Below are 68,638 nucleotides of genomic sequence, written 5' to 3'. Positions count from 1 at the left end.
ATGCTGTGATGATATTGTGTTTGGGTGACATCGACAGACAAAGAAATCAATTAATTAGAACACAAACAACTGAACAAAGAAAACTCATTGGAAGTTAGAACGAAAACGCTTCAGAGTCGTTGAGGCAACAACTTTCGCCACGACGACATCGTCGTCTTCTTGGGTTATCGATTTCGCAAATTGGAGGGTGAAGGGTTGGATTGATTTAGGATTCTTCATACACAGAGAAGAGACGTTGTGTTGTCGAATAAGACTGCCATCGACGTGATTGGTTGATACCATATCATCTGGGCGGTTGGTGGTGGTGTAGATTACGAACCGATGAGATAAAGTTGATGACGGTAAGGAAGAGAAGAAAACGCCAGCGAGAATACATATGTGATATGTTAGTCAACAAAGGGGACTCACATAGCAAACATTCTGTCCATGTAGCAAACAAATGATACATAAGAAGCTTGTACCTTAAGCAAATTATATTATACATTTGATGAATAGTGTAAATTGTGAGTAGTTGACTTTTTGTTTTATATATATATATATATATATATAACTAGTTTTACAACCCGTGTCACACACGTGATTATCCAAATTACTCCCTTTGTCCCATTAAAACTATCCATATTTTATTTTTTATTTGTCCCATTACAAATGTTCATTTTCAAAATTTATTAGTCAATTTTCAAGTTTACCCCTATACATACACAGCTGGCATTAATAAACAATATTGATGAACTCAATTTTCAAGGGCATTATTGACATTTGGTAAGCAAAAAAAGTAATCATTCAATATATCTTGAAATTTGTGTTTTTCAAACCATGACGCTTTTAATAAGACAGAGGGAGTATAAAATTACAAGTAAAGCAAATAATCGCATAACGTATATGAAAAAATGTATTACATCTATGCTTGTATCTATAATATGTATATATAAATTAATATGCATGTACAGAAACGTACCCGGAAACGCTCTTTCTATTGAAAATTTCATTATAAGTGTCATATATGTGTAATTGAAAGAATTTTGGTTATTAACCAATTTCGAGAATAAGATTTCTCATACAATAGTAGTTATAATCACTCAGCCTAAATACAGAATAATTGTTACCTTTATTGATATATTTATCAATTTACCACTCATCAAAGGAAAGGAGAACATTAAATTGTAACGACGGGTGCTCTTCAAGAACTATGTTTTTCTGAGCTACACCATTAAAAAGATTTTGATAAGTTTCAGGGAGCTTCTTGACTTTGTCATAGACTCATAACATAAAAATAACATGTTAACCAATCCAATTTTGTGAATATTTTTCTTCATTTGAACATAGTTATACATGACATGCTTCCTATATAACGTTTTCATCACCATTGAAGGAAATGTTAACGACTACACAAATATTTCAAATTTGATAAAAGTTGGAAGCATTAATAGGTTTGGGAGTGGCATATCGAAAGTGTTCGCAATCTTTTCTTAAATTTTAATAGTCGGGGGAAAAATAGTCAATTTGCCAAATCTCGAACCTTTTGATTATTTCCAAAAATGCCCTTAAAATAATTTTGAAACCCGAGTCATGTTTAAAATTCTAACTTTCATTCGTTTGACATTTTCAAGTCAACACTTTGAATCCGTAACAAATTTGATAAATCTATTTGCATTTTCAAACTTTTAATAATACTCAGATTTCCTATTTTTGACCTGTAACAAATTTTGATCTAACTGTAGTTAACTTATACCAAACAGTCATTTACCAACTTTTGACCCATAAAAATCAAATTTAAGTTCCATAAAAAACCCGAAACAATCCTTTATAAAAAAATTAAGAAACTAAATATGATAAACTTTGTTATGTCAGACAGTGATCGGTATATTATAATAATAATAGATAAATTGATTGATTTAAAAAAAAGGATCGACTTTTAAGCATATATTTACAATTTAATGATTAAAAAAATTACTTTGTAAAATGAAAACATATTCGAGTTTTGTTTTTCTTTATAATTTTCTACAATATAGGTAGTACAATATGCTAATGATAACATTTGAAATTATATTCTTTTCAATCTTTGACAAACATGATTTGTTGTTGATTTTTGGATTTTACCAAGTATTTTGAAATATATAGTAAAATAATATGTTAATATTTATTTTTATAAAAATGCATAGATGTAATATAGAGTATAAAAGGAAAGTGAATAATTATTGATCTATTATATATATTAGGGTAAATTAAGATATTAGTTTTGGAGGGAAAAGAATTGTGAGAATTAACCAAAAAATGACAAGTGTCCACAATTATTTTACTTTATTAGAATAGGTAGATGAGATACTCGGCAAGCTCAAGCACTACATGGCTGACCTGTTCAACCAAGATCAAATGGAGATTAATCTTGTATGTGGACATTGCAATCAGTGTTTTTAAACCCAGGCCAGACCTGCCGGTTCGACCGGGACCCGCTAGGAAATCTGGTCCGGTTCACATACAATAACCGTTTTCTATTAACCCGGTTCACATACAATAACCGTTTTCTATTAACCCGGTCGGGTTTGGCGGTTCACGATCCAACTAGAACCGGAGAACCGCCGGTCTAACCGGTAAAAGCCTTTTTGATTAATTAAAAACATTGTCGCTGTTGGGAATCGAACCGTGGTACCCGGCCGAGATCCTTAACAACTAATTCCCCAACTAGCCACCCAACCAAACCATATTTATGTGTATTTGGACATAACTAATATCATATATCTTGAAAATAACAATGTAAATGGATATGAAACTTGGTTATTATTATAATTATATATATATATATATATATAGTTAAATGATCCAATACAATAATACCTTATCGTACATTAAGTACGCGAGTTAATTCACCATTGATTTCAAAAAACACGTTGTGGCAAAATCGTAAATTATTTCAATTCAACTTCTCCCTAATTAACCGTATGCAATCACACTGATGGCAGAATTTTAACGAACGCGATCGTGAATCAATTCGTCTTTCTAAATCATCGATAAAAATTGGACCTGTGCTCCAAAATTGCCTACCCAAATCAAAAACAAAATCTAATTGAAATTAAAGTGAACGTACTAGTTTGTTCGTGAATCTATTTTGTTTTTTACATTGGTTTGTGAAATCATTAATAAGTTTGTTTGATTCTGGTGTCAACCAGAGCATGGTATCAATTGAGTGTAATAACCAGAAGCTCTGTAATATAGAAATTAGTGTTTGTTAGTTAATTTTCATAATTTAAAGCATAATTGTTTTATTTTTTGAATCAAAAAATTGATTTTGATTCAAGCCAACAGCAAAGACCATGGGTTCATATGCAAAGAACTCAATTAAATTTGAATCAAAACTTTAGGGTATGTTTGGTTGAAGGTAATGGAATTGAGGGGGAATGGAATGGAAAAAGGAATGGAATGGACAAGAGAATGAAATAGATCATTCCATTCCTTTGTCTTGTTTGGTTGACCTATGAGAATTAAATAAATTATTACTTTATGTTGTTTGGTATCCTAAAAAATTGTATGATTGAAATAGAAATAATAAAAACACTCGTATCTCAAAATACTTTTTAACCCAAAAAAAAAAACCTACAACGGCAACGGTGGTAGCTCCGGCGACGAAAATGGCGGTGGCGATGGTGGTGGTGGCGGCGGCGGTGGTGGTGTTGGCGGAGTTGGTGGTGGTGCCAATGGTGGTGGTGGTTGTTAGGTGGTAGTGTTGAGAAAGTAGGGTGAAGGAGGAATGGAATAAAAAAAAGAAGAGGGGTGGGAATGAATGGTTTTGATGGAATGAAATTCCATGTGTAATGGATGATTCCATTACAATGAGCAACCAAACACCACTTTTTTCATTCCCACGTAATGAATCATTCCATTCCTACTATCATTTCTGCATACCAAATGCTACCTTAGTTTTTTAACTTGAACGTATTACTTGAACATATTAGTTTAAGAGAATTAATTGAGAGAAATTGAATGTACTAGTTTAAGAGTATTAATTGAGGGTAATTGAACGTTTACTTGAATGTATTAATTTAAGAGTATTAACTGAGCGTCTTAAATTAAACTAAATACGTTCTACATGTTTGTGAACACTCTGATTTTAGGAAAGGGATGCGATCATTGTCAGATAAACAAATCATACCATATAGAAACAATTCAATTCACTTGAATGTTTTAGTTGAATGTATTACTTGAATATATTAAAAATAACCAATAGCAATTCATTATTTGTGAACACTCTGTTTTTAGAAAAGGGATGAGATAATTGTCAAATAAACAAATCATACCATATAGAAACAATTCAATTCACTTGAATGTTTTAGTTGAATGTATTAGTTGAATGTATTACTTGAATATATTAAAAATAACCAATAGCAATTCATTATTTGTGAACACTCTGTTTTTAGAAAATGGATGAGATAATTGTCAAATAAACAAATCATACCATATAGAAACAATTCAATTCACTTGAATGTTTTAGTTGAATGTATTAGTTTTATACATTCAACTAAAACATTCAAGTGAATTGAATTGTTTCTATATGGTATGATTTGTTTATTTGACAATTAGTTGAATGTATTACTTGAATATATTAAAAATAACCAATAGCAATTCATTATTTGTGAACACTCTGTTTTTAGAAAATGGATGAGATAATTGTCAAATAAACAAATCATACAATATAGAAACAATTCAATTCACTTGAATGTTTTAGTTGAATATATTAGTTTTATACATTCAACTAAAACATTCAAGTGAATTGAATTGTTTCTATATGGTATGATTTGTTTATTTGACAATTAGTTGAATGTATTACTTGAATATATTAAAAATAACCAATAGCAATTCATTATTTGTGAACACTCTGTTTTTAGAAAATGGATGAGATAATTGTCAAATAAACAAATCATACCATATAGAAACAATTCAATTCACTTGAATGTTTTAGTTGAATGTATTAGTTTAATACATTCAACTAAAACATTCAAGTGAATTGAATTGTTTCTATATGGTATGATTTGTTTATTTGACAATTAGTTGAATGTATTACTTGAATATATTAAAAATAACCAATAGCAATTCATTATTTGTGAACACTCTGTTTTTAGAAAAAGGATGAGATAATTGTCAAATAAACAAATCATACCATATAGAAACAATTCAATTCACTTGAATGTATTAGTTGAATGTATTACTTGAATATATTAAAAATAACCAATAGCAAATCATTATTTGTGAACACTCTGTTTTTAGAAAAAGGATGAGATAATTGTCAAATAAACAAATCATACAATATAGAAACAATTCAATTCAAAAGCCTTGAAAATTGGAACTATTTTGCAAAAGATGAGTTCTTTTTATACAACTATGTGATGGAATTGAAATTGAACGGTGACCTGTAACTTTTTACCGGCGTTGACAATGACGATTTCATGAAACATATGGCAACTTTTCAATTGAAGTTGGCTAATAAAGAACTGAACGTTCAATTGATTTGTTACACCCAGAATATTTTTGCCGATCGTAATTTTAATTTGCTCAAATCGATCGTATCTAGCCAATTTTCAGGTTTGAATTACGATTAATTTGATATGCAATTTGTATCACGCTCGATGAGTTAGTTGAGTCGAAGAATTAGATCGTGATAAGAGATTTACGTTATTTGCATTTTATGCCACCACGTGAAATTGAAATCAATGCCTAGAAGTGTCGCTAGAAGTGTCGCGTACGTAATGTATATGATAAGATATTATTGTACAATAACCCACCCCTATATTTATATATATAAGGTGTCTATATATATATATATATATTTTTTTGATATCATCCGGGTCAAAAAACACTGATTGCAAATTGCAACGATGAGAGAGAAAACTGATGTGATATCAAACGAGACGATTTGTATAAACCCGATGACTTGACGGTACGATTTATAATTATCGCGTGTACATGCCATATAATAGTATTTAGTATATTGAATGCATAGCGAGAGATAAAATGATAGTCGAAAGGGCGTTACGTGAAACATCTTCCTCATTTCCAAATATAATCGAGATCAAATTATTTGTGGACAAGTATAAGAGCATTTAAAAGGACGTTGAAAATGTAGAATAAGTAAATCATTTTGTGCAAATAAATAGAAATATGTTATTTCATCCGGTAATTTGGGGGAAAAGTCTAAATTTCCTTTTTTACGATTGCATATTTGATACCTGGTGGTTACAATTTGAATTTTATCACATCAAATTACATCGAAGTTTGTTGCATTGTATGTGTTTGTACTATTGTTTCTTTGCCGACGCATCTTATATGATAAATATGTAGGCTATTATACCATGGATTACAATTTAATGCTCGGACGCTGAAATGGTAAACAATCGGAAAAAATTAGGCGAAGGGAGGTGTACAATTTGAAAGAACTGATATAAGAGTCTTTTAGATCATGATAGTAGAATGAGAAGCATTGATCTTACACGCATCCTTCCCAAGGTCAACATTGAAAGTCAACATGTTAGAAACAATTATTTTGTATAATGAAACATTTATATGGGCGTGTTAGAAATGATTTATTTTACAATAACCAAAACTTTAAAGCGTAGTGTATAAACTTGTTAGAAATGGTTTAGAAAAAACAACAAAACAAAAGTTTTTTTTAACATAATTAATTGTTTAGAATTTACCACGTAAATGTGGTTGGTGTTGGTTATAAAAACCTGATATTTGTATTGAACATACTTGTGACGGTTCAAAATTTAAAGTTTGCTGTTTATGTTGAACATAGCTATGACTAAATTTAAAGTTGCAAATGCTGATATATGAATGCATTAAGTTCCATTGTGGGAGAACCATAACACACACCACAAGAGGACGTTGCAGGGACGTGTGAAATCAAACGAGTGATTGTGTCTCGTGGATGGTTCTTATTTACTAGAGCAACTTCTCAAAAGTGTTCTACCAGGTCTCGCTAAAGACATGACATGTCGCGCTCTTGAGAGGCACTTGCAAAAGCATGATGATTGTAGGGCAGCGGTACTTGGAACTGGAACTGTGAAACTGCAGTTATAGGTAGTTTGCAGACCGTGTCCTTAAACTTTACTAACTGAAAAAACGTCCACGAAGTTCGTATGTTTGTCACAATTTATGTCCTTTCCGCTAGCTGAAGTTAATTTTTTTCTATTACATCTAGTTATTTGCAATGCACATGAGAGTGCTTTGGTCTTTATAACTTTTTAGGAATTTTTCTTGTAAATCATAATGATGCTCTCTATATGAGAGATCATAGTGAAACATTCAAAAAAGACTGAAAGCTCATAAAATGTACAAAAAGCATCAAAATCTTATAAAAATATACATTTGGATATTTTACAGGAGATGCATAATATTCTACTCCATATTCAACAGTTTTGTTCTTGATAGCGAGCGCACATTTTTTTTTTCCGAACAATATGCTTCTATGCTGAAAGTATGCCACTCAAAAAACCCCTGATAAACACATCAACATTAATCAATCAAAATTTGCTTTAAACTTTAAATAAGTTTTGACCTTTTGAAAAGTCAATATTCTTACCAGAATCCTGATGACTTTTTAACTTTATCTCTGCAATAATATGATAACATATGATGAATATTGAATACAATAAAGGGTTCTCAAATTCTATTTATTTGAAAATTTGAATCTAAATTGTACCTTGTTCTTCCTTCAAATGCATCATTAATTTCATCACCGGTCGGTCTACTAGGAAACGTTGACAAAATGACGTATTTCTCCTTCCCAGTTGAATCATTTACCCTTTTGAACAACTCATACCTATAAGGATAAGCCATCCTGTATGTGTAATGCAATATTACAGTCAATTTAGGCATTTTCGTCACACAAAATTAAACGAAAAAAGAAAGTGTCAGTGCACCTTAAAGCACCCATAATTGGATATTGTGTTCCCGCATAATAAAGAAGCCGAAACTGATAGCACATTTCAAAAGATGCAGCATACTCTAGTCGTTTTTCTCGACCCATTGTCTGTCAATGAAAGTCAACTTATAAATTTCCCATAATTACTTGACTAAAGTCTAATGTTCCACAAAAGTTTATAAAACTTACTTGCATAATACCACTTGAAGCCGGTAAATCCTAATCATATAATTTCAAGAAAAAAAGTTAGTACTTTTTTCAAATAATTTGCATCTAGATTAATGATACACAATAAAAGAAATAGTAATTGAAATTTTCAACCAACCTTGAGCCTCGGATTTATAAGAATGACCGGTCGACTGCCAGCAGCATCAGTCATCGCTCTTAGATCCTGAATCATTTTGTTTCAAGCATTTATATAAATGAAAATAATATATGATTATTGTAAATTGTAATCTTAGTTGACAAGTTAATTATTTACATCAATGATGCAATTTCCCATAGCATTTTGAGGAGCCACTAAAATGAAAACATCATCTACTTCATCAACCTCTTTGCCGCCTAAATGACACCAAAAAAAATATAACTCACATTAACATTTTACGATTTTAAATCCACAATTAACTAATTTTACAAAACTAGTACCTATAGAGCCAATGTTTATAAAGTTCCCTATTGCACCATCATTACCCCAATCCATAAATTCTAGGATCTTCCGGGTCCCTGCAAGCTGCAACGGCATTCCTGCTAGTGCTCCTTCTCCCATTGATCCTTGAACAGAAACCTGCATTATTATTATTATTATTAACATATATCTAATATCTAAAATTTAGCAACTAAAAGTGGCAGAATATGCATACCTTGACACGCTTTCCATCATCAGCAAATGAAAGAGCAAGAACTCGAACAAGTTCCATTAATGTGCCTATTCGATATACATCCTGTTTATAAATAGTTAAGTGTTAGTTATAAGAAAATCAGTAATTATAAAATGATAAGCGTTTTTCACCTGCTCGGGGTTCAGCTCGGGAATATTAATCTCCACTTTTACTCGAGTTTTTCCATCATTGATAGCTCTTTGGGTTGCTTGAAGCACGTCATCATAAAAATATTCCCTAATTTCTCTCGAATGAGGAATATTATTTAAGTTGGTTGGAATCCCTCTCCAGTTTTCCTGTAAAAAGATAAAACTAATAATAAAGATAAATAAAATTAATAGACATAAAAGGACACGATTGCATAAACGCATACCTTGGTTGCAGGTGACTTGTTGAACTGGCTGGCAAGTTTACTAGCATTTTCTGGTTATAAAAACACATGATTTTTAAGTGATGTATTATTATAAACCAAGATATATTTGTTTCAAAATCATTGTAAACTTGCCTGATTTTTTTGTCTCCTTTTCTTTCTTGATTTCCAATAGCAAAGAACTTATTTCACCAAAAATTACATCTTTAGAACGATTACCATCGATCTGTAAATTATAACAATTCACTTGTAAATTCTAAATTTACAAATTGGTGTGAGCAAAATATATAGATAGTAAAAACCTTCTTCAAAAGGTCCGAATATGTGGATAAGATTGCTTCCACATTCTGCTTATAAATTTGTAGACGAGATTTAACCTAAAAGAGAACAGAAACAATATCATTTAATTCAACTATAAATAACAGAAATGACAATTACAGCCCGTTTACATATAAACGGGTTGTGTTTTATGACTTTATCTCAAAACACCAAACTGATTCAAAAATTTAGATTTTCTTTGTAACAATAACTTTTTCTCAGAAACAAACACAAAATGTTTGCAGGTCAACTCAGCCTGTCCCATTTTAACCCGGACAAAAAATGATTACCCTTTCAACTCGAACCCGCTTTAAATCGTACCTTTTCTTCTGTGTCATCGGGCCGGGTTACGAGTCTTGCTTTGACTTCATCGGTTTCTGGAGGGAAGTTTTTTATATGGTAAATCTTCCCGGTTTCAGGGTCCAGTCTTCTACCAACACATCTGTCTATTAATATTTCATCAGGAACCTGTGTATAAACTGCATATTGTTAACATTAAATCTGAAATCTTATATCTTTAATGACCATTTTATTATAACTATAGATACATACATCTAAAGCAATGAATACATCCGGTCTTATCTTCATTTTCTCCAGCGACTGCGCTTGTGCAAAACTGCGTGGAAACCCGTCTAAAAGCCAACCTTTTTCCTTCGGATCTTCTTGTGACAGTCGCCCTATTACCATCTGTAAGTTTAAAATATTCATTTTTATAGTCCATAGTTAGAAAAAAAAAGTGACTAAATTTATATTATATCATACATTTGTGACAACTTCATCGGGAACGAGACGCCCCGAATTCATGTATTCTTTTGCTTGGTTTCCAATTTCCGAACCGGCTGCTACTTCACTTCTAAGTAGATCTCCAGTTGATATGTGCACCAATCCAAACTAGATGGCAATAATATGATCATTCAAGATATAAACAAACAGAAAAGAAATTAAAAACCTACAACAAAAACATTTTAACTAACCTTTTGAACAATCATCTCACACTGTGTCCCTTTGCCTGATGCAGGTGCACCTGATATCATAACTTTTAACGGCTCATTTTGAGAGCACCTTACCTTCAGTCCCTAATGTCAGCAATTACATTTCACATCATTAACATATGCTGTTCAGAGGCGGATGTTATAAGATTAATTATGGTAAAATGCTATGATATATTCACTAGATCTGGCATAACATGTCACACGATAAGACACAATCTAACATTCACTACATTTTAGTCATTCAGGCATTTTCACAAACACTTGGTGTGCACATTCACAGTCACCACAATTCCACCCAAATTCACAAACAATAAGAAACCAAGACAATAACAAACAGAGAAATTGGTCAAATTAACCTCCTACAAAGTACAAACAACAAAAAGTATCAATCTTTATAACAGTAACCTTGGTTCTTGGGGAGATACTGAAATGGGTATGCTTATAAACATTAATTGGAGTGGAATTGTGATGAAATTGAGCTGATGATGATGGTATTGAGAGAGATGAGGGGTGGAGAGTGTGACTGGAAGAGAGATGAGGTGGTGTGAATCGAATGTTTTGGTAATTGACTGAAGAAGAAGTTGCAGCATAATTCAGCATGATGATGATGATGATGATGATGATGAATGATCAACCGGAGGAAGGTAACAGACACCACAGGTTCTTGAATATGTTAATGAGGTGTTTTTGGCCACTTACTTATTATTGAATTATTATATATTTTAGATTATATATATATATATATATATATATATATGCTAGATTTTATCCCCGTATTACGAGGGTTTTTTTACATTATTTGTTTTTAATATTTATATATGTATATTTGGATTTTAATTTTATTTATTATAAGAAAGTTAATAATTAATATACTTGAGTTTTGATGACGAAATGGTTTCACAAAGAAATGATATGTTATAATCCGGTTTAAAAGTTATCTGGGCTTGGTGATACCCATTACCCGTTTATTTTCTTTATTATAAAATTGTTTCTTAATTTTAAATAATATATTTTTTTAAAATAAAATAGGATATTAATTTTTAGTATATCCCTATTTTATAGGATTTTCATATCAAATATTTGATTAGATTAATTTTTAATATAATGAGATGTTATAACCCGTTTAAGAGCTATTTGGGTTTGGTGAGACCTTTACCTGTGAATTCGGGTTAAATGCGTGAGAAGCCTTCATTTACAAATAAAGCAATATGATGGCTTGAGAAAATGGTTGTTTTACATTTTTCGTTTTTAATATTTACTTTTTGGATTTTAATTTTCTTTATTGTAAGAAAGTTAATAATATACTTAGAGTTTGATGATGAAAAGGTTTAATAAATAAATTATATATTATAACCCGTTTAAAAGTTATCTGAATTTGGTGACACATGACCTATAAAATTGCTTATTAATTGTAAATAATATCTTTTTCTTTTTAAATTGGATATTAAATTTTTGTGTATCTTTATAGGATTTTCATATCAAATAATTGGTAAGATCAATTTTTAATTTAATAAGATGTTATAACCATTTTAAGAGCTATCTGGTTCTGGTAAGACCCATACCCATGAATTTGGGTTAAATCAATGAGAAGCCTCAATTTAAAAATTAAGCAATCTGGTGGGTTCCATAAAAGGGGGAAGTGACCACATCGCGACACATAGGATTTTAGGGTTTTCGTTTAAATATATTATAGATATATATTTTTTGAACGGTCAACGAATCATCTAACTGGACTACTGCATAAATTTACCGTATTAGAATACACTCGTCTTTGATTCGGAGAAAATCCACACCTAAGGCTAAAGCACGTGAACACACACTCATCCGGAGGCACAACAGTGTTGTGAGATGAAACTCGTTCAGTTCAAGGACTCAATTAGTGAGCGTTAGAGATGCACAAACCAGTTTAAAACTCAAAACCGGTTTGGGTTGAAACCGGTTTGGCTTGGTCAACAAAAGTCAAAACCGGTTTATTATCGGTTTCAGTTCGGGTTTTGATTGGTTTTGGTTCGGGTTTTGACCGGTTTCGGTTCGGTTAACCGGTTTCGAACCGGTTTTGGTGGAGAAAATAACAAACCGGCTCCGAACCTTTCAATCGGTTCCAAACCGGTTTCTACATAATCGGTTTCAAACCGGTTCGGTTTCGGTTTGATTTTCTGGTTGGTTTGGTTAACCCGTTTATTTGCCCGCCTATAGTGAATGTCACCTACTCGCTTAGTCTCCCATCATCACCTGGTGCCGCCAAAACTAAATGATAAGAGCAGGAATCATACCTGAGTCACATGAAACAATTTCCTACTAATTTTCTATGACATGTAATTCCAACAAATTTCAGACAAATTTTCAATCACGAAAACTAACACTAATTTTTCCTTAACATTATAACAAAATAGCGAGAATACAATTTTTCGTTCTGAATTTCTTTTGTATGCTTTAAAAAATAACAAAAAGAGATTTTATCTGATCTTTAGAATATAATAAAGAATTTTATACTCAATTCAAATAACCAAAGCATAAAATAAAACAACATTTCTTTAAATAAGATTAAATTGTTCTAGGGAAATTACTAATTCAAACACACATTACTATAAGTTAAAAAACATAGTATTAAATTATGACTTATTATAGATCAAGACATGACATGTAACATTGTAACGTGTAGTACAAGAACACAACTACTTGTTTTTAACACTTTCTCTTAGTAAAGCAGATGCCTTGATTACGTGAAGAGCTTCCTCAAGATCGTCACCCAACCTTTGGGGGTCCGGTATGGTTTCTTCGTCTGCTGATATCACGAACGTCAATTTGTTCATGTAACTTACGACATGAATCATCAATGACTGCAACAATACTTTTGTTAGTTATCTTAATAATGAAAATATATACAAAATTTTACTATGTTTTTTTTTTTTTTGGGGGGGGGGGGGGTAATTAGAAGTTAAACTATATATAGTGGTCCATGTGTTATTAGTAGGAAGTATGTTTAGAATGTTTTTATATATTAGTTAAAGTAGAAGGGCTTAGTATGTACTTATGAAAGTTAGTTAATAACTGTTTTACAGTTATTATGGATGGCTATATAAACCCATCAAACATATTGTAAAAACTAAGATCGATCAATACATCAGAAAATTTATATTATCTTTATTCTTCATTTCTTATTCATATCATATTGTGTGATTGTTCTTGATTTACCAACAGGCAGATAGTATATATGTATACTTACATTTGGTTGTCCATAGCAACTAGGAGCAATGTAAGTGAGATCATGACCATAAAATGTGACTTCTTGTTCTGGCCCAGGCAGATTGGTGAACCACAAAGTTGTATTAAAGAACAACTTATAGTTTAGCTTTCCTACAGCCTGCACAAACCCCCCATTAGTTAACACGTATAAGATCGATTAGTCATTTGTCGGGGACACTGTGATTTACCATACTTTAATCCCGAACAACTTGAGGACCAAGTTAACAACAAAATGAGTGAACAAAGGTTCCAATGAGGATTTTTTCCTATCAATAACCGCCTTGGCTTCTCTCACATAGTCTAACGGGTTTCTTTTAACTCCAATCGCAAAGGGAAGTAGCACGTAGCCTATCCGGTTGCCCCATTGACGACCCACCCTTCCGGTTTTCATTGTTTCAGCCAGAGACTACCTCATGCACCACATATAAAACCAACAAAGAAAATAAAAATAAATATCAATAATTGGTAATGATATTTTCCTGTTTAGTTTAGCTATGGATTTAATTGATATTTTTATTTTTACTATTTTTTGATAGTCAGCTAAATCTTAAGCAAATCTAAATAGTCCGTTACTGGGTGAGCAATCTTTCAAATTAATTCAATATTTTGTTTATCATTCAATAGTTATCACTGATAGAGTGATAGGCCACTGAGGCACTGACCCACCCAATAACCCTTAGGCAAAAACCTACCATAGGTAAGAAAACCCTCTGGCCCAACATGAAATCCTGTTTTTGTGTAGCATGTAGAATTTGAACCCAAGACCATCATCTTTAAATTGAAGTAGTTATTCAAAAATAAATAAATGAATAAAAATAACTGAAAATAGCATTTTCAAAAATATATGAAGAAATTGTTTTTTTTTTTAATTTTTATGACACTCCAATATAAATTTTAAATAATTTAGTTCTTTTAAAATAATGTATTTTTTTGTGTCGTAAAAATATAGTAGTTTGAAAGAACTCGATTTTTAACAAACCTTGTATTGGAATATCAACATAAATGAATTAAATAGAAATATGTATATAGATGTTTTTGTAACATTTAAATGACCATTAAAGGACTACCTATATTTCATAATATTTGAGTGACTAACTAAACTTGAAGAAAATGAACTAACATCAATCCTGGTGGTTGCTCTTAGGTTGAAAAAGAATGTTGCACGAAGACGAATGTTTTTCGGAATGAAATCGTTTTTATCATGATCATTTGTCCTATCGACATCCCTAATTTCACCTGAAATCGAACCGATTAACCTTACTGAAATAACCAATTAAAATTGATTAACCATAATTAATTATTGTGATGAGATACAAACTCACTGTATCTGCGATTCAAGTAGGACGATAAACCTGCTTGAGTGACTCCAAGTGCAACATCATTCAACGTCTGCAACATTAATTATTAATATTGTCAATGATCATGTCCCCTTTAAACTATCATGATATAATGATATAGTAAAGGGTCATGTTATAGCCACGTCACCCCAATCTGCTTTGACATCATAAAACAACCGTCCAAAAAACACATATGCCCATTCTAACTAAAAAAAGTCAAACTTTGAAAATTATTGGTCATAATGGCTGTTCGAATAACTTCTAGACAATTGTTCTAACCATATGGGACAAACTTTGAAAACTATTAGTTAGAAGGACCGTTCGACCAATACCTAAACGGCCATTCTAACTATAAATTGTCAAACTTTGAAAGGTTTTGATCAAAACGGTCGTCCAACCTCTATCCAGGCAGTTGTTTAAAATAGTGTGGGATTAGATGCCAAATGGTGTGTGTATAGTTGTCATCTTGTATTAACTTACCACATTCATGGCATCCTTCACAGCTTTAACGTCTGCTAAGCTAGCAGTCTTACGAACAAAACGTCGAGGTCTATTCTCGACGCCCACACCGGCTTTCAAGGGCGTTTCAGTGTCTTTAAGAAACAACAAAGTGAAAATAAACAATATAACCGCAACAATGAAGTTCCAAAGCACTTGTACAAGCGACCAAACACTACTAAACTTGATGTAACCGGAGTTTTTGCTCACAGGAAGAGTCGGCAAAGCATTTGTATCGGATGATTGGCGTGTGGTTGCAAGCAAAAGTGTCATTAATGACAAACCATCCCCTAAAGAATGGTGAAAGCAAAAAACGGCTGTCGCTTCATCATTAGATGTCTTGATGTCTAGAAGATGAAGATCCCATAAAGGTTTCGAGTTCTCAATGTGAGATGAACTAAGTTTTGAAATGTAGTCATCGACAAACTTGTCTGGACATGTGATGTTTGGATCTATATCTGGGACTATAACATGATCGTCGATGTTGACGTTCGTGGGAATCCATTTGATACTCCCGGTTTCTTTGTCCAAAACCTAAAACAAAGAGTTTATTCCATATTTAGTTTGAATATTGATAGATTTTTATCATAATGTTTCTATATAGAGCATTTGGTTTTCATTTATCGATCAATACACATAAAATATTAATCCTCAATATTGTTTTATTCTTTGTTTCATTCCAATTCTTTTATCATGCGACAATGCACGCAACGTGTGGCAATGTGATAAGAAGTTGATTAACTTTTATTTAAATAAGTTGAAAAGGGGAAACAAATTAGAGAAGTCCATGATGAAAAGACCTCGACGAGCCGGATCATGTACGTGGCAAAGACCCTTGGCGATTTAACCCAGCTATCAGACCATAATTCCTTGACTTATTGTCCGTTTTCGTCAATCAAAATTTTCTCTTCGTTTTATTAATCTTTAGTAGTTTCTTTCTTCTTTTATTTTGCTACACTAAAACGTGTAAATCATTTATTAGCATAATTTACGCGTCTACGTATGCTTTTAATTTCGAGTTTTAGTTTTCAATTTATAATTTCTTACAATTTAACAAACCTGTCAAATTTATATAATAATTCATATAAAAGGAGTAAAGGACACTAGCTAGTAGCTAGTTAGTTATATTGGTTTAGATATTTAGTTTATATCAATTTTCGAATTATTAGCTATCACTAAGTGTCACAATGAGTGAGTTATTAACACGATGAATAAGTGTAGATAATAAAGTTTTTAATAATTAAATGCAAACCCGTCAAAAATCTTTTAGTCCAGTGGTATCAAGACGCTTGTTAAAGTGAAGTCCCTCATAAATCATAATTATGAGGTTTAAGTCTAATAGTGAATAAAAATAATGTGTTAATTTATCATTAAAAAAATGTACCTGCAAGCTCGAGAACCGAGGATGCCAAAGGACAGAACGAACCATATTTTGTTTGATGACATCAGGGTTTATCTTGGTTTTGCCCCCCATCATGGTAATGATATAGACATTGGAACCAAGCTCATGGAACAACCGAGCCATAGGGCTCAACGGCTCGTGGTCTTCTTCCCGACCATCTTTGGCCTTGGTTTTAATTTGTTTGACACCTTTTGATGAATCCATAAGGTTATTTTAGATACATCAACTATGCACTTCTTATGTATGGTCAATTGTGCATTATCTTATTCCATTGTCAATAGTTTCTATATATATACATAATGCCTACAAAGTACAAACTACATGAAGAAAGTAAGAAATAAATCGTTATGTTTGGCCTAACTAGTATCTAAGCAAACCTAATTCGTAGCACTTGATTAAGACTCATTGCTAATATATCCGCATACGCATTGGAATATTTATGATAGACTTAAATTACAGTGCACATGGTTGGTACAATTCAGGTTTACGATTCACATATTGTCCAAACTTTTTAAAAATTGCATATTTGGTTTGAGTTTTTTATTCGTAGGTAACGAACTAATAAACTTTAGGGTTGGTGGTCATTTTTTTCCACCGTGTTTTCTCATGTTTAAAAGACATATAGTTAATTTGGGAAGTAATAGCGAGAAAAGAGTAATATGCGTTCGGTAATTTATGGATAAACTTTGTTTATAAGGTTCGGGTTTGGTGAAGAGTAGATCAAATCGATCCCATAAAAGGATATATTTTAATATTTTCTATTATCAGCAGTATATTCGTAAATGACTCATCAACGATTTTTTTCTTCTTTCCTTAAAACCGGTATGATCACATAACACTTTTAATGTCTTGCACTTATTTAAAACTTGGTTATTAGGAAGCTGGGATATCAAAAGATAACGGTCAAAACAAAGCAATGATGGATGGTTTATAGTTTAGTCATGGATATGGTAAATGAACTATATGCAACCATTGCTTACTATATTTTGACTCACAAATTGAAACTAAACAACCATATTTCAAGAAATTTTGTTCTCAGTATTCCTAAAGAATCGATAATCGAGTAAGCATATTCAATGTATCATCTCGTATATTATTTGATAAGAGCGGGAATGAGTTGCTCAAGATCCAAGCACATATTTTGTGGAACTTATAGAACAGCTAAGCTAAACAAATCTCTGAATTATTCGCTAGTGAATAAAGCCAAAAATAACATCTTCTCTAACTGACAAACTTTATCGGTGATCCTTTGGTGAATTCTTTACTTAGGGTCAGCCCATGAGGAGGCCGGCAACTGCTCGGTCTTCCATGGGGCCCGAGGTTTTTTAAAAATTATTATTATTATTATTATTATTATTATTATTATTATTATTTTAGAATCAATTTTTTAGGCTAATTTATAAAGTTAATCCTACTTTGAGTTTAATTTAATTAGGCTAGTTGAATGATTTAAACTCAATAGTCCAATACTTAATTACCCATTAAAATTAGCAAAGAATTAAGAAAGAGTTGATTAAGGGATTTGCTTCCATAAAATGCTAGAAAAGCATCAAGTTTCATTTAAGTAATTTAATTAGATCATTTTGCTAAATTCATGTGTTTGGTTTATTGTTATTACATTTTTATCTAAATTATATATGAGTTACCAAGTTTGCATCATCAGGCTCGTTTTTTTCACATGTCTCAGGTTCTGTCTTTTTTTTTTTTTTTTTTTTTTTGTATTATCGGAAATGGCCCTGTGTTTACTCATAGATGTTCACCAACGATTACTATCTAGTATCTATTACCAAGAGATCATCAACCACATTTTTGCTCGCTTATGGTCCTCTAATCTATATTAAAGAGTATAATTCACATAAACTTTTATTAAATATATTATTTAGAAAAATTAAAATAGAGTTATTAGTATGTTACATAGTCACATACATGAAGGTCGTTAGAAATGGAAGTTGGGTTTACGGTGGGATTTGATGCATTTTCTATTTATGGTTTTCAGTTTCACACCATATATTGATATAAGTTTCCATTTATTGCCTTTTTAAGGTTATAAACATATGCTTGTATCATTCAAAAACATCTAGTTTACTTTTAGTATCTTTCAATCAATCACCTTTTTGTCACCAAATGACCAAAACATCTGATTGATAAAAGCTTAACAATATATTACGGGTATGTTTGGCAAAGATCTTTTAAAAGCTTTTAGGAGCTTCAAGCTTCAAGCTTTTAAGAAAAAACTACTCAATAAAAAATTTTGTTTAGTTGAACAAGCTTCAAGCTTTTAAGTTTGGAAAAAAAACTCTTTTTTAAATGCTACTACTACTAGGTTTTGAGAAAAAGCTACAAGCTTTTACATTTGAATTTACAAGTTTGTTACTTGAACTATCATCAACTTTTGTTAATTTATATAATAGTTACATATTTTACCCTTATTCAAAACTAACTACCCCCATGGCTCTTTAAAAGCCATAACTTTTTCACACGTTAATGTTTTTTTAAACAAATTACATCATAAAAAAGAGCATTTTATTCTTGATATTGTTATACTTCTTTACCGGTTATGATTGGCAATAAGTCGAGTCAGACGAGCTCAGGTCATGTGTAAGACCAAATTAGGGTCGGAACGAGTCAATAAAAAAGGGTTAATTTAGTTCGGTTCATGTCGGTACGGTTTTGGGTCGAAAGGGGCCAAGTTATAACATGTTTCAAATTAAAACGATGTCGGGTCGGAAAGGGTTTCATATCAAAAGAAGTTGGTTTAAAAAATAATCTATTTGAAATTACTGTATATTTTAGCTTTGTTTCTTGATTTTCGCCACCGATTACACGCTTACTGCCTTTGCACGAAGTACACGTCTGCATTCGGGTTATGCGTGCACTAATATCAAGTGAATCACGTATCGACACTGATTAGGCGGTTGATGTCAGGTTGCGCGCGCACTCCGCCGCACCGCGCTGGCACCCAATTAGTTTTATTAAAAGCTACAACTACTTTTCCAAATACCTAAATATATCTAAAAAGCTCCAGCTACTCTGCCAAACAACTAAATATATCTAAAAAGCTACAGCTAACAGCTACCAGCTTCCAGCCACTAGCTAGTTTTGCCAAACATACCCTACAAAGGGAATGAAACGAGTCATTGTGAGGGATGAAAAAATAAGTGTTTAGTTGGTGAATTAAATGAAATCAATAATTACACATGAGAATCTCATTCTTTCAAAACCATTTATTCTCACACTTTTTTTTTTCTTTCGCCCTATTCTCTCAACGCCACCACCTGATAACCACCACCGCCCGCCGCCGCCACCTAACCACCATAGTCGACACCACCACCTTACCGCCACTGCCTGACCACCACCGACACCACCGAACCACCACCATCTGATCCCCACCGTCGTCGTCTCAGCCACCACCACCTGACCACCAACTCCTCCGCCGCCACCGCCACCACTACCACTACCACTGTCACCGCCGCTACTACAATTGTCACAACTACTAATCATCACCACCACTACCGTCGCCACCGCTCTACCATCGCCGTCGTTGGTGCCACCCCAACCACCACCGTCACCATTGCAAATTTATTTTGGTAGTTTTTTTTTTTTTTAATTTTGAGATAGAAATATTTTTATTATTTATATTTCATTCATGTTTTTTCTTTCTTTATTTATTTTTTTTATCCTACCAAACAACATAAAGTAATATTTCATTTCATTCCATTCCATTCCATAGGTTAATCAAACAAAACAAATAAATAGTAATGATAAATTTCATTCTTTGTCCATTTCCTTCCTTTTACCCGATTCATTCCCCTCCATTTCATTACCGGCAACAAATTTTTTTTTTTGTCGATTGACTTACGTATTTTCATATTATAAAACTGAAAAGTAGTGATTACATCGAAACTAAAGGCAAGCAGGCAACAAGTTGAGCTGCTACCCCTTTTAAATTGCATTAGAATGAGAGAACCAATAAAATAATACATCATAATTAGAAAACTCCATTAAAGCAAATGAGCAATGCACTAGTAGTACCCCGGTGACTTTTTCGAGAGGTCATCGGTTTTAGTCACATTCGTAACCAAATTCCGTGTTTAGGTGTTTTACCGTAGCGGGTCTTCGGGTGGCGGGTTTCCCATAAAATTAGTGACGGGCTGGGCCACCAGCGTTGTCTGCGATCGCAGTAGTACCCCGATGACTTTTTTCGACGGAAGGTCGTCGATTTGAGTCTCGTTCATGACCAAATTTAATGCGTAAGCCTGGTGTTTTACCATAGTGGGTCAGGTGGTGGGTTTCCCATGAAATTAATGGCCGATTGGCCACCAACCCGCCACCAGCGTTGCCTGTGATCGAAGTAGTACCCCCGATGACCTTTTTCGAGGGAAGGCCGTTGGTTTGAGTCTCGTTCGTGACCAAATTTCATGCGTGAGCCAGGTGTTTTACCATAGTGGGTCTTCGGGTGGTGGGTTTCCCATGAAATTAGTGGTAGGCCGGGCCACCAACGTTGTTTGCGATCGCAATAGTTCCCCAATGACTTTCTTTGAGGGAAGGTCGTCGGTTTGAATCTCGTTCGTTACCAGATTTCATGCATGAGCCAGGTGTTTTACCATAGTGGGTCTTCGGGTGGTGGGTTTCCCATGAAATTAGTGGCGGGTTGGGCCACCAGCGTTGTCTGCGATCACAATAGTACCCCGATGACTTTTTTCGAGGGAAGTTCGTCGGTTTGAGTCTCGTACGTAACCAAATTTCGTGCGTGAGCCAGGTGCTTTACCATAGTGGGTCTTCGGATGGTAGATTTCTATAAAATTAGTGACGGGCCAAGACATCAGCGTTGCCTCTTTTATCATTGGGTGCACCTAGTCGATTGAGCTTTATTGGTCTTTAAAATTTCTTTAAAAAGAACTAACATATATCAAAGTTATAACATTCCCAGTTTCCCTATTAATTTGTAATATTTGTCACTCATCATGGAAAACTCATTAAAAGTTATTAAAAACTAAATCAACAATAAAGTTCAAACTATATGAACCAAAATCCAATGTAACAATCAAATATATAATTAGTCCATGAATTCATATTTCATACCAAACTAACAAGAAATTAAAGATTACAACCTCCTTAGCAAACTCAAAAACAACTTATTCCCATTTCCCTCCAAATTCATCTAACCTCCTCTTTAAAACTTCAATCAAGTTTCACAGAAGAGAACAAATAGTGCACGAACCAGAATGACGAAAGGAACCCAACGGTCCCAGTCGCAAGCATAATGGCTAGAACCATGAACAGCGAGTAACCCAAATAAAGTGTAGCCGACACAGGTCCGCTTAAACTCTTGAGGTCAAAAACAAGGTAGTTAATCGAGTACAAGAAGATGTACAGCGCAACCGAACCTGAAGCGAAAAACGACTTCCACCACCACTTATAATCCTCAACACAAAGATGCATGTAGGTCAAGACGAGTGACACCTCAGCACAAACCACCACCAGAAGGATCAACACGATGAATAAAAACCCGAAAACATAATAAACGTGGCCCATCCATATGCTCGACATTATAAAGAAAAGCTCAATAAAGAGTGTCCCGAACGGAAGTGTACCCGCACCGAGAACCAATAACCAAGACGGGTACTTTTGAGCCGGGATTTCACGAGGGATTTGATTGGTTCTAACCGGGTACTCGATATGTGGGGCCTTTGCCCCAAAATACCCGCCAACGAGCGTTAACGGGACCGACACGCAAAACCAAAGCAAAATCAAGATAACAAACAGCGAAAATGGGATTGCACCGGTGCTATGTGACCCCCACAAGAGGAAATTCAACACGAAAAAAATCATGAACGCGATACCCGGGAAAAAGCACGCAACTTTCCAACAAACCGACACCCAACCTTTATGATCGCCACTAAAAACCGTCCTCCACATGCGAACCGCGACATAACCAGCCAAGATTCCAAGAACCATGTAAAAGACTAGCATGCCCGTTAACAGGGTCCCACGTGAAGCCGGAGACATGAACCCGAGTGCAGCAAATAATATTGTAACAACCGCCATTCCAAGAATCTGCATGCCGTCACCAACCATAACACATAAAAGCGCAGGATAATCGGGAACCCGAAACACATCACTCACAACAAGTTTCCAGCCCGATAACTCCTCGTTCATTTGAGCTTGCGCCTCTTTATCCAACTCCTCATAATGAGTCAAATCCCGCCTTACGGTTCTTAAAAAGATCACCAGCACGATCCCCGCCAAAAACGTGATAACCATTAACGAGTTCAAGATTGAAAACCAGTGTACTTTAGCTCCTTCCATTTTCAAATACGCGTCCCATCTTGATGGCCATTTGATATCACTCTCAACAAACTCAACCTCATACGTGAAAGCAACGGGCTCGTTTTCTTTAATACTCATCGTTACAGTATTCGTTTCACACGAAACTTTAGACGGGTATTTCCCGTACATCTTTAAATTCTTTAACGACTCGCGATTGTGCTGGAAACTACACGGTGTGACTTCAAAACCGACAACTATATAACCGGGAACATCAGATCCCGATTTCTCAGGTATCACTTCAGTTGAATCCATTCCACCCATAATACTAGCGACATTCGTTTCTTCATACTTATGAACAAGAACCGTGAACTTCAAGTGATTAAACACATAATAGCTTTCTTGAATCTTGACACCGAGCGGGTACCCGGTCCACCTCACCAAGAAATCATCTTTCTTGGTGTACCGGATCGCCAGCAAATTATCAAGAATCACATTAACTTGATACATTTCATCGATCCGGGTTGTTAAAAGCTTAAACTCATCACCTGATAACGGCTTCGTTTGACAAAGAAAGATGTCGGTCTCATTCATGTGCATCTTGAACTTATACGGTGAGTTTTCGATTCGATCTCCCATCAAAAGCTCACCGAGATTCTCAGCGCTATCCTTAACACCCTCTTCGGGTTTACAGAAGGGTAAACTATAATACCCATAAGGGATTTCGGTTTCAATTGAAGTCAAAGAGTTGACTTTTACAGATAATGTATCGCCTACAATATATTTGTGTGGATAACTACCCGGGAGATAATACCCATGACCCAGATGAGATAATAAGCAGATGAACAAAACCCAGATCTTGAATTTTTCAAAAGCTTTCATTTTTTTGTCAGATCTGATAAACCCTAATGTGCAGAATTCAAGAATTAGTAAAATTGCAATGTGGGTTTTGATAATTGATCAAATTAAAGTGTGATTAGTGATCGAATACGTGTGAAAAATGAGATTAAATGATGAATTTGAAAGATTTGACTGACCTGTTGCGACGGCGGCTTGAGAGGGTGATTGATTATAGACGACGGTGGTATTTGGAGAAAATATCGTGACGGGTGAATTAATTAAATGGTACTAAAAGGAAGCTTGTGTGAGTTTAAAGTAGAAATATTTTATTTTTTATTTAATTCAATATTCAATTAGCTGGTGCCCCGTAGCAGAGACCGGTTAACTGAAACGACCCGAAAATTGAACCGAAACTGAATCGGATTGAAACCGTAGGTTTGAAACCAATTTGTAATTTTCTCCATCACAACCGGTTCCAAACCGGTTAACCAAACAGAAACCGGGCAAAAACTGATCAAAACCTAAACCGAAACCGATTAAAGCCCAAACAGAAACCGATTGTGACATGGTAAGAAACCGGTTTCAACCCGAACCGAAACCGATCATAAACGGGTTTTGGCTTTTGTTGACCAAACCGATTTGCAATTTTTAAACCGGTTTGTGCACCTCTACTTGGTGGTAGTTGTGCTTCATGTGACCTGGTTTGAATCTTGTTCTCATCGTTTAGTTTCGGCGGCATTAGATGTTGAAATGGTTTATTTTAATCTCAATCTCATCGTATTGTCGTGTCTTCGGGCGAGTTTTCACAAACGTTAGCCTTAGGTGGGGGTTTCCCCCCGAATCAGAAGACGATTGTGTCTCGATATGATGAATTTAGCTAGAGTCCATTTGAAGGATTTGTTTGCCGTTCAAAACTAATTGTTGTGAAACTTATATAAAACGTTATCATAATATTGTATGTGGGAGAGGATTCTACTCTTCTAGCTTGTTTATTATATATTTTTTTTCTAGTTAGGATCATTTATTGGTTTATCGTTCAGACCGGTTAGACCGGTTTAAAAGATAGGACATAGTTATAACTAGTTTTAAAAGTATAAGACATGACTAATAACATGGTTATATGAGATGAGGGGAGTGAATATAATAAAACGTAAGTGACATGCTTCAACATTTTATAATATATACTTAGCAACCTATTTGTATTTGTATATTAATAAAAAGATATCTAAAAGTAGAAGTAAAATATGCAAGCTGGCATATGAAGGAAGCTTGGGCCAATCAGATGACTTTACAACGTACCGTCAACGTTGTTCACCACAATCAAGCCGAAGGTTAAGTCTCACACATTTTCCCCATTTTTTATTTATTGTTTTTTGGCTGTTTCTTTGGTCTCTCAAAGTAATATAAACACAACAAAAGATACAATTTAAAGCCCCATATTAACAAAGTCTCAAAACCATTTAAACATATGAGTACCTTTGGAGAGCCAAGAAACACCTCCATATAAGTTTTTCATGATTAAAGCTAACTAAATGTAATTCATAAATTATGTTTGTTTATTGATATAGCTCATGATTTATAACTCAGTCCTTTTTTTGCCAATGATCTCCGGCTCAAGTGGTTGATGTGGCACACTCAAAGACTTCATTTAGACAGAATATGTATTGAGTTCAAGTCTTACATAGTTACATGTGATAGGTGTTCGGTGTTTCAGGTTGGGCCATAGGGTTTTTTCACATATGGTGGGTTTTCTCATGATGGTGGTCTCTGGGGTCGGGACTGATGTACGAGCTTCCATTCGAGGACGTGTCCGCCTAGCACCCAAAGGTTTTCTGTACTTGGGGAATAAAAATGATCGAGTGGGCTAGTGACCCGCCAATGTTCCAGATTGCCGTCCGGTGCTTGTTTGTTCATGTGTTCGATAAGGCTGATCTTCTTTAGGGCATCTTAATGCGTCCTTGATGAGCTTGCGGTTTGGCCTCTCCAGTTTGATTCATCAATGGCTAAAGTTGTCATGTCTAGTTCAGGTTTCATGTTACTACATCCGGTAAATGAAACGTGTTTTTCAACACAAGTGATTGTTTTGCCTTTTGTGAAGATGGAGCATGATGGGCTAAAATCATGGACTCTATGGGTCAATTTTATTATATTTAGATCATCTCTAGTAGAGAGGCTTTAACTAACAACTGCCATGTGTCTATCATCAAACGAGTTAACAACACAATTATTATTAAAAAAATATTTTTAATAAAAGTGTGAAAATGGTTTGATTGGTTATAAAACTACAAAAGACATTGGCTCACATCACACATCACTTCATTCCGCTCTCTCTTTCAATATCCAGAAAATACTCCTTAATTCACCCGCTACTTTCTTTTTCAAATAAAATAATACTATTAATAGATCTAAAATAAAATTATATAACTAAGTTAATCTATAATATATATAAACGAAAACCCAAAAATCCTATGTGTCGCGATGTGGTCGCTCCCCCCCTTTTATAGAAGCCACCAGATTTATTGATTTTTAAATGAAGGTCTCTCATTGATTTAACCCAAATTCATATGTATGGGTCTTACCAAAACCAGATAGCTCTTAAACGGGTTATAACATCTCATTAAATTAAAAAATAATCTTACCAATTATTTGATATGAAAATCCTACAAAATAGGAATATACTAAAATTTAATATCCAATTTAAAAAGAAAAATATATTATTTATAATTAATAAACAATTTTATAGTAAAAAACATAAGCGGGTTATGGGTCACCAAATCCAGATAGCTTTTAAACGGGTTATAATGTATCATTTATTTATGAAACCCTTTCATCATTAAACCCTAAGTATATTATTAACTTTCTTACAACAAAGAAAATTAAAATCCAAAAAATAAATATTAAAAAACGAAAAATGTAAAACAACCATTCTCTCAAGCCATCAGATTACTTTATTTACAAATGAAGGCTTCTCACGCATTTGACCTAAATTCACGGGTAAAGGTCTCACCAAACCCAAATATCTCTTAAACGGGTTATAGCATCTCATTATATTAAAAAATAACCCCATCAAATATTTGATATGAAAATCCTATAAAATAGAAAAATACTAAAAATTAATATCCTATTTTATTTTAAAAAAATATACTATTTATAATTAAGAAATGATTTTATAATAAAGAAAATAAACGGGTAATGGGTATCACTAAACCCAGATAGATTTTAAATCGGATTATAACATATCATTTATTTGTTAAACCATTTCATCATCAAACCTCAAGTATATTAATTATTAACTTTCTTACAACAAATAAAATTAAAATCCAAATATACATATATAAATATTAAAAACGAATAATGTAAAACAATCCCCGTAATACGGGGGATAAAATTTAGTACAATATAAAACATTACCAACTAATTAAATTGAAAAAATTGATTTATAAGTAATACTAGGTTAAATACGCATGTCATACATGGGCTTGACAACTTAAATTCTGCAAGTGATAACTTTTGATAAATAAAGTTGAGTAATACATTAATAAGTATGAAGTTAAATTACAACTACTATTCACAATCTTAAAAATAAATCATAAATCTCTAAATACTTCTTTCGATACAACAGTAGACGATACACTAAAAATATGGTAACAACTAAAGTAAAACAGAATTATGAGAGCATAAACGGTACAATCGGAACAATACGAACCAGTCATCAATAGAAGAAAGCTTTCAGTCAATCGAAATATGCAGTAAAAGAGAATTAATAAGGTTTTGATTGACAATATATGGATAGAAAGAAAGAGATTACGTTTATAGGGGAAAATAATGTGGGCTGGGTTCAGTTAAAAATCCACGTATTTTTAACAATGAACCCGCTAAGTAAGTTTTAGGAGCTAAGATTTTTCATATACATGTAAATGTTTTCTTACATATAAAAACGATATAATTTATATTAGACAAATTAAATAATGAAAATGTTCAGTTTATAAAATGCTTTATAAGCAAACCTAACGTTTTTAAGAAATAAAATATGTTTTGTTAAAGCAGTTATAGAAATCATTAAACAAAAAATATATAAAAATAAATTTAAAAATGCATAATTAATAGGAGAAAGAGGCGGGAAAAAATAGTAAGAATGCATAAGAAAATGACACGTGGCAAGAAGAAACTTTTATTTATTATATAGTAGAGATAGATATATATATAAAAAAAATAAATAGTGGGGGTGGTGTTCCTCAATTCACCATTATGCCACATAAGATACCAATTGGTGAATTTGTGTTCAGTGGCAGAGCCACATAGTTACAACTGGGTTCGGCCGAGCCTGGTATTTTTCGGTTTTATATGTGACCTATACATACAATTAAAGAGCGAACTCATTCTTTTTCGACGAACGAACCCAGTATCATTTTAAAATATATTCGAATCCGTAAGAAAAGGCCCAAGGTTAATAAAATGGGTTAATAAGCCCAAAACAATTAACAATCATAAACATAATATCTAAATAAAAATTAAATAAAAAAAGCCAAAAACATCGACGGTTGAGTTTCTTATCTATCAAGTATCGACGTGGAGTATCACCTACTGGCTCATTCTTCATCAATCGCCACAGTTGCCCAGTTCGCCTCCTTGACTTCAGGGTCCTTTTCCCTTATCCAGGAATGTGTGTTTTATGTTTACCGACTTACTCATAAATAGTTTTATAGTAGAATGCTTAAAAAGAAACAAAGATTCATATTATATAGAGACATAAATATCGAGTATTCTAGTGTCTTCTTTAACCCATAAAAGTATTCATATCATATTATAAAATAGTCATATTATATTATTATATAGGGCCATAATCTATTTGTATTTCTTTGTCTACTATTAGCTGCTCAATTTAATTAAAAGATTATTTAAACTGGTCAACAACGATCAACCGGCTCTTTGCTTGATTGCCTCAAATGTTTAAGGTTTCAATTGATCATTCGATCCGTACCTCACGAGCATTTGTTATATTGAAAAAGAGTTCTTTTTGAAAGTTGTTTTGAAGATATAATGAATCGTTTTCAAAACATGAAAACACGTAGGGATCAATTACAAAAGGTAATATCTTTTTATATGACTTTGTATTTTATTGAATGTTGACCGTTTACTTTTATTATGATAGTGATATTACATTTTATTTGTTTGATCGAATGACCGGCCCGACCCGACCCATTTAAGCCCCAAAACTAGACGTTGGAAAAAAATCGAGTCCCGAAAAATCCCAAACCTATAAGAAAAAGATTTCTAGCTCCGCTAGTGTTTGTGTCCATACAACATATCCTTAGCGTCCACCATTGAAGTATCGCCCCCTCCCAATGTTGTCCCTTTCCTCTTTTACAAAATGGTATTTGGCGTCTGGTGTGGATGATGTGACAACGAGTTAACGTCAACTACACATGGTCCTAGGGATGTGAGGTTCGGCCTCAATGGGAAAAGAAAATAGAGCACCTAGTAACGCATCTTCACAAACCAAGAACTATTATGTTTATTTTTTTAACATTTAGAAGATTCAATAACCACTTATGAACACTTCTAAGTGAACCATTATTTTTCCTAAGTGACAACCCAATAATTTTCAAAGGGTGGCATAGCAGTCAAAGAAGAAAACTCAGGAAGATATTACAACTTCAAATGGTGTAAGTGTTTCAAAAAAGTTTGTGCAGCATGGCAATAATCTATAAATTTTTTGAAGTCTTGAAAAAAAAAAAAAATTTTAGAAGTAGGAAAGTTTTTTTATGACATTTTAGATGAAGTTAAAGAGTCATAGATGCCATAGTTGATTTAAATCACATGACACGATAATGTTGTGAGAATGGTCCAATATGAAAGCAATAATTAAGGATTGTAGAGAACCACTATAGACTCTTTTTTCTTTCAAGTGATAATATTTCACATAAAATAATGGTTAAGCCGTTAAAAAACTAAACGAGTATATATAAGCCTGTTAGAAAAACGAGTATAAAACCATTAAAAAACCGAGTATGTCTCATATTTTTTTTTATTTAAAACATAACAACTTTTCATTTGTTCTTACATAAAGAAGGTGTGAACATTTGACCAACTTTTCATTTAAAACAAAACTATGAAGTGTGAACATTTGTAAAATTCAAAGAATATTGCCAAAAAAAAATTAAATATCATATGCAATTCAACTAAGCATGCTATTTTTGAATAAACAAGATTTAAATCATATACACATAAACTAATGGTCAATGTTTTGTTAACATCAACCATCATTTTATATACACAATGTTAGGAAATTATGTCTATGATATTCCCCATCCAATCATCATATTTTTTTAAGTGTTAAGTGCCATTTTAATACATGTGGTTTGATCAACTATGCAACTTTTGTATCTATACTTTATTTTATGCAAATGATTATCACAGTTTCAAAAAACTTTCATTTTTAGTACTTTTTTTTAACTCCATCTATTTTATCAGTTAAGTCAAGGGTACTTTGGTAATTTCGTAATTTTCTTAATTTTTTCTTTTCTTTTAAATGTCTTCCCCCTTTTTAAATGCCGCGCGACATTCACCCCCACCGGAAGTCCACTGCCGGAAACTACTTCAGCTCGTCAGCGAACGCACCAGGTTTGCCGGAAATGTTCGTGAATTCCATCGTTGTCGTCGCTTCGTACTGAACCATCATAAGCCTAATCCGTCGCTGCTCGTTCTTCTCCACCGTTGTCGGATATTGTGGCGGAACCCTAGCCGCCATCATCATCGTCATCGTCATTGTCATCGCCACCAATTGAACCAGTAGCAGCGGCGGCGACAAACCTGGTATCCGACACAGTATCCGACAATGGTGGAGAAGAACGACCATGGTGGTTCAATTGACAGTATCCGAAACAGTTTCCGACAATGGTATCCGACAGTATCCGCCAATTGAACCACCAGATTGTCGCCGCCGCTGTTGCTGGTTTAATTAGTGGCGATGACGATGACAATGGCGATAACTATAGCGGCTAGGGAATACAATGTGAATCCAATATTTTTTAATAAATTAAAGAACCAATTAAAACAAAGTGACCAAAATTGATCCCATTCCAAACATATGAATATTAAGATAAAACAAATAGTATCGAAATAATTACACGAAAGTATAATCCATTAAAAAAACGTCATATGCGTGCTTATATAACAAAACTGGTAAAACTTTAGCCTAAAAATTAACGTTTACATGATTTTTCGTTAACGAATTAGGTATGACACTTTAGCGCCAAGTTAAGAAAATTTTGAACATGAAATATTTCAACCAATATTATTTGAATATTTGATCATCTAACCTTTAAAAAGCGTTTTCTTTTCTTTTGGATAACCCATTTGACCCTTCATCCAATCACGTGTTTATAAAAATGTCAAAATAAGTATATATAACTATATTAAAAGAAACTTGATCAAAGTATACTTTCATGACTTTCCAATGAAAAAGAAAAAAAAGCATAACAAATAAAATACATGTTGAATTTTGTTTCTTATATGAACAACTTGTTAGAATTAGATACAAACAATTCTTAGGATATCCAGGGGCCAGGGCTCCCTTCGGGTTGGCCTCGACTTAAAAATACGAGCGAGCCTCGGCAACACATGCCCGCCAACAACTCAGGTTTCAACAGGCAGTTTCAAATTCGAGTTCCTTTAACCAAATGATTTAAGGGCGCTGTTGTGATTGGTTGGTTTTATAAATATTGAAATTTCTATTAATCTTTATTAACTCATAATAAATCTCTAAAGACTCTGCTTTTAACATAACAATACCTCATTGGTCGATATATCTTCATAATTTTCCATAAATATTCACCCACCTTTAGTATCCTTAACCTTTGAAATGCATAGACAATTAAAATAATTAATTACTCTATCATCTACAATTTTAAACTAAAGTAATTATAGTTACTTTATTCTATGTAGTGTAATTACTCTATTTTAAAAGCGTAAAGTAATATTAATTACTTCAACTGATTGCATGTTTTGTAAATTAATTTTATTTCAACTATTTATACGTTTTATAGTTTAATTTTATTTACTCCAGATCAAATTAAACTTTCATTCTTTATTTAAAAAAAATAAAATAAAAACATAACAAAGTAATAGACACCCATCATTTACGCCTTAGTAGTAAGAGACTCGGATTCTCTAGTGGAGGCCCAAGTTCACTCTCCACCTGTATCATTTTTGGTGAACTAAGACAATGCAAGATTTGAGCTACCCCTTGTGCAAGAGTGTCAGTTCGAATTCTGAGCCCATCAGGGTTTTTCCCATCGTGTGTTAAGCCAGATAGTTACGCTATTGTGGTGGCACAACGACTATCAAATGGCAGCCGATGACATGGTTTCTCAAAGAAACGACCAAGCCAAACTCTAAAGTAATTATAGGTACAGATTAAGACAACGAAATTCTCCAATTTAAGAAGTACGGTTACATAAAACACAAGAAAGTCGTTAAACGTTAAAAAAAAACAAAGTAATAGACAAGCTGATTTTTTTTGTTTTACAAGAACAACAATGATGCTATTTATAATTATTGGCAGCCTTTTTAATAGTTTGGAAGCATCATGCTCTCACTTCCACCTCTATTCTCTCTGCCTTCATAGCTGCTTCCACCCTCTACATCCGAATCTTCTCTTCTTGCAGACCAAAACTTATTAATAATAATAAAACACTCACTGTTGTAATCATCCATTCATCTTATATCTTTTCAAAGGTTTGACCTTTACACTTATATATATTTATTCAGTTTTAGTTAGCTTCTTGATCACTTACTTTTCAAATCTTTACTGATCATGGTATCTTGTTGTTTGATCTTATTGCTTTGAGTTAATTGTTGAAATTGTTATGTGGGTTTGATTAAATTTATTGTTTTGATGATGAATTAGGGGTTTTTGGGGGTGAGTCGATTTGGGTTTTTGTTGGTCAATTGGGTATCAAAGCTTATGGATTGTTATAGTTGGTGTATCTAGTGGCTGTTTTTAAGCAGTTTTAAAGTTGGGTTTTGTTTTGTTTCTTGTTTCATCACATGGGTTTGTTTCGTATGTGTATGTTATTGTTTTAAAGTTGGGTTAGGTTGTTTTTTTTCGCAAATCTTGTAACTTTCATGCATTTGATGTTGTGGGTATCAAAGAAGCATCCATGAATTGCTACAGTTTGTGTATCTAGTGACTGTTTAAGTGATTTTAAAGTAGGGTTTTGCTTTGTTTTTTGTTTCATCACATGGGTTTGTTTTATATGCGGATGTTATCCGTTTAATTCGACGATTTCTTTGAATTTGGGCGGAAATAGGGGATTTTTTTTCTAGCAAATCTTTGAAGCTTTCCATATTTGATGTTGCGGGTATCAAAGAATCTATCTAGTGGTGGTTAAGTGGTTTTGAAGTAGGGTTTTGCTTTGTTCTTGTTTCATCACATGGGTTTATTTTATATGTCGATGTTCGTTTAATTCGATGTGTTCTTTAGATTTTTGGGGAACTAGGTTTCCCTTTTAATTGTAAATCCTGAAACTTTTTTATATTTGATGCTAAGGTTATCAAAAAATCAATTTAGGGCATTTAGATAATCAAATTCCATGGATTGTTACAGTCTGTATACCTAGTGGGTTTAAGGTAGGGTTTTGCTTTGTTTCTTGTTTCATCACATAGGTTTGTTTCATATGTGGATATTATCTGTTTAATTCACCGATTTCTTTGAATTTGGTGGGAAATTAGGTTGCTTTTAGCAAATCTTGAAACTTTTGAATATTTGATGTTGTGGGTACCAAACATTCTAGATATTTAAGCTACACAGTTTTAAATTTTAGGTTTCTTGATATAAGCAGTTTTAAGTCAAGAAGTCAGTTCTTGTTTTTGTTTTAAGTTATATGTAACCTTCCAAGTCATTTCCATAAAGATTCTTTTTGGACCTGCAATCACATCTCACATGGGCAATTGACTTATTTTCTATTTTGTAAACAGATTTCAATAGACTTCCGGTTGACATCATCGGTGATTGTGGAATAATTTCACGGTGTGAACACGACAACTCCACGATTCTTGATTCAAGATATCAGAGAGATTAAAAAAATTCCCACTTTCACATTTATATTCTCTCGTTTTCCTCGGCTTAATGAACCAAGATACAATCTTTATCAACTTACAACTCCCAGATAAAAGAAAGTCAATAAAGATGCAAGTTTTGTTATAGAGTTTTATACAGAGAATGATCTTTTTCAGGTATATAATCTATTAATTTTGTTTTTGTTTATTTTTCCTTTTTGTAAAATGAAAATGTGATTTATAAGCATACTTCTGTGTTATATGCAGATTTTTGATATCTAAACAACGTGATTAAGTTATAAAGAAACTAAATATTTATATATTTAGAACAAATTATACAACCATGGATGATGCACCGGGACTCGTGTATCTTTGTTGCAGTTGTCTTTGCCCTTGTTTTCAATCCAGCAGAAAAGATACTGAAGACGCGGTTCTCGTTAAGGATACAAATTCATGTGAGTAAAATTGTTGTATTCTGAATTATAATTAAATATCAGATTTATATTTAAAATTGAATTTTATTTTGTAGTGGCGTCAGCCCGATCTGCAGAAATGAGTCCTGTTTCTGGAAAGATTGCTACAACCCCAATGCGGGTCCCACAGAGCCCCGGTAGATTTTCCATGTCACCAAAACTTGATAGGATTGGCTCGGTTCATTTGACCATGAGGCAAGTTGCAAGAGCTACTCAAAACTTTTCACCATCATTGAAGTTAGGTGAAGGTGGGTTCGGGACCGTTTACAAAGCTCAATTACCAGACGGTCAAGTGGTCGCCATTAAACGAGCCAGCAAGGTAGCATTTGCATGCATTTTGACTTTTTTTGGTCAAACAGTCATATTTTTGCTGGTCCTCTAGAGCTAAACTCGTGAGTAGTTTACTCAAACTTTAGTTCGGCTCGTTTATTATTATTAATATATATATATATATAATTATTTTTAGAGTAAATTATAGATTTCAATGAAGCTTGGGTCCTTAATCTTTATTATAGTTTAATATATTATATTTGGTAAGGGTATATTGGTCATTTAAATGGACTTAATTGCAAGTCCTAATGTTTATTAGTGTAAAGCACTAAATTGTTACAAATTACTTACTTTAAAGATGAAATTTGTAATATACTTTTATTTCTATATTTATTTTAATTATGACTATTATATATAACATTATATATATATATATATATAATTCAATGATTTTTATCATAATTTAAAATATAAGTAATAAGTATTATATGGTTTTATATTTAATATATTAAATAAAATTATATAAATAATAGGCTCGTTTAGGCACGAAAGGTGGCTCGAGCTTCATTTAAATGAAGCTTTGTCTTGGGCTCGTTTACTAAACAAGCTTGTTTTTAGACTCAAGCAAATCTTGAGTGGCTCATGAGCGGCGTGGCTTGTTTACACCCCTAATCTTGAGCATGAACACATGCAAAATAGGAATGCTAGTACTGTGAATGGAATGATCTTTCATTTTGACATTTTTCGGTCAAACTGTTCTATTTTTGCAGGTCCTCTAGAAAACAATATATTTATTATTGTTTCCTTTGAATATAATTATATAAAATGTTTATGCAGGAAAACTCGGATTCTCTAAGAAACGAATTTAGAAGTGAGATCGAGCTGCTTGCGAAAATCGAGCATCGGAATTTAGTAAAATTGCTTGGTTATGTTGATAAAGGAAACGAACGTCTTATTATTACCGAGTACGTGCCTAATGGTACACTTAGGGAACATTTAGATGGTAAGATCATCAAATATATAAAGTTCTATGAAACCTTAATTTGTGATATAGAAAATATCATAAGTTTGTTATTTATTTTCGCAGGAGTTCATGGAAATTTCCTAGATTTCAGTCAACGCCTTGAAATTTCTATCGACATCACTCATGGTTTAACGTACCTTCATGCATATGCCGGTGAGTAGGTGACGTGTATTAGTTTTGACTATGTATTTTTTTAATAATGATTCATATAAATTATTTTAATCTTTTAATAGGAAAACAAATAATCCACCGAGACGTGAAGTCGTCTAACATTCTTTTGACCGAAAGAATGAGAGCCAAAGTGGCAGATTTTGGTTTTGCAAGGGTTGGCGACAACGAAGCTGGTAAAACACATGTGATGACCAAAGTCAAAGGGACAGTCGGGTACCTTGACCCGGAGTATATGAGAACCTTTCAACTCACCCCGAAAAGCGATGTGTATTCTTTCGGGGTTTTGCTCATAGAAATTCTTACGGGTCGTCGGCCCGTTGAGTCAAGGCGGTCACCCGATGAGAAAGTCACTGTTAGATGGGTAAGCTTCTATCCCTTTGCATAAACATATTAAATAAATATTATACAAGTAATAGGCTTGTTTAGGCTCGCAAGCTAGCTCGAGCTCAACAACTTTATTCGAGCTTTTAGCAAACTGATCTCAAGTAGCTTGGGAGCGGCTTGGCTCGTGCTATTTGCATTACAATTTGTACATATTTGTTTTCGCAGGCGTTCACTAAATACAACAATGGTGAAGCGATGGATTTGGTGGACCCACAAATGAGAGAAGCCGTGAATGAGAAAATCTTTAAAAAGATGCTGAATTTGTCGTTTCAATGTGCGGCCCCCACGCGAGGTGATCGGCCGGATATGAAGTCGGTTGGAGAGAAATTATGGGCTATTCGAATGAAGTATCTCCAACTTGGAAGAGAAGAGTGATCTATAAAAACTTTTAAAAAAAAGCTTTCAGTTTCTTTGTTATATTTTGTAGATTTGTGTAACTTGATTTTCATATGCTTTGATTGTTTAATGGGTTGAATCTTGCCACTTGTAGCAGAGTACAAGTGTACAATACATGGTACAAGAACTCGATGCGTGTGACCGAATTTGATAGAAGATTTGTGTTGTATCTGTAGGTCTGTACTTGGAAAAGAAATAAAAGAATTTATATATTGAATTGTGACTATTCAGTTGCATTTTAATGTCCATTATTACAAATATATTTCATAGTATGCAACTCTTATTAGTTTAAAAACATACCCAAAGAATAAAAAGGCTTTTGACCTTTAAGGCAACTGCTCTTCAAAAATTGTTAACCTCAAAAGTTGGGACCATTGCATGCAGATGATTCTTCTTCAGTTTTCTTCTCCTAAGACTCTTATTCCTGTATGAAATAGTAACAATAATCAGATTATATAAAGTTTAAAAAGTAATAATAATTTTTTTAAAGAATTATGAAACTCACCAGTATTGGTTCTTCAACACAAAGGAATCAGTTGGAACTTTCTTTCCATCATCATTCCGATTCCAATGATAAAACGCGTGTGTTTTATTCATTATCTCGAGTGTCGAATGCCCATAACTCGCCTCACGGAATGCAGAATAATCAGGCTGAGGATCATTAAACCTACACACCCATCATCGATTGATCGCCACATAATCATTGGTTACCGTTTTTCTAGAGAAATAAAAGATAGAAGAAAGCATCACCTTGATGCAAGACCTTCTTGGTTTCCACCGTCTCCAACGGTTATGTAAACCGGAGCCGATTTGTCTGGTACAGGATGACTCACACCACCAGTTATGTTGTAATGTATGTTCGAGATCCGGTACTGAAATTGCATATATTATGGATTCATAAGATATAATAAGAAAAAATATACTATATATAAATGAGATGAACAAGTGTCAAGTGACAAACCGATCTTTCATAAGCATGAACATGTCCAGCAAAGACGACATCGACCTTGTACTGAACAAACCAACTCTCAAACGCAGCTCGCATGCTTTCACCCTCCATGTAATGAGCACTATTACTGTTGTATATAGGTGTGTGCATTATAACAATAAGCCAAGGTGTTATCTTCCGGTCCACTTTTTTAAGTTCTGCTTCTAGCCACTTATATTGTGGTGTGTATTTTACTGTCACGGGTAAAATGTAAATATGTAAACGGTATCATACACAAAACAGAACATAGGTAAAAACTAAAAAAGGTAAATTACCAAATGGAGATTTGTGTTGTATCTGTAGGTCTGTACTTGGAAAAGAAATAACAGAACATAGGTAAAAACTAAAAAGTGTACAATACATGGTACAAGAACTCGATGCGTGTGACCGAATTTGATAGAAGATTTGTGTTGTATCTGTAGGTCTGTACTTGGAAAAGAAATAAAAGAATTTATATATTGAATTGTGACTATTCAGTTGCATTTTAATGTCCATTATTACAAATATATTTCATAGTATGCAACTCTTATTAGTTTAAAAACATACCCAAAGAATAAAAAGGCTTTTGACCTTTAAGGCAACTGCTCTTCAAAAATTGTTAACCTCAAAAGTTGGGACCATTGCATGCAGATGATTCTTCTTCAGTTTTCTTCTCCTAAGACTCTTATTCCTGTATGAAATAGTAACAATAATCAGATTATATAAAGTTTAAAAAGTAATAATAATTTTTTTAAAGAATTATGAAACTCACCAGTATTGGTTCTTCAACACAAAGGAATCAGTTGGAACTTTCTTTCCATCATCATTCCGATTCCAATGATAAAACGCGTGTGTTTTATTCATTATCTCGAGTGTCGAATGCCCATAACTCGCCTCACGGAATGCAGAATAATCAGGCTGAGGATCATTAAACCTACACACCCATCATCGATTGATCGCCACATAATCATTGGTTACCGTTTTTCTAGAGAAATAAAAGATAGAAGAAAGCATCACCTTGATGCAAGACCTTCTTGGTTTCCACCGTCTCCAACGGTTATGTAAACGGAGCCGATTTGTCTGGTACAGGATGACTCACACCACCAGTTATGTTGTAATGTATGTTCGAGATCCGGTACTGAAATTGCATATATTATGGATTCATAAGATATAATAAGAAAAAATATACTATATATAAATGAGATGAACAAGTGTCAAGTGACAAACCGATCTTTCATAAGCATGAACATGTCCAGCAAAGACGACATCGACCTTGTACTGAACAAACCAACTCTCAAACGCAGCTCGCATGCTTTCACCCTCCATGTAATGAGCACTATTACTGTTGTATATAGGTGTGTGCATTATAACAATAAGCCAAGGTGTTATCTTCCGGTCCACTTTTTTAAGTTCTGCTTCTAGCCACTTATATTGTGGTGTGTATTTTACTGTCACGGGTAAAATGTAAATATGTAAACGGTATCATACACAAAACAGAACATAGGTAAAAACTAAAAAAGGTAAATTACCAAATGGAGATTTGTGTTGTATCTGTAGGTCTGTACTTGGAAAAGAAATAACAGAACATAGGTAAAAACTAAAAAGTGTACAATACATGGTACAAGAACTCGATGCGTGTGACCGAATTTGATAGAAGATTTGTGTTGTATCTGTAGGTCTGTACTTGGAAAAGAAATAAAAGAATTTATATATTGAATTGTGACTATTCAGTTGCATTTTAATGTCCATTATTACAAATATATTTCATAGTATGCAACTCTTATTAGTTTAAAAACATACCCAAAGAATAAAAAGGCTTTTGACCTTTAAGGCAACTGCTCTTCAAAAATTGTTAACCTCAAAAGTTGGGACCATTGCATGCAGATGATTCTTCTTCAGTTTTCTTCTCCTAAGACTCTTATTCCTGTATGAAATAGTAACAATAATCAGATTATATAAAGTTTAAAAAGTAATAATAATTTTTTTAAAGAATTATGAAACTCACCAGTATTGGTTCTTCAACACAAAGGAATCAGTTGGAACTTTCTTTCCATCATCATTCCGATTCCAATGATAAAACGCGTGTGTTTTATTCATTATCTCGAGTGTCGAATGCCCATAACTCGCCTCACGGAATGCAGAATAATCAGGCTGAGGATCATTAAACCTACACACCCATCATCGATTGATCGCCACATAATCATTGGTTACCGTTTTTCTAGAGAAATAAAAGATAGAAGAAAGCATCACCTTGATGCAAGACCTTCTTGGTTTCCACCGTCTCCAACGGTTATGTAAACCGGAGCCGATTTGTCTGGTACAGGATGACTCACACCACCAGTTATGTTGTAATGTATGTTCGAGATCCGGTACTGAAATTGCATATATTATGGATTCATAAGATATAATAAGAAAAAATATACTATATATAAATGAGATGAACAAGTGTCAAGTGACAAACCGATCTTTCATAAGCATGAACATGTCCAGCAAAGACGACATCGACCTTGTACTGAACAAACCAACTCTCAAACGCAGCTCGCATGCTTTCACCCTCCATGTAATGAGCACTATTACTGTTGTATATAGGTGTGTGCATTATAACAATAAGCCAAGGTGTTATCTTCCGGTCCACTTTTTTAAGTTCTGCTTCTAGCCACTTATATTGTGGTGTGTATTTTACTGTCACGGGTAAAATGTAAATATGTAAACGGTATCATACACAAAACAGAACATAGGTAAAAACTAAAAAAGGTAAATTACCAAATGGAGATTTGTGTTGTATCTGTAGGTCTGTACTTGGAAAAGAAATAACAGAACATAGGTAAAAACTAAAAAGTGTACAATACATGGTACAAGAACTCGATGCGTGTGACCGAATTTGATAGAAGATTTGTGTTGTATCTGTAGGTCTGTACTTGGAAAAGAAATAAAAGAATTTATATATTGAATTGTGACTATTCAGTTGCATTTTAATGTCCATTATTACAAATATATTTCATAGTATGCAACTCTTATTAGTTTAAAAACATACCCAAAGAATAAAAAGGCTTTTGACCTTTAAGGCAACTGCTCTTCAAAAATTGTTAACCTCAAAAGTTGGGACCATTGCATGCAGATGATTCTTCTTCAGTTTTCTTCTCCTAAGACTCTTATTCCTGTATGAAATAGTAACAATAATCAGATTATATAAAGTTTAAAAAGTAATAATAATTTTTTTAAAGAATTATGAAACTCACCAGTATTGGTTCTTCAACACAAAGGAATCAGTTGGAACTTTCTTTCCATCATCATTCCGATTCCAATGATAAAACGCGTGTGTTTTATTCATTATCTCGAGTGTCGAATGCCCATAACTCGCCTCACGGAATGCAGAATAATCAGGCTGAGGATCATTAAACCTACACACCCATCATCGATTGATCGCCACATAATCATTGGTTACCGTTTTTCTAGAGAAATAAAAGATAGAAGAAAGCATCACCTTGATGCAAGACCTTCTTGGTTTCCACCGTCTCCAACGGTTATGTAAACCGGAGCCGATTTGTCTGGTACAGGATGACTCACACCACCAGTTATGTTGTAATGTATGTTCGAGATCCGGTACTGAAATTGCATATATTATGGATTCATAAGATATAATAAGAAAAAATATACTATATATAAATGAGATGAACAAGTGTCAAGTGACAAACCGATCTTTCATAAGCATGAACATGTCCAGCAAAGACGACATCGACCTTGTACTGAACAAACCAACTCTCAAACGCAGCTCGCATGCTTTCACCCTCCATGTAATGAGCACTATTACTGTTGTATATAGGTGTGTGCATTATAACAATAAGCCAAGGTGTTATCTTCCGGTCCACTTTTTTAAGTTCTGCTTCTAGCCACTTATATTGTGGTGTGTATTTTACTGTCACGGGTAAAATGTAAATATGTAAACGGTATCATACACAAAACAGAACATAGGTAAAAACTAAAAAAGGTAAATTACCAAATGGAGATTTGTGTTGTATCTGTAGGTCTGTACTTGGAAAAGAAATAACAGAACATAGGTAAAAACTAAAAAGTGTACAATACATGGTACAAGAACTCGATGCGTGTGACCGAATTTGATAGAAGATTTGTGTTGTATCTGTAGGTCTGTACTTGGAAAAGAAATAAAAGAATTTATATATTGAATTGTGACTATTCAGTTGCATTTTAATGTCCATTATTACAAATATATTTCATAGTATGCAACTCTTATTAGTTTAAAAACATACCCAAAGAATAAAAAGGCTTTTGACCTTTAAGGCAACTGCTCTTCAAAAATTGTTAACCTCAAAAGTTGGGACCATTGCATGCAGATGATTCTTCTTCAGTTTTCTTCTCCTAAGACTCTTATTCCTGTATGAAATAGTAACAATAATCAGATTATATAAAGTTTAAAAAGTAATAATAATTTTTTTAAAGAATTATGAAACTCACCAGTATTGGTTCTTCAACACAAAGGAATCAGTTGGAACTTTCTTTCCATCATCATTCCGATTCCAATGATAAAACGCGTGTGTTTTATTCATTATCTCGAGTGTCGAATGCCCATAACTCGCCTCACGGAATGCAGAATAATCAGGCTGAGGATCATTAAACCTACACACCCATCATCGATTGATCGCCACATAATCATTGGTTACCGTTTTTCTAGAGAAATAAAAGATAGAAGAAAGCATCACCTTGATGCAAGACCTTCTTGGTTTCCACCGTCTCCAACGGTTATGTAAACCGGAGCCGATTTGTCTGGTACAGGATGACTCACACCACCAGTTATGTTGTAATGTATGTTCGAGATCCGGTACTGAAATTGCATATATTATGGATTCATAAGATATAATAAGAAAAAATATACTATATATAAATGAGATGAACAAGTGTCAAGTGACAAACCGATCTTTCATAAGCATGAACATGTCCAGCAAAGACGACATCGACCTTGTACTGAACAAACCAACTCTCAAACGCAGCTCGCATGCTTTCACCCTCCATGTAATGAGCACTATTACTGTTGTATATAGGTGTGTGCATTATAACAATAAGCCAAGGTGTTATCTTCCGGTCCACTTTTTTAAGTTCTGCTTCTAGCCACTTATATTGTGGTGTGTATTTTACTGTCACGGGTAAAATGTAAATATGTAAACGGTATCATACACAAAACAGAACATAGGTAAAAACTAAAAAAGGTAAATTACCAAATGGAGATTTGTGTTGTATCTGTAGGTCTGTACTTGGAAAAGAAATAACAGAACATAGGTAAAAACTAAAAAGTGTACAATACATGGTACAAGAACTCGATGCGTGTGACCGAATTTGATAGAAGATTTGTGTTGTATCTGTAGGTCTGTACTTGGAAAAGAAATAAAAGAATTTATATATTGAATTGTGACTATTCAGTTGCATTTTAATGTCCATTATTACAAATATATTTCATAGTATGCAACTCTTATTAGTTTAAAAACATACCCAAAGAATAAAAAGGCTTTTGACCTTTAAGGCAACTGCTCTTCAAAAATTGTTAACCTCAAAAGTTGGGACCATTGCATGCAGATGATTCTTCTTCAGTTTTCTTCTCCTAAGACTCTTATTCCTGTATGAAATAGTAACAATAATCAGATTATATAAAGTTTAAAAAGTAATAATAATTTTTTTAAAGAATTATGAAACTCACCAGTATTGGTTCTTCAACACAAAGGAATCAGTTGGAACTTTCTTTCCATCATCATTCCGATTCCAATGATAAAACGCGTGTGTTTTATTCATTATCTCGAGTGTCGAATGCCCATAACTCGCCTCACGGAATGCAGAATAATCAGGCTGAGGATCATTAAACCTACACACCCATCATCGATTGATCGCCACATAATCATTGGTTACCGTTTTTCTAGAGAAATAAAAGATAGAAGAAAGCATCACCTTGATGCAAGACCTTCTTGGTTTCCACCGTCTCCAACGGTTATGTAAACCGGAGCCGATTTGTCTGGTACAGGATGACTCACACCACCAGTTATGTTGTAATGTATGTTCGAGATCCGGTACTGAAATTGCATATATTATGGATTCATAAGATATAATAAGAAAAAATATACTATATATAAATGAGATGAACAAGTGTCAAGTGACAAACCGATCTTTCATAAGCATGAACATGTCCAGCAAAGACGACATCGACCTTGTACTGAACAAACCAACTCTCAAACGCAGCTCGCATGCTTTCACCCTCCATGTAATGAGCACTATTACTGTTGTATATAGGTGTGTGCATTATAACAATAAGCCAAGGTGTTATCTTCCGGTCCACTTTTTTAAGTTCTGCTTCTAGCCACTTATATTGTGGTGTGTATTTTACTGTCACGGGTAAAATGTAAATATGTAAACGGTATCATACACAAAACAGAACATAGGTAAAAACTAAAAAAGGTAAATTACCAAATGGAGATTTGTGTTGTATCTGTAGGTCTGTACTTGGAAAAGAAATAACAGAACATAGGTAAAAACTAAAAAGTGTACAATACATGGTACAAGAACTCGATGCGTGTGACCGAATTTGATAGAAGATTTGTGTTGTATCTGTAGGTCTGTACTTGGAAAAGAAATAAAAGAATTTATATATTGAATTGTGACTATTCAGTTGCATTTTAATGTCCATTATTACAAATATATTTCATAGTATGCAACTCTTATTAGTTTAAAAACATACCCAAAGAATAAAAAGGCTTTTGACCTTTAAGGCAACTGCTCTTCAAAAATTGTTAACCTCAAAAGTTGGGACCATTGCATGCAGATGATTCTTCTTCAGTTTTCTTCTCCTAAGACTCTTATTCCTGTATGAAATAGTAACAATAATCAGATTATATAAAGTTTAAAAAGTAATAATAATTTTTTTAAAGAATTATGAAACTCACCAGTATTGGTTCTTCAACACAAAGGAATCAGTTGGAACTTTCTTTCCATCATCATTCCGATTCCAATGATAAAACGCGTGTGTTTTATTCATTATCTCGAGTGTCGAATGCCCATAACTCGCCTCACGGAATGCAGAATAATCAGGCTGAGGATCATTAAACCTACACACCCATCATCGATTGATCGCCACATAATCATTGGTTACCGTTTTTCTAGAGAAATAAAAGATAGAAGAAAGCATCACCTTGATGCAAGACCTTCTTGGTTTCCACCGTCTCCAACGGTTATGTAAACCGGAGCCGATTTGTCTGGTACAGGATGACTCACACCACCAGTTATGTTGTAATGTATGTTCGAGATCCGGTACTGAAATTGCATATATTATGGATTCATAAGATATAATAAGAAAAAATATACTATATATAAATGAGATGAACAAGTGTCAAGTGACAAACCGATCTTTCATAAGCATGAACATGTCCAGCAAAGACGACATCGACCTTGTACTGAACAAACCAACTCTCAAACGCAGCTCGCATGCTTTCACCCTCCATGTAATGAGCACTATTACTGTTGTATATAGGTGTGTGCATTATAACAATAAGCCAAGGTGTTATCTTCCGGTCCACTTTTTTAAGTTCTGCTTCTAGCCACTTATATTGTGGTGTGTATTTTACTGTCACGGGTAAAATGTAAATATGTAAACGGTATCATACACAAAACAGAACATAGGTAAAAACTAAAAAAGGTAAATTACCAAATGGAGATTTGTGTTGTATCTGTAGGTCTGTACTTGGAAAAGAAATAACAGAACATAGGTAAAAACTAAAAAGTGTACAATACATGGTACAAGAACTCGATGCGTGTGACCGAATTTGATAGAAGATTTGTGTTGTATCTGTAGGTCTGTACTTGGAAAAGAAATAAAAGAATTTATATATTGAATTGTGACTATTCAGTTGCATTTTAATGTCCATTATTACAAATATATTTCATAGTATGCAACTCTTATTAGTTTAAAAACATACCCAAAGAATAAAAAGGCTTTTGACCTTTAAGGCAACTGCTCTTCAAAAATTGTTAACCTCAAAAGTTGGGACCATTGCATGCAGATGATTCTTCTTCAGTTTTCTTCTCCTAAGACTCTTATTCCTGTATGAAATAGTAACAATAATCAGATTATATAAAGTTTAAAAAGTAATAATAATTTTTTTAAAGAATTATGAAACTCACCAGTATTGGTTCTTCAACACAAAGGAATCAGTTGGAACTTTCTTTCCATCATCATTCCGATTCCAATGATAAAACGCGTGTGTTTTATTCATTATCTCGAGTGTCGAATGCCCATAACTCGCCTCACGGAATGCAGAATAATCAGGCTGAGGATCATTAAACCTACACACCCATCATCGATTGATCGCCACATAATCATTGGTTACCGTTTTTCTAGAGAAATAAAAGATAGAAGAAAGCATCACCTTGATGCAAGACCTTCTTGGTTTCCACCGTCTCCAACGGTTATGTAAACCGGAGCCGATTTGTCTGGTACAGGATGACTCACACCACCAGTTATGTTGTAATGTATGTTCGAGATCCGGTACTGAAATTGCATATATTATGGATTCATAAGATATAATAAGAAAAAATATACTATATATAAATGAGATGAACAAGTGTCAAGTGACAAACCGATCTTTCATAAGCATGAACATGTCCAGCAAAGACGACATCGACCTTGTACTGAACAAACCAACTCTCAAACGCAGCTCGCATGCTTTCACCCTCCATGTAATGAGCACTATTACTGTTGTATATAGGTGTGTGCATTATAACAATAAGCCAAGGTGTTATCTTCCGGTCCACTTTTTTAAGTTCTGCTTCTAGCCACTTATATTGTGGTGTGTATTTTACTGTCACGGGTAAAATGTAAATATGTAAACGGTATCATACACAAAACAGAACATAGGTAAAAACTAAAAAAGGTAAATTACCAAATGGAGATTTGTGTTGTATCTGTAGGTCTGTACTTGGAAAAGAAATAACAGAACATAGGTAAAAACTAAAAAGTGTACAATACATGGTACAAGAACTCGATGCGTGTGACCGAATTTGATAGAAGATTTGTGTTGTATCTGTAGGTCTGTACTTGGAAAAGAAATAAAAGAATTTATATATTGAATTGTGACTATTCAGTTGCATTTTAATGTCCATTATTACAAATATATTTCATAGTATGCAACTCTTATTAGTTTAAAAACATACCCAAAGAATAAAAAGGCTTTTGACCTTTAAGGCAACTGCTCTTCAAAAATTGTTAACCTCAAAAGTTGGGACCATTGCATGCAGATGATTCTTCTTCAGTTTTCTTCTCCTAAGACTCTTATTCCTGTATGAAATAGTAACAATAATCAGATTATATAAAGTTTAAAAAGTAATAATAATTTTTTTAAAGAATTATGAAACTCACCAGTATTGGTTCTTCAACACAAAGGAATCAGTTGGAACTTTCTTTCCATCATCATTCCGATTCCAATGATAAAACGCGTGTGTTTTATTCATTATCTCGAGTGTCGAATGCCCATAACTCGCCTCACGGAATGCAGAATAATCAGGCTGAGGATCATTAAACCTACACACCCATCATCGATTGATCGCCACATAATCATTGGTTACCGTTTTTCTAGAGAAATAAAAGATAGAAGAAAGCATCACCTTGATGCAAGACCTTCTTGGTTTCCACCGTCTCCAACGGTTATGTAAACCGGAGCCGATTTGTCTGGTACAGGATGACTCACACCACCAGTTATGTTGTAATGTATGTTCGAGATCCGGTACTGAAATTGCATATATTATGGATTCATAAGATATAATAAGAAAAAATATACTATATATAAATGAGATGAACAAGTGTCAAGTGACAAACCGATCTTTCATAAGCATGAACATGTCCAGCAAAGACGACATCGACCTTGTACTGAACAAACCAACTCTCAAACGCAGCTCGCATGCTTTCACCCTCCATGTAATGAGCACTATTACTGTTGTATATAGGTGTGTGCATTATAACAATAAGCCAAGGTGTTATCTTCCGGTCCACTTTTTTAAGTTCTGCTTCTAGCCACTTATATTGTGGTGTGTATTTTACTGTCACGGGTAAAATGTAAATATGTAAACGGTATCATACACAAAACAGAACATAGGTAAAAACTAAAAAAGGTAAATTACCAAATGGAGAATAACTGGATAGCACAATTATATGAGCGGACGCGCGCCTGATAGCATACCAGAGAGGATTACTGCTTTCACTTGCAGCATAAGGAGTCGGGTATCTATAAAGATATTGTTTGAAAGGGACAACTTCATTCTGAACATAAAAAAGAAATTAAAAAATCAAAGGACTTAATAAAATGTTGGTATTAATATTAGTTTCACAACTTACCATATATGGCATATACTCTATCTCATGATTTCCAGCTGTCCATATCCATGGTTGGTACGCTTGAATTTTTTCAACAAAACGACCGTATGAATCCCAGCGTATATCCATATCATCATATTTATATCTATCAGCGTAAGATAGATCTCCAACATGTAACACGGTCTGTGTTCCACTCTGTATGTAATGTTCGAGAGTTGACAGAGAATTATACGTTTGGCTCAAGTCTCCTAAAACACATAGTCAATAATTAATCCACACCAAAAAAAAAAAAGAAAAAGAAAAAAAAGGTAGTAATGATTTCATCAAAATGATCAAAACAAGAAAAATGTCACCTATAATTCCAAACTTGTAATACGCGTTTGGATCGATTTTTGGAGGAGTTTGAAACCAAAAAGATCTAGCAGATTCACCCTCTCCAATCTCGTAAAAGTACTTAGTGTCATACTAATAACAATACACTTGTTAGTTACGAAACATATCATATAGATACTAAGATACATGTTATGAAGTATTGTAGTTAATGAACAAATACCTCAAGGCCTTTGATAAGGCACTCGTGAATATATCCAGATGTATAATTGTAAAATGTATAGTTTTTCACCGCCCTTCTGCGGTAAAATCATATTTTTTCTCTGTTTTTCCATATTTGACTTGGTTAGACCCTGGTTCAGCAGGTGTCACCCATATTATAATTACAGCTTTTCCATCATAATCTCCTTGAGTAATGTGAACCTACAAACATCACTCTACAGAATGAGCAAACGACATAAATACCAAGGTAAAGAGTGGGTGAAGTTAAAAGTAGTAAGACAATATATTTCACAGATAAACTTTTTGACATGTATATCCATTAAGAATGTAAAAAGTAAGAAGAATTTATACAACCTCATAAGTACCTGCTGTGGAGCATTATAACCACTGGGAACTGCAAAAACTTCATTGTCAAGAGGAATGTCAACTGATGGCCACTCTGAACGGATGAAATTGCTAGTCACGCCAGCATGTATATTGTCCAGAAAGTTGAACAAAATAAAGCCAATAAGCAGAAACCGAGGTACTATCGATCCCATTTTCTTATCCTTCAAAATGATCGTTGCTCAATTAGCTACAATCACTAAACAATATTATCCCTAAACAATATTATTAAACTAGTTATATAATCATCATGTCTAGAAGGTATCCAAATGTAATATTATTCTCTATATATAGACCATGCATAACCCTATTAGCCACACAATCAAAATACAATCACATTCTCTGGTAGTCTGGTTTATCTAGTATAAACCTCAAACACGGGACGGTTACATGTTAATACTACTTAATACATAATTGTCCAACTTTGAAAGTTTTCTTGTAAACAAACTTAAGTATTCAAAAAATTTACTTGATCCTTTGCACTCTACCTCATAGATCTGAAAGCTTGCAGAGATGCATCAAAATATATGAATAAGCACAATATTCAAACAAAGTTCATGGTTTACTTCTCTAGTAATTCCTATAAAGTAAGGCACACTTCATAAGCAGCCCGATAAAAAAGTTTCTAATTCAATTTCGGCTCAAAGTGAGACACTCTTTTCATCAAACTGAACAACAGTTTTGAGAGTTGGCTCACACCCAATATATTACACCCCAAACAGTGGTATAGATGTCTGATTTGTCATAATAAGACAAGTAGGCCTGCAAATGAACCGAACACTCATGAAATGCTCGGTGGGAAGCTTGTTTATTTAATAAACGGACAAGCATGAAATTAAACGAACGAATATGAACACACATTTATGCTCATTTATGTTCGTTCAGTGAACGTCCTTTTATGTTCATATAAATTTCAATAAATACATAAGTAGTTATATTTGTATAAATTTAATCATAAAAGTGGCTCATTTAAATTACACACACACCTGGCTATTTCTATTGAAAAAAAATTAATCATTTTCATTTGTATTCGATTGTGTCTGCTCAATAATGTTCTTCAAGCTTTTTTTGTTTATGTTCATTGTGTTCGTTAACGCTCATAAACTGTTCGTTTAGGTTTTAAATGAACAAACACAAACAAGCCCATTTTCTTAATGAACGAACATGAACAAAAAAAATTATTCAATTATATGTTCGTGTTCAGTGGAGACCCAAATTCGATCCCCCTTCCGAGATTGTTAGTTCGAATCCCAAGCTCACCCAGGTTTCCATCCCACCGTGTGTTAAGTCAGTTCTGCTCTTGTGGTGGCACAACGACTGATAAGTGGCAACTAGGAATGAGCTCAGTACTATAGTACTGGTACTGATCCCAAAAATTGAAAATATTTGGTACCGGTACCGTTATTTCAAGCAAAATTCGAAAACTACCGGTACCGTACCGGTACCAAAAACTCAAAACTTGGTACCGATTTGGTGGTACCAAATTCGGTACCGGTACCGTAAACGCTCATCCCTAGTAGGGATAAGCTCGGGATGGTACATGTATCGACCAATATTGATCCTGAAAATTGAAAATATTTGGTAGCGGTACCGTTATTTCGTGCAAAATTCGGGAAATACCGGTACCATACCGGTACCAAAAACTCAAAACTTGGTACCGATTCGGTGGTACCAAATTCGGTACCAGTACCAAAAACGCCCATCCCTAGTAGGGATGAGCTCGGGATGATACAGGTACCGAACGGTACCGATCCCGAAAATTGAAAATATTTGGTACCGATACCGTTATTTCGTGCAAAACTCGGGAAATACCGGTACCGTACCGAACCGTACCGATACCGAAAACTCAAAACTTGGTAACGAAAAAGCTCATCCTTAGCGGCAGCCGGCGGTATGGTCTCCCAGGGGAATGTAAAGCCAAACTATGAAAGCCAGCATGGGCCCAATAAGACAGCATAGTCCGACCAGAGTATGGCAACGAGACTCTCCAAATTTAGAGAGTGCAGTGGCGTAACACACACAACAACAAAGTCTCCGTTCAAAAAACAAAAAACTATATTTGATCCTTATCGCATTACTATAACATAAAATTAAATTTACGATTCACGATGACCTAAATACGAAATCACAACAATAAACCGTTGAGCTTCTCAATTCGCATTATAATCGTGCAATGATACAGATACTCAAAACAATTACATGCATATATACATACGTGACACATATTAATCATTCAAACAAATTCGCGAAGACGAATACTTACGGATCAGCATAAATTATTATTAAGTCACAACATTCAATTTCAACTTGAATTCAATGGCGTATGAGAATTGACTGACTGACCTCGGATTCAATTCAGAGATCTACAATCCAATGGTTAAATCATTGAGCGATAGAGATAGAGATAGAAAATGTAGCAGTCTCGTTGGTTGAAGCGGTCGGTTTGGTTTAACCGGATGCAGGTTGCGTATGTTAGCAGGAACCATCATTCTGATGTACGTTAGCATGATGACGTGCACAGGTTTTTTTTTTTTAAATAAAAATCTAATTTTATTCCAATTTGATTATCATTTTACATTTTTAAAAAGAAATTTTATAAGGTTACCGCTTTTGACAAAAATTTTAATTGGGTCAATTCATTCGGATTAACAGGGTCAGGTTAGTTGTTTTTTTTACCAACGGTTACAAGATATGGAATGAAGTAGAAATTATAACAATGGTTGAAAACGAATACCGTCAAACAATAGACATGAGTTTTACCCATATTGAGGTTTCGTGTGTCGTCGCAAACCACTCAAATATGTACCTTTTTAAATTTTACGATCTACCGAATGTACGGGTTACTACTCTTATCCTTTATAATTTTCACTAAAAATAAATAATGTTTCAAGTATTTGGATTCTTTGGTTTTTTTATTATTAATTATTTAATAAATTTAAACATAAAGATATTAAGGCCCCAAATAAATAGATATGAAAGTCGACGGAATAGATATAAAGGTAGCCGAAATAGATCTGTAGGCCATGGAGTAGTTATGAAGAGCCTAAACAGACCTTTTCAGAAAAACAAACAGCACCTTAGTGTACATATGATATACTTTTGTTAGAATTTTCAACATAAGTATGAGATAAATTACTTTAAAGAATAGGACACGGATGTCTTACAATTACAAATGTGGAAATTGCGGATACACGTTAGAAAACTATAACCAGACCATATAAACTAACGAGTATTACGAACTAAGAAGAAATCTTAAACCAAACATATTTTCATCAAAAATTAACAAGATCTAGAAGTCAAACCATTAAGAGAGCAAAAGAGAGAGATATGATCGTAACAACAAGAAGGTACACAATCTCTCTTCTTTATAACAAGGTGTCAGACCCAACATCCCGTTAGGCCCGAATTTTTTCTTTAAAAAATTATATATATTTTTATTAAAACAATATGTATATTTAGTGTTTAAACTCAATTATATAACTATTAGCTTTGGTCTAGTGGCAAAGGAGAATTCTAGATTTCTAGTCTCATTTGAGACATGTTTAATCTTATTTTTATACAGAAATTTTTTACACAACCTAAGAACCTAAATTATAACTAAGCCCATATCAAATTAAACTGTTTAAACCCAACAAAATACTCATTTTACTTAAGGCTCAAAAATTTTTCCGTCTTCGATCCAAAATTTTTGTTGCTTTCTCGGAGCTGGCCGTGGTTGGAGACATGCGAGTCATCCAGACAAAGTCAACTAAGTTCAAAGTGTAGTATCTAAGTCTTCAACAAGCCCAAAAGTTTCAAGCTCAACTCTAAAACTTAATCTTCAAGCCAAATATTGCTCCTGTGTCTAGCCCAAACATATATAGAAAACGCAAGAAAACATAAAATAACTAACCAGCATATATAGATATAAAATTGATAAAGAGAAAGACATATTATTTTCGACAATACACTTCTGAACTTACAAGCTTATTGAATATCAATACACGAAGTAGCATCACGGATTATTACAAGTTACATAATACATATGCCTTTCTAAAAATATTACACACAAAGAAGTTGGATACACTTTTTATTTCTCTTCCCTTAACATCGACTCTGCCTCCTTGAACCTCCTGTTTTAACAAACGTATAAGTAGAGTGCACATAAAAATCGATTAAATAAACTGTACCCAAGCCAATTTAGGAACAGATTGTTTCACCATGATATTTTGATAACCGACCTTTATGGTTAGGTTATGGTTATATGTATATTGGCAACTAAGTTATTTATACCGCCCATTCGGTCTAGTTTACGTTTTTGATTTTTTATCCAGAATATGTTACATTTTCAATAAAGGTTTGTTATATACATATATACAAAATATAATATTGGTTATCATTTATTATACTTTAAATACTAAACTAATCTACATATCTATCTAATCTAACTATATATTAAAGCAACATGATTTTTTCACATGACATTATTTAGGATTTTCACATAGAATGCCACATAGATGCCATGTGAGCAGTTTTCTATTTTATCATCTCTTCTTCCAAACACAATATGGAGCATGAACCCGTTTAGTTATGTTATAACCCATGACCCGGTTTCTCTTAAAATACAACCATCTTCATATGAAGATAACATTTTATAAAATTTTGAAAAATAAATTATTGTGTGATACAAGTCTCGAACACCAAGACCTCATGTTTCAAGCTAAAGATGCTTACCAACTCCACTTAAGTAGTTATTGTGTTGAATTTCTTGACTTCTAAATGATATATTGTTAATTCACTTATAATAATGTATTACATATAATAATTTTTTATTTTTATTATTGTTTTCATCCGTGTAAAACACGGGCTCTAACCTAGCTATGCTATTAAAACAAAATCATTCTTTCACATATCATTCAACTAGAGTAGCCAACTAGGATGCCAACTAATACTATTACCATTTATAGATATGTAACTTTAAATGTTATATTAAATGAGGTTTTTAGTTATTTATGAATTATAAAATTTTATTTATCATTATTTATATCTTATGAATCCATAAGATATGTTATTATGTATATTATTAAATTTAACTTTCTTATTGCATTTTTTAACCACTCATGTATTACAGAGGCTATATACTACTTGATAATATTACATTTGACCCAAAACATAATTCGGTGTGAATCAACCCATATTCAGCTATAAAGCAAAGTGAAACAAGGCCTAACAAAAATTTGTCATGACTAAATATAAACATAAAAAATTAATAGTTGCTCTTAAATTTGTGATAAATATTAAGCCAACCATATATTTGGGTGCCACCATCATTTTGATTAGAAGAATGAGACATCATACATGTTACTTTCGAAGACCCTTATATTTGAAATTATTTCATATAAAATATTTTAATTTAAATTAGTATCTTCACTGGTACACTGGTCGGTCCAATTTTTTGAATCGGTATGTAGTGAATAATAATCGACTTAATAATCAACAACAAAAAAAGTAAAGGAAAAAATAATAATAACTAAATTGAAAATATATTTAAAAAATGAAATATAAAAAATAAAAAGTAACGGTCAAATTGGTGCATACCAGTACTGGTTGTAGACCATAAAGGATTCGGTTTTAGCTTTCTTTCCTTCATCATTTCGATACCAATGGTAGAAAGCATGTGTTTTGTTCATTATCTCCAATGTTGAGTGCCCATAACTAGACTCCCGAAACGCAGAATAACTAGGTTGAGGATCGTTATAACTACAAAAGTCATCAAGGAAACAAGAGACATATATAGTTATTCTTTGTAAAGAAAATAAAACTAACAATCATTGATAAAAAAAATAAAAAAAGAAAAGTTCACCTATATTCAAGACCTTCTAAATTTCCTCCATCTCCAACGTTGATGTAAATGGGAGCGGATTCATCCGGGATGGGATCACTTAGGCCGTTAGATTATGTTGTAGCGTATGTTGGAGATTCGATACTGAAATGGTGTATCTTAGTTAAATGAAGATAACTTTGTAGTGGGTGTTTGGGATTGATTATTTAAGCAACTTATTTGAGGATTGGTTTTATAAAAACATATAGTCATTTTCCTAAATGCCTAGATAAATAAAAGTGTTTACTCGTCTATGTTTATCTTAGGGTTAAATATATAGCTTGCTTTCACATTGGGTTTAACATATACGATACATGGACATAAACGAATGTAATCGGGTCCTAATGAACATATAAACTCCCGACGAACATGAATGTAAATGAATAAACCATACAATTATTCAATTATTTGTCTTTGTTTGTTCATTTGCAACCCTAGTTCTGATTACATGTATGTATGTATGTATGAATGCATGTATGTACTTTGTATGAATGCATGTATGTACTTTGAGATATGCTCACATGCATATAAACTTCACATAAATTCCATGACATTGAAATGCTTAAATAGAAAATCACAAAAATAACTATTTTCTCACATGTATTATGTCTCCCTATATTCGTGCGAATGACAAATAATACATCTACACGAATTTATACGTCACATGGTCATATAGTGTCACATCTCATTTTATTTTATTAATATATTATTGACAAGAAAAACCTATATGCACGTAAAAGTAGATGCGTGACTCTTAAAGTCTTAATCGATTATCTAACTGAATGAGTGATTTGTTTTTGACAAATATGTTATCTCGTGATTGATTTCTATAGGATTTGATACGAAGGTGAGATTGGGAGCACACTTAAGTTAATTACCAATCTTTCATAAGCATGGACATGTCCGGCAAAGACCAAATCAACCTTGTACTGAACAAACCAGCTCTCGAACACGACTCGCATGCTTTCAGCCTCCATGTAGTGAGCCTGGTTACTGTTATATATTGCGGCATGGATAAGAACGAAAAGCCAAGGTGTTTCGGTCCTGTTCACCCTTTTAAACTCGTCTCGCAACCACTCATATTGAGGTGTATATTTTACTACCGTCACAAATTAATCAAGTAATAATTAAATTAGCTAATAGCTCAAATTAACGAACAAGTTTGGTTCATCAAAAACTAATTTGAGTTACCAACTTACCATATGGAGAATAACTTGATAGAAAAATTATATGAGCAGAAGCACGTCTCATAGAATACCATAGCGGACTACTGCTTCCGCTAGCTTCATAAGGCGTTTTGTATCTATTGAGATATTGTCTGAACGGTTCAACTTCGTTCTAGACACAAAGAAACAAATCACACATGTCCGAAAGAATATATTAGTTAGGGTTTATTGTAAGTACGATATGATTTGATTTATTAGGTATACTTTGTAAGTATTATGTTATTATATATAATTGACTAATGATACATAATACCGTTACTGCCCTTTCATTATCCTGTAAAATATGCAGTTTGATCTTAATTCGATGACTTACAATTTTTGGAAAATACTCAATTTCATGATTTCCGGCTATCCATAACCATGGTTGATATGCTGCATTTCTTTCGACAAACGACCATACGTATCCCAGCTTTAACCATTTCATCGTATTCATTCCTATCTGGATAAGATAGATCTCCAACAAATAACACGGTTTCTCCTTTGTTCCCAATGTAATGTTCAAGAGTTGATAGAGAATTGAATGTTTGCCCCAAGTCACCTTAATTAATTTAACAATTTAACCAGAAAAAAGTTAGTAATTGCCCTTTTTTATACTACTTATGACTAATCACTTCAAAAACAAATACAAAAAAGGAAGATAAGGGAATCATTAATATCACCTATAATTCCAAATTTATAATGGGCGTTTGGATCAATCTTTGGAGGTGTTTTAAACCAAAATGATCGAGCAGAATCACCTTCTCCAATCTCATAATAGTACTTGGTATCATACTAATTAACAAGACATGAACACTTGTTAGTCATGAAACAAATCTTTTAATTATAGAAATTGGATTTAAATAATTCCAACTATTGAACCCGAGATGATTCGAAGTAACACATCAATCGATCAACTTAACGATATAAATGGTTGAAAGGGTAAGATGGGAAAGCCATCATTGTTAGCTTTTTCTTGTGTTTCATCGTTTATTAATTAAGCATAAAGAGTTTTAATTTACTTTATTATTTAAAAAATATATATATACACCTTAAAATCGAGTTTCCTTTTAGTTTGAGTATATGGTATTGCGAATACTCTTTTGAAAAACCTATTTTAAAAAAATGCCGATGTGTGTATAATATGTGTTATTATTAAACATAGATTGCATAAATATATTTATATAAACTGCTTAATAAACTTACCATAATATTATGTGTGATCACAAGTACACAAGTAATTATTGACGTAATTAGTTGTGTGTTGCGCAATTTTGTGCATAATTTACTAGTTGATTTATAATTACTTATATATGTTAGTGTAACTTATATGTACTTAACATTATCGACGCAAATATCACTCGTCCATTACCGGTTGCGTAATTATTAAGTTCACCAACAAGGTAAGTTTAATACCTCATGGTCCTTAGCAAGGCACGTATGGAGAAAGCCAGATTTGTATGTGTAAAAGGTGTAGTTTTTGACCGTGGAGCCTTGTGCAATAAAATCATACTTATTTTCTGATGTTCCATATTTTACATGGTTCGGCTCTGGTTCACTAGGTGTAACCCACATTATAATTACAGCTTTTCCATCATAATCTCCTTGAGTGATATGCACCTACATCAATTCATTTACAATTAAAATTTATGCAAAATACATAAACATTTAAAAATGTATAATAACTTAATTACTTGTTGTGGTGCATTATAACCACTCGGAATCGCGAATACTTCACTATCAAGAGGCATGTCAACGGCTGGAAACTCTGAACGGAAGAAGCTGCTTGTGATACCCGCGTAGACCACATTATCGACAAAGCCTAAGAAAACACAGACAATAACCAGAAACTCGGGTATCCTGGAACTCATTTGCTTAACCTAGCATAAACTTCAAACAATAACATATTATTATGCAATGAAATTTTCAACTTGAATCAAATACATTAAAAAAAATTTATATGTATATATATTCATAGGACTGACCTTGGATTCTGTGGTGTTAAGGATGAAATGGTTGGTAGCTATGGGCTTGGTTTTGTAGCCAGTTACACCCAGCGCAAGTTAGCACTTAATTGGCAGAAGTATGCTTATTTTTGTTTAGCCCTGCTTGCGGTGCGCACATATGATGTATATATGTGTGAACCCTCGGGTGGGCAAAAGTGAAATTGCACTAATTTTGACGTTATTTTACTAATCTCGTGAAAATAACGTTAAAAGTGACGGACGGTTAATCAGGCATCATGTAGTGGCGTTGATAGCTGAAAGATAAGGGTACATGCACCGATCAGCCGGTGTCCCGATGATTGAGTGCTATGTGCCTTATGTCCAAGGCTTGATGCAAAACTACTATCGAGCCGGGGGTCTCACCGGAAGCAGCCTCTCTATCCCTATGGGGTAGAGGTAAGGCTGCCTACATCTTACCCTCCTCAGACCCTACCATAGCTTTGCTATTGGTGGGATATACTGAGTACGATGATGATGATGATGATGATGATGATGATGATGCTTATTTTTGTTACTTTAGCACATGTGAGTGTGACAGAGGCTATTTTGAATTAGTCACGTTTATAGTGTATTGGTTAGTGCACAATTTAATGGTTATAAGTTTCATAAACTTGTTGAATGATTCGGAGACTTCCTTTTAATCGGTCAGATCTCTTAATGATTCAGCACAAGATTGTCAAACAGCCCCGTAGATAAATTTGGTGGACTTAGAGCATTCATAACCCTTCCTCTACCTTCAAATCCAAAATTACACTAAAATCGCTAACTTTGCTTTCTTTATTTCAATTAAATAATATTTTTATACCCTTATCATTACTCTTTTCTTTTTCTTCACTCACAACCACTTAAAAAAAAAATTAAGTTCTACATGTACTTTTCAAATATAAAGAAAAATAACTATATTTTCTCTCTCCTTCACTCACAACACCCTAAACCACTTCTTAAATTATAAAAACTATACTCACAAAATTTGATGGCTAAGTTGTAAATGCTCAACGGTTTAAAGTCGGCTCAGGCGAATTTAATAACAATTTATGGCATGTAAACCAATAACAATTTATTATTAGACTCATAAAAGCTAATTGTGTCCCATGATAGTGCCTAACTCAATAGCAGGGAATTTTAGAAACATCCATACTCTTTTGCTAAAAAAACCAACCAATACGTCCTATATAAGATTATACGTGGCGTATAGGGTCTCATATATCCCCATATAGTCATGTATGAAGCATATAGGGCCATGTATAACCCCGTATAGCCCTATACGGAACACATAGGGGGGGGGGGGGGCTGGGTGTCCCTAGTAGGACCCAATACGGAGATCCATGGATCAAACCCTGGTACCATCCAAATCAACTTTTAGAACTAATGATTTACCTCTCTAATATTGGTCGTGGACTGTGAGGGATGCCTAATGGTTGCGTACACCTTTTTTTTTTTTTTTTTTTTTCATAAAAGTTATAATTGAATATTCACCAAAAACAACATTTGATCGTACTAAAATAGTTTTTTCATCAATTAATTAGCATAAGAGTAAACTACAGTTTTCGTCCATATAGTTTGTTTAAATATGCAGTTTTAGTCCAATGATTTTAAATTTGTGATTTTCGTCCTTGTGATTTCATTTCACTTGTAATTAAACCCGACCCTACTAATCCTGTTAAGTCTGGTCGCTAAGTCCATCAACGTGTCATTCACGTGAGGGACAGTTTTGTCCCTTTTCTCCTCAGATAAACCCCAGTCCTAATTCGCAAGCCCGCCTGACATGAGGGCTTGGGGTGTATTTGGGAAACAAAAATGCCCCTCGCATGAATGGAACGCTGATGGATTTAACGACCAGACTTAACGGGGTTAGTGGGGTCGGGTTTAATTGCAAGTAAAATGAAACCACAATAACGAAATTCACAGAATTGAAACTATTGGACTAAAACAACATATTTGGGCACATGGATAAAAACCATAGTTTACTCTTAACATAATAAACATGAACTGATTGGACCAATAAAGAAATGACACGCGAAGGTCTTTAGACTACGAGTATGTATTCCGTCGGCAAGGTGGACTACCTAGAAACTTTCGGCGAAAAGCCGGCCTCCATACAAATGTCTCAACAATTCTTTTGTCCATAAATAAATAATAAAAATTCCAAAATCTTTTTAACTTGCGTATTTCGCCTCCGCACGAACCCATTTAAGCAAACACCTCAACATAGGGATGAGATGGGGATGGTACCGGTACCGACCGGTACCGATTCCGAAAATCCCGATCCTGAAATTCAGAAATTGTTGGTACCGGTACCGAAATGTTCGGTTCGGTACCGTACCGAACCGTACCGGTACCGAAAACTCAAAATTTGGGACCGATTCGGTGCCGACGGTACCAAATCGGTACCGAATTCGGTACCGGTACCAATCGGTACCCGTACTGAAAACGCTCATCCCTACATCAACATGCCAACACGTTTAATTATATTAGAATGGTCCGACAGTCTATTTGGCCCATTTATTAAAGCCTTTCAACTCATTTACAATCCACTTCACTTTTTAAATTGGCATTCCGTTGCCGTTGCATGCATGGTTTGATTAGATAAATGGGTTGCATAGTTGTTTTAGGGTCGTATAATTTTAAGTGTATCCCAATTATTATAGACGAATTTTACAAGAGGGGTTATATTTAAGTTCATCAATTCTATCACTATTTAAACCTAATAAAAAATATATGTATTTAAAACGACTTGGTAAAACCGTACGGTACGGGTGCAAGTTGATGTGAATTCGGTTGGTAGCGGGTTGTGGTTATGAACCAAAACAATACATTCGTCAGCAGTGGCGGATCCAGGAAATTTTCTCACAGGGGTTAGAAATTTTTTGTGTCCATACGCACTTGAGTATCTCTGTATAATATATTTTTTTTTCCAGTTCGACCATTCGGTCGGGTCGAATAGTGTCGGTCATATATATAGAAAAAATGATAATCAAACAAAGCATTGTATAACAAAAAAAGAAAGAAATAAAAGAAAAGTATGAGAAACTTCATTATAATTGCATAACTATTGTACAACATATATGTATCTTTATTCTCTACCATTTTTTGAAATCTAACCAAAACATCATTTAGTTTGACATTTATAAGCAAGTTTTTCTCAATGAAACAAATAAAAACATCGTTTAAACTCTTATCACTCATCTGATTACGCAAACCGGACTTCATGTACTCCATTGCCGAAAAGCAAATTTCAACACTTAAAATTGCAAAGAGCAATAATGATATGAGAGCTAACTTTAATTAACGAATAAACAATACACCAATGCAAATGAAGTGAGCAAAATAAGTATACCCGAAACATTTTTTTAGATTAACACACTTAGTCCGTTGAATTCACCTGACATATTACTTCCGTCATCATAATCTTTTTTTTTAATTAGCTTAAATGGAGGTTAGGTTGTGAGTTCAAGATTTGTGCTTAAAAATTAAGCATAGATTAGTTGAGCATTTGAGCTCAAACTTGTATTTAAATTGTTTCCTATTAAACTCAAATTTAGTTGGTATATTGTTTATATATATTTATATAAATATAGTTGTAAATATGTAAATATTTTTTATTAGAGCCGGTCTCAAATTTCATGAGGTCGTTCTCGAAATTCCAACGAGGTCGTTGTGTCATTATGGAAATGGAAATCACACAGGGGTCAGGGTCAAAATTATACATGGGTTGGTCAGGATTTTAACACATATACACTAGTAAAGAAAAATTTCACAGGGGTCGGCCGACCCCCCTACTCAAAAGGTAGGTACGCCACTGTTCATCAATGCCCAAATCAAAAACAAAATCCACGCATTACATCGACAAACTGACGTAAATTTAGTCGGTATCAAATTACGAGAGTACCACAAAGTGACAAAACCATGCTTATGACACCAAACATGGTCTTTTATTTTATGTATAATAAGTTCGTGCTGATTTTTTTAATACATTAACGAGCAACCACATGCATATTAGCCCATGTGCGTATAAGGAGTTAAATCATAGGCAACCACATGAATAAACGACAAGCGATATTCTCGAACGTATATGGAATAACAGTCATGATCTTTTAATGACCACACACCTGTAATCGTGTTCTTGCAAATATCTTCTTTTTTTTTTCTACAAACATAGACTAGGTCACAATATATAAAGCCGGTTGGGGTTAAAATCTACAAGGAGTTCCTAAGAATAATTAGTTGGACACCAAGATATTGTGAGTAAGGTTGGTATGGTGGTAAAAAAAACCTCTTATTTAGTTTGTTTATTCATAAAAAGGTCATTGATCCCAGCCTCGTATCACCCGTAATATTTTTTAAAGTATAAATGAAACTAGGGTATTCTTTAATAAGCTCTACAGGGAAGGGTTTTCTATAATAAGCTCTTACTTTTTGTATTGATTGTATTTTGTTACGGTATTATTCACTCATATACTCAGTTTGATATCTACTGATCTCATATGAAGACATTTGTTATTATTACTGCTTTTAAGAGATAAAACACTATTATGAAGTTACACACATATTTATTTACTAATAAGTCGTTAGTGTTCTTGCGGTTCTAGTTTCCATCCAATTTTTACTGAAAGCTTATTATGTTCTTTGTCCTGATCGCCAAAAACTTAACATTTGGTTGTGAAAATCTGAACATCGAAAAAAATGAACCACGTTAAAAAAAATCCTAGGTTCGCCAATGCATATAACGTAGTTTTTTTCTTCCACGTTTGGCATCATTGCCTCTACAACAAACACAGTTTATGGCCAATTTTTGGTCTAGGGTTACAACTTAGGTCTATTTTCAATAGTTGGCGTTATAGCCCACAAATAATAGAAAACAAAATCGGTAAATAACATTTATTTCAATCATACTTACGAATAATTAAAACAAGTTGTTTTAAACTGCATGTCACAACGGAGGTTAGCGATCACCCAGTTTACTTTTAGAACACATAGTTTATCTCTCTAATGTTAGTCATGGAATGATATTGAGGGACGCCTAACAATGTACCCCTTATTTTTCATAAAAGTTAATAAAAATCTTTTTAGCCCGCGTACCACCTACTAGCGAGCCATGTGTTGAATACCCATTGCTTAGTTGCAATAATTTGTTTAACCCATTTAAGCAAGCACGTCAACTTGTGAACACATACATTTAACTATATTAGAATGGTCTGACAATCTATTAATTTGACCAGTTTATTAAAACCTTTCAACTCAATTACGATCATCAACATATTTAATCTCTTTAAAATCTTATTAATCCACTAACATTTCTTAAGTATACATTTTGTCAGCACGTTTACATTCCGTTGCATGCATTGGTTTGTTAAGTTAAATGTGTTGCATGGTTGTCTTAAAGTTGTATAATTTTAAGTGTATCCAGATGAATTTTACAAGAGGGATTATAAATAAGTTCATTAATTCTATCGATGATTCAACCTTAAAAAAATATCTTTAAAACATGTAGTCATTTGGTAAAACCACGTTGTACGGCTGCAAGTTGATGCGAATGTGATCAGTAGCTGATTACAACACCGAAACTAAATTAAAAAAATATATTCATCAAAACCCAAAAACAAAAGCAAAGCATGCACGTTGCAACAATAAACCTACATGAATTCAGTTAGCATTCTGTTGTGACGATGAAACAAAATCATGTTTGTGACACCAAACATGGTTAATTTTATCGTTATAATATTTTCTTATACATTTTCTAACTGCATATGCAAATTAGCCAACGTGCGATATTCTATAAATGACAAGCGATATTCTCGTACATACATGAAGTCACAATCATCTCTTAATGACCACACACGTGTAATCTTGTTCTCACAAAGATCATTATTATTTTATTATTATTATTTGTTTTTGTTAGAAACATAACTTAGTGTCACAATATAAAAAAAACATCAAAACTAGTCTTTTATGTTTGTATGTTTTTTTAGTGGTTGTCTTGTCGTAAAATTAATGGCAGAAACCATCCTTTTTGTTAGAAAATTATATCATGTTAGGTCATTTAGTTCTAACCCAGTTAAATTTTTTCGTTAAATATAGTCATATGCAATGCACATGAGGAGAGTATACCGGTCATTTTACTCTAAAACAATTAAAATCAAATAATATTATATATATACACACACACAACACACACACTCTCTCTCTCTCTCTCTTCCTTTTTCCTTCCTTCCTCCACGGCACCACCCACCACCACCACCACACCAAACCCAAACGCCGATCAACTCCCACCGCCGGCCACCACACCAAACCCAAACATCAACCAACAATGGCGGATGAACCACCATCCACAACACTGTTCCCTATTTCCAAGCAACAACTCCCTCCTCCTCTACCACTCTCCAATTCCAATTCCACCACTTCCGCTTGGCTCACCAACACCAGCTTCACCGCTGACCTATCCACCATAAACGACGCCGACGCTGTCGCATCCCGTAACCACCACACCTCACTCGAAGAAGAAGAACAACAGCAACAAAAATTAGAGCAGTTAGACGAACGGCGTCGTTTCGAATTGGTGGAATCGTCCTCACCAAACCCAAACGCCGGCGCCGCGTGTCGCCACCACTCGCCGCCAAATTAAAAACCCTAGACCTAGAGGGATGAATCGGACCATATCAAGCCTGAATCGAAGACAAATTATACCTGAATCAAAACAAATCAAAGCTTATTTGATGAACCAGGCATAAAAGATCCAAATCGAACATGAAATTGGGGATTCGACATCATCTTCTTCGGCAACCCCTCCGACGACGGAAATTGGGCGACGGGGTGTTGGCGGCGAGTGGTGGCGGCGGGGGTTAAATTCGATCCTGTGCACAGGCGTTTGGGTTTGGTGTGGTGGCCGGCGGTGGGAGTTGATAGGAGTGGGTGTTCTTCTTTCTTCTTGATGGTGGATGGTGATGATGAATCATAGCGGTGGTTGTGGTGTGGTGGTGGTGGGTGGTGCCGGGAAGGAAGGTAGGAAAAAGGAAGAGAGAGAGAGATAGGGTGTGTGTCTATATATACACATATATATATATAATATTATTTGATTTTAATTTTTCAAGAGTAAAATGACCAGTATACCCTCATATGCATTGCACATGACTATATTTAATGAAAAAATTTAACCGGGTTAGAGCCAAAGGACCTAACGTGATATAATTTTTTAACAAAAAGGATGGTTTCTGCCATTAAGTTTGCGAAAGGACAACCACTGAAAAAACGTGCAAACATAAAGGACTAGTTTTGATGTTTTGTCCACAATATATATAGGAACATATAACATAACTAGCTTTTCGCCCGCGTATTAGACGGGTATTATTAGATATATTTGAAAGTCTAAAGCGTCATTCTTAGTCATCTTAATTTTTTGTTTATCGTAGTTTCACATATATGCTTTTAATCTAATTACTTTGTTTACTGATAGTTTCACACGCTTTTAATTAGTACTATCAGAGCAACTAAATTATAACACTTCATATTCGCAATCCATAATCAACATTCCCCATAAAAGCTGTGCCCGGGTTGTATTTCTACCAGACTACAACCATATAAAAGTGTGTTAACTGTTTAATCATTTGGCATGATAATGAGCAGCTTTAACTTATACCTGAATAAGTTATTGGTATATAATAATTTGTTCGTTCTTTAAGTTCGTCAAATTTTAAATATATTATTTTGTTTCTCAGCTGTAAAATACTGTATATATGTGTATGTAGCTGTATATTTGATACTTTGCAGCTGTGTATATTATTCTGTTTCAAGGAAATTATAAAAAAATTAGAATTTAAGCTAAATGGCGTGTTAGTTCATGTGCCAAAAGATGCAGCGTGGTTAATGGTTATGCATACCAAGATGTCAAAAAGGTGTGGCTTTGGCTATGCAGGTCAAAAGGTGAGGTTCCTATATTATTAAGGAACTATGTTATATGTAGTAAAACCTCTATAAATTAATAATGTTTAATTTTGGAAGGTTATGAGTTGGACATTTCTTCCCTATAAAAGATTAATGTTTTAGATGTCATCAATTTGACTATCTCGGCTTGGAGAAATGTGAAACAAGAGTTCATAGCAAATTGCTTTCGACACGGTAAAATTCGTTCGGCTAATCCCACCGGCTCAAATGATTTAAACGATGTAAATTCTGGAGAAGACATTCGTATGCTTGAGAACTTGATTACGGGAATGCATTATATATCGGCACAAAATGGATGTGAATGAGTTAGATTATCCAGGTGAAAATAATTAATATTACAAGGTTCAAAGCATTAAAGAAATTATGACGGACACCTTTCAAAATCCGATTGATGATGATTCAGTACCTTTGGAACCGGTCACTCGGAAAGAAGCATATATTGCAAGCGGCAACAACTCTTCACAACTATTTGTTGCAATATGAGAATACAGTCTCAACTCTTAGTGCAATGAGGAGATTTAAAGATGAGATCAATTTAGATTTGAAGTTCACAAAAAAAAACAAGTGACTATAGATTGATTTTTTATTATACAATTCTAGAATTTTGAACTATTTTAGTAATTATTAATTTATAGTTTTGATGGACCAATATATTTACATTGGGATTTCAAAAAAATTATTATTTTATCGATTGGGGGTCCAATTTTGTATTGGTCCCAAGTTGGGACTGAACAAATTATAAATTTTATCGAGGTTATTAATTTATCGAGTATTAAAATATAGAGGTTAGTGTTAAAATATATATCTTTTCCAATTTATAATCCTTGTTTATTTATCTAATTTTGGGCTTGTTTTATCACAAAGATTGCTCGAGTTCAAGCCTGGAACGCTCTCTATAAATTGAAGCTTCTTCTCGACCTCATGATAAGGAATTGAAGCAATAATCTTTTCTTATATGTGTTCAATTCAAGTAAATGTTTTTGTTCAAAATAGAGATTTTGGTATTGTTTGATTTCTATTCAAACTTAATTTTTAGTTAAAATTGTTTGTTTGAAGATTAAAATCGGATACCACATTTGTGACATGGTAATAGAGCCAGGTTGGCTCTTGATTTACCGATTCTGATTTGATTCGGGTTATTATTTTCCGCTGCATTAAATTACCCTCAGTGTTCTAAATGGAGAAGAGGACTGAAGTTTTTATTTTTTATCTGGTTTATTTCATTTCAATTGAATTGTTTTTATTCAGTAAGGATTACTGCTATAAACGTTTGTTATCAACTGCTGGATTTTTGTTCTCAACGTTGCTAGAAATCGGTTTATTGCTACGCATTTTTTTTCTTATTTGTTAGAGTCGTTTTTCAAACAACAGTAAGCTTTCTTCTTAAAAGGTAAGCCCAAAAGTTTGCTGAAGTGCCACTAAAAGTTCAAAATGTTTTTATTGACATACAGGAAAAAGTGTCACTCAAAGTTCAAAATGTTTTTAATGTTGTACGAAAAAAAGTCTCACTAAAAGCCCAAAAGTTTATAGTGACAAAAGGAAAATTTGTCACTAAAAGGCTTTAGTGTTAGTGCTTCTAGTGACACTTTTTTATGTGTCACTCATTCGAACAAAGTTTTTTAGTGGTATTTTTTTGGTTTGTACTTTTTGTGTGTCATTAAATGGCTTTTTTATAATTAAATGTGTAACAACACATAACGTGATAAATATACAACACACATGTAAGCAAAATCCATGCAACATACAACAAGATCAATAACGCAAATGTATATATAAGCATGTAACATATCAATGAAAATCTAGTCATTCACACAAATATAAGACATACGATTGTGGAAATCCAACACCAAATACATATATGCACTCATCTAACCTAAATACTATCTAACAATATTACCCAAATTTGCAAATATGTCATCAACACATGCACTGCCTTAAAAATCTAAAAACAAAAACATATATGTACTCATAATATCCATTACGCCCAAACGAATGTCAAATACATTGTGTTCACATTATTCTTAAAAAAATGATAACTGATCTATTGTGTAAAAGTTAAAAAATAAAAAACCAAAAAAAAAAAAAAAAGTTAACTATGTTTCTTAACACATAAGAAAAAGAAGAAAAGCTAAAGAAATTATTTCACCTATAATACCGAATTTATAATAAGCATTTGGATCGATCTTCGGAGGTGTTTTAAACCAAAATGATCGAGTAGAATGACCTTCTCCGATCTTATAATACAACTTGGTGTCATAGTACTTAGCAACATGACATGAACCCATGTTAGTGATCATGAACAAATCTTTTAATCAAATTTAAAAAATTAATATATCGTGTTTTCGACTAATTAAGCAAATTATTAAGTTAACCAAAGAACTTAATTACTACCTCATGATCCTTAGCATGGCAAGAGCCAGATATATAGTTGTAAAAGGTATAGTTTTTGACCGTGGTCGGGTGGATTTACAATGACACTAGGAGTACACGGAACCTCCTGAGTTTCGAAATTTTTGTGTAAGGCTA

General features: G+C 33.6%; 10 protein-coding genes, 1 long non-coding RNA gene and 4 pseudogenes across 16 annotated transcripts; 2 read left to right on the top strand and 13 right to left on the bottom strand.

Annotated features, from left to right (window-relative positions):
* Window positions 1-7,304: 7,304 nt before the first annotated feature.
* Window positions 7,305-11,085, bottom strand: LOC143596046 (adenylate kinase 5, chloroplastic-like). The gene is made up of 18 exons (XM_077074923.1): window positions 10,879-11,085; window positions 10,456-10,557; window positions 10,244-10,372; window positions 10,034-10,168; window positions 9,803-9,949; window positions 9,466-9,540; window positions 9,299-9,389; window positions 9,167-9,216; window positions 8,925-9,089; window positions 8,776-8,856; window positions 8,561-8,699; window positions 8,397-8,476; window positions 8,241-8,306; window positions 8,105-8,134; window positions 7,914-8,023; window positions 7,694-7,831; window positions 7,574-7,603; window positions 7,305-7,488 (listed from the first exon to the last, which is right to left on the bottom strand). Exons 1-18 carry the CDS (start codon window positions 11,071-11,073, stop codon window positions 7,458-7,460), a joined length of 1,794 nt encoding a protein of 597 aa, XP_076931038.1. The 5' UTR covers window positions 11,074-11,085; the 3' UTR covers window positions 7,305-7,457.
* Window positions 11,086-13,148: 2,063 nt separating this feature from the next.
* On the bottom strand, window positions 13,149-17,160 carry LOC143596045 (wax ester synthase/diacylglycerol acyltransferase 11-like). The gene is made up of 7 exons (XM_077074922.1): window positions 16,939-17,160; window positions 15,537-16,088; window positions 15,042-15,108; window positions 14,840-14,955; window positions 13,913-14,125; window positions 13,700-13,837; window positions 13,149-13,313 (listed from the first exon to the last, which is right to left on the bottom strand). The coding sequence occupies exons 1-7, from the start codon at window positions 17,158-17,160 to the stop codon at window positions 13,149-13,151; spliced, it is 1,473 nt and encodes a 490-aa protein (XP_076931037.1).
* A 4,877-nt stretch (window positions 17,161-22,037) lies between these two features.
* On the bottom strand, window positions 22,038-24,320 carry LOC143596057 (transmembrane 9 superfamily member 11 pseudogene; annotated as a pseudogene). Of its 2 annotated transcripts, none has more exons than XR_013146638.1 (2): window positions 24,261-24,320; window positions 22,038-24,118 (listed from the first exon to the last, which is right to left on the bottom strand). The product of XR_013146638.1 is annotated as a transmembrane 9 superfamily member 11 pseudogene, transcript variant X2 (transcript). The 2 variants fall into 2 exon arrangements; XR_013146637.1 differs by having other exon boundaries at window positions 22,038-24,128; window positions 24,261-24,314.
* Window positions 24,321-32,638: 8,318 nt separating this feature from the next.
* Window positions 32,639-34,136, top strand: LOC143596044 (uncharacterized). Its single transcript, XR_013146633.1, has 2 exons — window positions 32,639-32,802; window positions 34,045-34,136. It is a non-coding gene; the product is annotated as an uncharacterized LOC143596044 (long non-coding RNA).
* Window positions 34,137-34,384: 248 nt separating this feature from the next.
* Window positions 34,385-37,045, top strand: LOC143596056 (calmodulin-binding receptor-like cytoplasmic kinase 3). Of its 2 annotated transcripts, none has more exons than XM_077074930.1 (6): window positions 34,385-34,580; window positions 34,655-34,917; window positions 35,706-35,871; window positions 35,956-36,045; window positions 36,126-36,424; window positions 36,613-37,044. In XM_077074930.1, exons 1-6 carry the CDS (start codon window positions 34,469-34,471, stop codon window positions 36,820-36,822), a joined length of 1,140 nt encoding a protein of 379 aa, XP_076931045.1. In that variant the 5' UTR covers window positions 34,385-34,468; the 3' UTR covers window positions 36,823-37,044. The 2 variants fall into 2 exon arrangements, with proteins under 2 accessions (XP_076931045.1, XP_076931046.1); XM_077074931.1 differs by having other exon boundaries at window positions 34,421-34,580; window positions 34,664-34,917; window positions 36,613-37,045.
* Window positions 37,046-37,112: 67 nt separating this feature from the next.
* LOC143596055 (bifunctional purple acid phosphatase 26-like) lies at window positions 37,113-38,017 on the bottom strand. The gene is made up of 4 exons (XM_077074929.1): window positions 37,805-38,017; window positions 37,594-37,715; window positions 37,349-37,510; window positions 37,113-37,267 (listed from the first exon to the last, which is right to left on the bottom strand). Exons 1-4 carry the CDS (start codon window positions 37,940-37,942, stop codon window positions 37,186-37,188), a joined length of 504 nt encoding a protein of 167 aa, XP_076931044.1. The 5' UTR covers window positions 37,943-38,017; the 3' UTR covers window positions 37,113-37,185.
* A 327-nt stretch (window positions 38,018-38,344) lies between these two features.
* LOC143596043 (bifunctional purple acid phosphatase 26-like) lies at window positions 38,345-39,250 on the bottom strand (annotated as a pseudogene).
* A 330-nt stretch (window positions 39,251-39,580) lies between these two features.
* On the bottom strand, window positions 39,581-40,484 carry LOC143596042 (bifunctional purple acid phosphatase 26-like). The gene is made up of 4 exons (XM_077074921.1): window positions 40,272-40,484; window positions 40,061-40,182; window positions 39,816-39,977; window positions 39,581-39,734 (listed from the first exon to the last, which is right to left on the bottom strand). Exons 1-4 carry the CDS (start codon window positions 40,407-40,409, stop codon window positions 39,653-39,655), a joined length of 504 nt encoding a protein of 167 aa, XP_076931036.1. The 5' UTR covers window positions 40,410-40,484; the 3' UTR covers window positions 39,581-39,652.
* Window positions 40,485-40,814: 330 nt separating this feature from the next.
* On the bottom strand, window positions 40,815-41,718 carry LOC143596041 (bifunctional purple acid phosphatase 26-like). The gene is made up of 4 exons (XM_077074920.1): window positions 41,506-41,718; window positions 41,295-41,416; window positions 41,050-41,211; window positions 40,815-40,968 (listed from the first exon to the last, which is right to left on the bottom strand). The coding sequence occupies exons 1-4, from the start codon at window positions 41,641-41,643 to the stop codon at window positions 40,887-40,889; spliced, it is 504 nt and encodes a 167-aa protein (XP_076931035.1). The 5' UTR covers window positions 41,644-41,718; the 3' UTR covers window positions 40,815-40,886.
* A 330-nt stretch (window positions 41,719-42,048) lies between these two features.
* LOC143596040 (bifunctional purple acid phosphatase 26-like) lies at window positions 42,049-42,952 on the bottom strand. The gene is made up of 4 exons (XM_077074918.1): window positions 42,740-42,952; window positions 42,529-42,650; window positions 42,284-42,445; window positions 42,049-42,202 (listed from the first exon to the last, which is right to left on the bottom strand). The coding sequence occupies exons 1-4, from the start codon at window positions 42,875-42,877 to the stop codon at window positions 42,121-42,123; spliced, it is 504 nt and encodes a 167-aa protein (XP_076931033.1). The 5' UTR covers window positions 42,878-42,952; the 3' UTR covers window positions 42,049-42,120.
* Window positions 42,953-43,282: 330 nt separating this feature from the next.
* Window positions 43,283-44,186, bottom strand: LOC143596039 (bifunctional purple acid phosphatase 26-like). Its single transcript, XM_077074917.1, has 4 exons — window positions 43,974-44,186; window positions 43,763-43,884; window positions 43,518-43,679; window positions 43,283-43,436 (listed from the first exon to the last, which is right to left on the bottom strand). The coding sequence occupies exons 1-4, from the start codon at window positions 44,109-44,111 to the stop codon at window positions 43,355-43,357; spliced, it is 504 nt and encodes a 167-aa protein (XP_076931032.1). The 5' UTR covers window positions 44,112-44,186; the 3' UTR covers window positions 43,283-43,354.
* Window positions 44,187-44,516: 330 nt separating this feature from the next.
* Window positions 44,517-45,420, bottom strand: LOC143596038 (bifunctional purple acid phosphatase 26-like). Its single transcript, XM_077074916.1, has 4 exons — window positions 45,208-45,420; window positions 44,997-45,118; window positions 44,752-44,913; window positions 44,517-44,670 (listed from the first exon to the last, which is right to left on the bottom strand). Exons 1-4 carry the CDS (start codon window positions 45,343-45,345, stop codon window positions 44,589-44,591), a joined length of 504 nt encoding a protein of 167 aa, XP_076931031.1. The 5' UTR covers window positions 45,346-45,420; the 3' UTR covers window positions 44,517-44,588.
* A 330-nt stretch (window positions 45,421-45,750) lies between these two features.
* Window positions 45,751-46,654, bottom strand: LOC143596054 (bifunctional purple acid phosphatase 26-like). Its single transcript, XM_077074928.1, has 4 exons — window positions 46,442-46,654; window positions 46,231-46,352; window positions 45,986-46,147; window positions 45,751-45,904 (listed from the first exon to the last, which is right to left on the bottom strand). The coding sequence occupies exons 1-4, from the start codon at window positions 46,577-46,579 to the stop codon at window positions 45,823-45,825; spliced, it is 504 nt and encodes a 167-aa protein (XP_076931043.1). The 5' UTR covers window positions 46,580-46,654; the 3' UTR covers window positions 45,751-45,822.
* A 329-nt stretch (window positions 46,655-46,983) lies between these two features.
* On the bottom strand, window positions 46,984-51,584 carry LOC143596053 (bifunctional purple acid phosphatase 26-like; annotated as a pseudogene). The gene is made up of 10 exons (XR_013146636.1): window positions 51,450-51,584; window positions 49,088-49,270; window positions 48,724-48,923; window positions 48,524-48,635; window positions 48,192-48,418; window positions 47,978-48,116; window positions 47,676-47,896; window positions 47,465-47,586; window positions 47,220-47,381; window positions 46,984-47,138 (listed from the first exon to the last, which is right to left on the bottom strand). The product of XR_013146636.1 is annotated as a bifunctional purple acid phosphatase 26-like (transcript).
* A 1,494-nt stretch (window positions 51,585-53,078) lies between these two features.
* Window positions 53,079-58,055, bottom strand: LOC143596051 (bifunctional purple acid phosphatase 26-like; annotated as a pseudogene). Its single transcript, XR_013146635.1, has 9 exons — window positions 57,863-58,055; window positions 57,585-57,788; window positions 56,852-56,963; window positions 56,506-56,730; window positions 56,166-56,304; window positions 55,845-56,065; window positions 54,949-55,071; window positions 54,684-54,845; window positions 53,079-53,218 (listed from the first exon to the last, which is right to left on the bottom strand). The product of XR_013146635.1 is annotated as a bifunctional purple acid phosphatase 26-like (transcript).
* Between the last annotated feature and the right edge of the window lie 10,583 nt (window positions 58,056-68,638).

Source organism: Bidens hawaiensis, unplaced genomic scaffold (genome assembly GCF_021521415.1).
Source record: "Bidens hawaiensis isolate Kalapana, Puna unplaced genomic scaffold, B.hawaiensis_p1.1 tig00045987_1, whole genome shotgun sequence".
Lineage (NCBI taxonomy): Eukaryota > Viridiplantae > Streptophyta > Magnoliopsida > Asterales > Asteraceae > Bidens > Bidens hawaiensis.
This window is presented reverse-complemented; position numbering and strand designations above follow the sequence as displayed.

Excerpts from the sequence above, each read along its gene's own strand:
- LOC143596046 (XM_077074923.1), bottom strand. The coding sequence starts at position 11,073 with ATGCTGAATTATGCTGCAACTTCTTCTTCAGTCAATTACCAAAACATT. Across the intron at positions 10,169-10,243 it reads CCGATGAAGTTGTCACAAAT|ATGGTAATAGGGCGACTGTC; the intron begins GTATGATATAAT and ends TTAAACTTACAG. Across the intron at positions 8,307-8,396 it reads TGGGAAATTGCATCATTGAT|GATCTAAGAGCGATGACTGA; the intron begins GTAAATAATTAA and ends AAAATGATTCAG.
- LOC143596045 (XM_077074922.1), bottom strand. The coding sequence starts at position 17,160 with ATGGATTCATCAAAAGGTGTCAAACAAATTAAAACCAAGGCCAAAGAT. Across the intron at positions 16,089-16,938 it reads CTCGGTTCTCGAGCTTGCAG|GTTTTGGACAAAGAAACCGG; the intron begins GTACATTTTTTT and ends TCTTTGTTTTAG. Across the intron at positions 14,956-15,041 it reads CTACTTGAATCGCAGATACA|GTGAAATTAGGGATGTCGAT; the intron begins GTGAGTTTGTAT and ends GTTCGATTTCAG.
- LOC143596056 (XM_077074930.1), top strand. The coding sequence starts at position 34,469 with ATGGATGATGCACCGGGACTCGTGTATCTTTGTTGCAGTTGTCTTTGC. Across the intron at positions 34,581-34,654 it reads CGTTAAGGATACAAATTCAT|TGGCGTCAGCCCGATCTGCA; the intron begins GTGAGTAAAATT and ends TTTATTTTGTAG. Across the intron at positions 36,425-36,612 it reads AGAAAGTCACTGTTAGATGG|GCGTTCACTAAATACAACAA; the intron begins GTAAGCTTCTAT and ends TTGTTTTCGCAG.
- LOC143596055 (XM_077074929.1), bottom strand. The coding sequence starts at position 37,942 with ATGCACACACCTATATACAACAGTAATAGTGCTCATTACATGGAGGGT. Across the intron at positions 37,716-37,804 it reads TTCATGCTTATGAAAGATCG|TACCGGATCTCGAACATACA; the intron begins GTTTGTCACTTG and ends ATGCAATTTCAG. Across the intron at positions 37,268-37,348 it reads GTGTTGAAGAACCAATACTG|GAATAAGAGTCTTAGGAGAA; the intron begins GTGAGTTTCATA and ends TATTTCATACAG.
- LOC143596042 (XM_077074921.1), bottom strand. The coding sequence starts at position 40,409 with ATGCACACACCTATATACAACAGTAATAGTGCTCATTACATGGAGGGT. Across the intron at positions 40,183-40,271 it reads TTCATGCTTATGAAAGATCG|TACCGGATCTCGAACATACA; the intron begins GTTTGTCACTTG and ends ATGCAATTTCAG. Across the intron at positions 39,735-39,815 it reads GTGTTGAAGAACCAATACTG|GAATAAGAGTCTTAGGAGAA; the intron begins GTGAGTTTCATA and ends TATTTCATACAG.
- LOC143596041 (XM_077074920.1), bottom strand. The coding sequence starts at position 41,643 with ATGCACACACCTATATACAACAGTAATAGTGCTCATTACATGGAGGGT. Across the intron at positions 41,417-41,505 it reads TTCATGCTTATGAAAGATCG|TACCGGATCTCGAACATACA; the intron begins GTTTGTCACTTG and ends ATGCAATTTCAG. Across the intron at positions 40,969-41,049 it reads GTGTTGAAGAACCAATACTG|GAATAAGAGTCTTAGGAGAA; the intron begins GTGAGTTTCATA and ends TATTTCATACAG.
- LOC143596040 (XM_077074918.1), bottom strand. The coding sequence starts at position 42,877 with ATGCACACACCTATATACAACAGTAATAGTGCTCATTACATGGAGGGT. Across the intron at positions 42,446-42,528 it reads CAAGAAGGTCTTGCATCAAG|GTTTAATGATCCTCAGCCTG; the intron begins GTGATGCTTTCT and ends ATGGGTGTGTAG. Across the intron at positions 42,203-42,283 it reads GTGTTGAAGAACCAATACTG|GAATAAGAGTCTTAGGAGAA; the intron begins GTGAGTTTCATA and ends TATTTCATACAG.
- LOC143596039 (XM_077074917.1), bottom strand. The coding sequence starts at position 44,111 with ATGCACACACCTATATACAACAGTAATAGTGCTCATTACATGGAGGGT. Across the intron at positions 43,885-43,973 it reads TTCATGCTTATGAAAGATCG|TACCGGATCTCGAACATACA; the intron begins GTTTGTCACTTG and ends ATGCAATTTCAG. Across the intron at positions 43,437-43,517 it reads GTGTTGAAGAACCAATACTG|GAATAAGAGTCTTAGGAGAA; the intron begins GTGAGTTTCATA and ends TATTTCATACAG.
- LOC143596038 (XM_077074916.1), bottom strand. The coding sequence starts at position 45,345 with ATGCACACACCTATATACAACAGTAATAGTGCTCATTACATGGAGGGT. Across the intron at positions 44,914-44,996 it reads CAAGAAGGTCTTGCATCAAG|GTTTAATGATCCTCAGCCTG; the intron begins GTGATGCTTTCT and ends ATGGGTGTGTAG. Across the intron at positions 44,671-44,751 it reads GTGTTGAAGAACCAATACTG|GAATAAGAGTCTTAGGAGAA; the intron begins GTGAGTTTCATA and ends TATTTCATACAG.
- LOC143596054 (XM_077074928.1), bottom strand. The coding sequence starts at position 46,579 with ATGCACACACCTATATACAACAGTAATAGTGCTCATTACATGGAGGGT. Across the intron at positions 46,353-46,441 it reads TTCATGCTTATGAAAGATCG|TACCGGATCTCGAACATACA; the intron begins GTTTGTCACTTG and ends ATGCAATTTCAG. Across the intron at positions 46,148-46,230 it reads CAAGAAGGTCTTGCATCAAG|GTTTAATGATCCTCAGCCTG; the intron begins GTGATGCTTTCT and ends ATGGGTGTGTAG.